At 34.7% G+C, this 71,064-nt stretch overlaps 8 protein-coding genes and 1 long non-coding RNA gene across 12 annotated transcripts in view; 5 read left to right on the top strand and 4 right to left on the bottom strand.

Moving 5' to 3' along the window:
• The window catches only part of LOC112506458 (nuclear cap-binding protein subunit 1), an 11,454-nt gene extending 10,022 nt beyond the window's left edge, over positions 1-1,432 (bottom strand). Inside the window, exons 1-7 of one of the 2 annotated variants that reach the window (XM_025110511.1) lie at positions 1,376-1,432; positions 1,183-1,276; positions 1,024-1,083; positions 886-942; positions 726-797; positions 362-424; positions 1-47 (exon numbers count right to left, since the gene is read on the bottom strand). The exon at positions 1-47 is cut by the window's left edge and continues 130 nt beyond it. In XM_025110511.1, coding sequence (XP_024966279.1) covers positions 1-47; positions 362-424; positions 726-797; positions 886-942; positions 1,024-1,083; positions 1,183-1,266 — 383 coding nt within the window. In that variant the 5' untranslated portion in view covers positions 1,267-1,276; positions 1,376-1,432. Of the gene's footprint in view, positions 48-361; positions 425-725; positions 798-885; positions 943-1,023; positions 1,084-1,182; positions 1,277-1,375 lie in introns of those variants that run through there. The other variant, XM_025110512.1, reaches the window with a different exon arrangement.
• A 4,728-nt stretch (positions 1,433-6,160) lies between these two features.
• On the top strand, positions 6,161-11,631 carry LOC112507637 (phosphoglycerate kinase, cytosolic-like). Its single transcript, XM_025112289.1, has 7 exons — positions 6,161-6,220; positions 6,354-6,590; positions 7,479-7,556; positions 7,654-7,914; positions 9,066-9,383; positions 10,213-10,371; positions 11,146-11,631. Exons 2-7 carry the CDS (start codon positions 6,396-6,398, stop codon positions 11,338-11,340), a joined length of 1,206 nt encoding a protein of 401 aa, XP_024968057.1. The 5' UTR covers positions 6,161-6,220; positions 6,354-6,395; the 3' UTR covers positions 11,341-11,631.
• An 895-nt stretch (positions 11,632-12,526) lies between these two features.
• LOC112507638 (thiosulfate/3-mercaptopyruvate sulfurtransferase 1, mitochondrial) lies at positions 12,527-21,616 on the bottom strand. The gene is made up of 12 exons (XM_025112290.1): positions 21,353-21,616; positions 20,544-20,732; positions 18,954-19,013; positions 18,400-18,462; positions 18,162-18,286; positions 17,463-17,625; positions 17,267-17,326; positions 16,108-16,166; positions 15,711-15,792; positions 14,032-14,095; positions 13,013-13,080; positions 12,527-12,907 (listed from the first exon to the last, which is right to left on the bottom strand). Exons 1-12 carry the CDS (start codon positions 21,449-21,451, stop codon positions 12,800-12,802), a joined length of 1,140 nt encoding a protein of 379 aa, XP_024968058.1. The 5' UTR covers positions 21,452-21,616; the 3' UTR covers positions 12,527-12,799.
• A 2,382-nt stretch (positions 21,617-23,998) lies between these two features.
• LOC112505648 lies at positions 23,999-24,993 on the top strand. The gene is made up of 3 exons (XR_003068427.1): positions 23,999-24,193; positions 24,275-24,331; positions 24,924-24,993. It is a non-coding gene; the product is annotated as an uncharacterized LOC112505648 (long non-coding RNA).
• Positions 24,994-31,024: 6,031 nt separating this feature from the next.
• Positions 31,025-34,046, bottom strand: LOC112507579 (pentatricopeptide repeat-containing protein At3g20730). Of its 2 annotated transcripts, XM_025112224.1 has the most exons (3): positions 33,707-34,046; positions 33,103-33,571; positions 31,025-32,225 (listed from the first exon to the last, which is right to left on the bottom strand). In XM_025112224.1, the coding sequence occupies exons 1-3, from the start codon at positions 33,839-33,841 to the stop codon at positions 31,129-31,131; spliced, it is 1,701 nt and encodes a 566-aa protein (XP_024967992.1). In that variant the 5' UTR covers positions 33,842-34,046; the 3' UTR covers positions 31,025-31,128. The 2 variants fall into 2 exon arrangements, with proteins under 2 accessions (XP_024967992.1, XP_024967991.1); XM_025112223.1 differs by having other exon boundaries at positions 33,103-34,046.
• A 1,095-nt stretch (positions 34,047-35,141) lies between these two features.
• Positions 35,142-39,251, bottom strand: LOC112507338 (pentatricopeptide repeat-containing protein At3g24000, mitochondrial). The gene is made up of 2 exons (XM_025111887.1): positions 39,073-39,251; positions 35,142-38,375 (listed from the first exon to the last, which is right to left on the bottom strand). The coding sequence occupies exon 2, from the start codon at positions 38,338-38,340 to the stop codon at positions 35,233-35,235; it is 3,108 nt and encodes a 1,035-aa protein (XP_024967655.1). The 5' UTR covers positions 38,341-38,375; positions 39,073-39,251; the 3' UTR covers positions 35,142-35,232.
• A 1,736-nt stretch (positions 39,252-40,987) lies between these two features.
• On the top strand, positions 40,988-51,396 carry LOC112506577 (proteasome subunit alpha type-2-A). The gene is made up of 12 exons (XM_025110722.1): positions 40,988-41,152; positions 41,463-41,529; positions 41,915-41,991; positions 42,161-42,225; positions 43,731-43,777; positions 44,559-44,634; positions 45,773-45,840; positions 46,187-46,256; positions 46,880-46,965; positions 48,325-48,387; positions 49,495-49,560; positions 51,140-51,396. Exons 2-12 carry the CDS (start codon positions 41,489-41,491, stop codon positions 51,186-51,188), a joined length of 708 nt encoding a protein of 235 aa, XP_024966490.1. The 5' UTR covers positions 40,988-41,152; positions 41,463-41,488; the 3' UTR covers positions 51,189-51,396.
• Positions 51,397-52,615: 1,219 nt separating this feature from the next.
• Positions 52,616-55,345, top strand: LOC112506914 (DNA topoisomerase 1). Of its 2 annotated transcripts, none has more exons than XM_025111246.1 (4): positions 52,616-52,698; positions 52,814-52,918; positions 54,414-54,475; positions 54,890-55,345. In XM_025111246.1, the coding sequence occupies exons 1-4, from the start codon at positions 52,641-52,643 to the stop codon at positions 55,154-55,156; spliced, it is 492 nt and encodes a 163-aa protein (XP_024967014.1). In that variant the 5' UTR covers positions 52,616-52,640; the 3' UTR covers positions 55,157-55,345. The 2 variants fall into 2 exon arrangements, with proteins under 2 accessions (XP_024967014.1, XP_024967013.1); XM_025111245.1 differs by having other exon boundaries at positions 52,626-52,737.
• An 8,824-nt stretch (positions 55,346-64,169) lies between these two features.
• Positions 64,170-65,698, top strand: LOC112507051. The gene is made up of 2 exons (XM_025111453.1): positions 64,170-64,449; positions 65,028-65,698. Exons 1-2 carry the CDS (start codon positions 64,237-64,239, stop codon positions 65,550-65,552), a joined length of 738 nt encoding a protein of 245 aa, XP_024967221.1. The 5' UTR covers positions 64,170-64,236; the 3' UTR covers positions 65,553-65,698.
• Positions 65,699-71,064: the final 5,366 nt, after the last annotated feature.

The following is a 71,064-nucleotide window of genomic DNA, read 5'->3' as shown; positions in this document are numbered from 1 at the left end:
TCAAAAACCACCACTAGTGAACTTGGTTGGACGACTTTGCTACACATCTACGAGATATAAGTGCAAGATACAACTCAAAACACATTTCGGCAAATGAAAGAAACAATACTATGGTAAAATTGTAAGTAGCATCACTAATGTAGAGAGAGAAAAAAAAATGCACAGAAATCAGAGGAGCAAAAGCAAATGCACATGTGTGATTAAGCCAAAATTGTATTTCAATTGTTCTATAAAACATTGGAATTTGGATATGGCTAGTAAACCCCATTCAGAAACCACAATAAGGACACATCTATTCAGTCCATATTGTTTTCATTTGCATCTTATCCTGGTTAAAACAACATAAAGTATAGAAACATACCAAAACAGTTAGAAACCGCATTAATACACGGATCTTATTACAATCTCCAGTGTCAAGTGCATCCTGCAAATAAACAAGAAGACCCGTCACAGAAGGTTGGAAAAAATCAACACAAAACCTACAACAAGAGATACCAAATGACAAGCTAATAGCTACTGCTYAAGAACTTGTAYGTCCATATTTTAATYGATAGAAAAATCAATGTTGTATTTCTTTCCATCAAATAACATATAGTAAACATGGTGAAAAGACTCGAACAAAAACGCCTAAGGAACCGTGAATTGTACCAATTATCTTCATTTTAATATGAGTGTGCATTCAGGAAGAAAGCAAACATCTTGATCAAGAACCACTGCTTACTCACCTGCAAACTCTTTTGAGTACTCTCCAATATTTTCTTGACGAGCTCTTCATTTTCCAAGTTCAATAACCCAATCTACAAAAGAAAAAAACAAGAGAAGACAAGAAATACATCAAGAATCAGTGTTTAAAAGGTAGAGTATAAAAAAAGAAACTGAACCTACCACCGTCCCATATAGAGGAATCTTGTGAGGCAATTGCTCTGAACATTGGAGAAGAAACTGTCAAAAATTTGAAGTGACTAAATTAGCTTCAATGCAATTCTAAAATTAAGAATTAAGAATTAAGGAATAGTAAATCACAGTTAAGATTTCGTCTTCAGAATGCTCTAGTTCCCGCCGAACCACACCAAAGCAAGCATCCTGCAAAAAAGGAGAAATTAGGGTTAACAACATTAGGGTTTACCGAAAATTAAAAAAAAAAATAGGGTTGTATTGAAGAGAAAGTAAATAGAAACTAACAATGTGGTCTTTGTAATCGATTATACCGCCATATTCAGAGGACTTCTCTCCGATTCGCAAAATCAAACTCCTCCAGCTACTCATATCTTCTTGTCTATTGAAACACCGACGAAAATCCGAAGATTAGATTCACAGGAACCAATACCAAGAGCGCAAGAACACTTCTCTAGGTGGAGGGTGTAGATATATATACGTCTATATGTATAGTTCGAACGGGAGAGTGCCGGTGTCAGCCAAGTCCCCAAGGGTTTTTGGGTTCGCAAATCGATTTTACTGCATGCCCTAACTTTGAGCTGTACACTGAACCGGGTTTGTTGATTAAACCGGAGGGGTGGTTCGCATCTGTCCGGACAAAGTTTAAATAATATAAAATTTAATAATAAAGTTTAAAAAATAAAATATACAGGGAAAGTGAATTTGATGTTCTAGGTGATAATTTATATCTATATTATCTTATAAATCAGATTTATTAAAAATCTTTAAAATGTTTTTTAATGTACAAGGTATTATGTTTATGTACAAAGTCTTAAAAATAATTCATAATGCATTAACTACTACTACTTTATGCATTTAGTCTTGAAATCTTTTAAATCTATAATTAAAATAACATATAATACAAATTACCAATGTATATTGTTATATTTTTCTTTTCATGTTCCCAATATACTTTTGACACTTTTTACTCATGTTTTCACCCTATCATACCTCTATGTCTTCTACTCATCCCCCAATGTGATATTCAAACTAATATTCACCATGAATTATTAAAAGTTTTCTCCTTCAATTACTCTAGAACTCTCGGTCTCGCTCTCGATTCTTGATTCTTTGCTCTTGGTGTAAATCGAATACATTTGTGAAGTCGTTTAAATATGTTCAATTTTAAATATATTGGATTTTAAACTGTCATACAATTTTTTTCATGGATAGACAGTAATTGGAATCATAACTCTTATTTATTCAAATTGTATTTATATGTAAAGACCAAGTGTAACTTATATTTTCGTTAAATCTTTTCTAATAAAAGCAGTGAAACTTCAAAATCGTTAAAATTCACGGTTCTTGTTGTATTGCGCAGGTACACAACTAGTTATGTTCTAATTTGAAATATATTGGTAAAATATAAGTTTGTTCCACCTTGTTTCATTGGGTGGGGTGGAACACCGAATACGTCTGTTCCACTTTGTTTCAGATTGTTCCTCATAAAAATTCTATCAGATGTGAAATAATGATTTTTGTTCTGTTTTGTCTTGTCCAGAGCACCAAACACACCTATAACACTAAGGAGGTGTTCGGTTAGGACAGTTGAAGAAAAATGAAACTGAGAATGAAAATTGGAATTAATTTTCGTTCCCGTAGTTTTTACCTGGAATAGAAATTTGGGCTAATGGGAAATTGACTCATTATATTATATAAAACCAAACAGTTTCTTTTATTTTTGTTTGCATTTTTATTAATTAATGTTTAATACATCTAACCAAACACCCATATAATACATACAAGTTATACAACACTATAACTAGAATTGACAATAAGGGTGCGTTTGGTGCGCAGACAGGACTGGACAGGACAGAACGGGACAGGATGGGACAGGACAGGACAGGACAGGACAGGACAGCTGTTCAGCGTTTGGTAAGACAGGACAGGACAAGACAGAACTGGTTAAAATGACCAATTTACCCCGTGAGCTGTTTAGTGTTTTTTCACTACGAAATCAAGTAAACTCTCATAATCAATTCAACAATTATAATCAATGTAAACCAATTCATCAACAACAACATTCAGCAATCATAATCAATTCAGCAATTATAATCAATGTAAACCAATTCATCAACAACAACATTCAGCAATCATAATCAATGTAAACCCTAAATCGATTGCTGTAATCCTCTTAGCATAAACAAGCTGGTAAAAATGTAGTTGATGTAATCCTCTTAGCATAAACAAGCTGGTAAAAATGTAGTTGCTGTAATCCTCTTAGCATAAACCCTAAATCGATTCAAACCTAGCAAACCCTAAATCGATTCAAACATAGCGATGGAGAAGGAGAAGGTTARGGCAATCATGTACCTGATGAAGGAGAAGGTAATGTGATGGAGGCGGACTGTGTGTATGGACTAGAACTCCCGTCGCCGTCGAGATGGAGGGTGTCGTCGCCGTCGAGATGGAGGGTGTGCGATGGAGGGTGTCGTCGCCGTCGAGATGGAGGGTGTACGATGGAGGGTCGCCGATTGAGGGTGTGCGATGGAGGGTCGCCGATTGAGGGTGTGCGATGGAGGGTCGCCGATTGAGGGTGTGCGATGGAGGGTCGCCGATTGAGACGCTGTGAAGGGGATGAAGAAGACGGTGGAAGGGATTGAGGGTAAAGGGGTAAAAAATTCCTTGTTCTAGTTAGTTCCAGGGGTAAAGGGTGGACTCCCGTGTCCCACCCTTGTTCTAGTTAGTCCCACATAAAGCCATAACAAACATRGKACAAGTGTGTTCTGTTCTGTCCTGTCCCACCCTGTTCTGCCTACCAAACGCACCCTAAGTGACCCAACCCGCCAACCCAACCCAAAGTTAGCAGGTTGGTTGAGATTTTCAACCCATTTAAGTAAATAGGTCAACCCAATTATAATATATATTTTCAACCTGTATCTTCCTCTCGTTTGTGAAAGTGAAACCCAAATAATTAGTCTACCGTGTGCGCCTTCAACACAATACTCCAACTCTCCAAGCCTCTGTCAGTCTCCTCGTCTTTTCTCTTAGTCCCCGCCTCTCTGGTGAAGATCGGTGGTATCTATCCGGTCTCAATCGCAAATAGTAAGTTCATTCCATTTTAAGTTCCTTATGTGTCACTGTGACTATGTTTCTTCTTTAAAGTTCATATATTTTAAGTTCCTGTTGTATTTGACTTTTTGTTCAAAAGTTCACATTTTTTAAGTTATTGCTGTAATTTTTTTTGTTTTCCATTTCATTTCAGTGATTAATACGGTTGAAATTTCGAAATAATATGATCTACAACCTCCTCCATCACCATCAGAGCACAAGGAGAAAAAATTTGATTAACCAATTAAAGTCCAAACCAGTCTAGTGTGAATTTCAATCGTCACAAAAAAACTTACATTTGAGGTATAGAATAGCTTTGATTTTATGGACCCTGATGAAATCAAACTCTTGCTCAGATGGCTGGGGTAGCTAACCCAACCTCGAGAGTGGCATGTGAATCTACTTTTAGCATTGGTGGTAGAGTCATTTGATTCTTACAAAAGTTAATTGAAGTATTCTACAGTTGAGATTATTATCTGCCTAAGAGATAGGGTAAACAGTTCAACCGACTACCAGCTTATTTAGGTAACAAGTTGGGTTGGGTTGAAAAATCTGAACCTATTTGACAAAGACTAGCATTTATACTTTAAAGCACCATTTGATTTGATTATTCTCTCAGGTATCAATTAGTGACCATATGAAAGTGTTTCTAAAATCAAAAAGACTAAAATACCCTAAGAAACATGTGATGATAGTTGGTTTTTAAATAGTGAGCAAATTACAGTTTTGCCCCTCGTGATATGTTCCTATTACAACTTTCATCCTTAAACTTCAGTTATTATACCGGTGAACAGTGATAGATGTAATTGTAATTTCTTTCGACTCTGGTCTCCAAATGACAACAGTTAATCTTGTACCCATGTTTCTAATTTTCCATTATAAAGCTAAAATTTTATACATTACACTGTTATATGGAGATTTTTCTACTTATCTCTCACTATTATTTTCTATATTTTAGCATATATATTGGAGATGCTCTAACATTTTTTCTTCTTTGAGACACTCGGTGTTGCAAGTCATGAAATAGAAAACCATTTATAGCCAAGCCATTGCCTCCTACTATCATTTACATCCGACCACCAATATGTATCTATTTCTCCCTTCTGCGTCACGTGCTACCACCATCACACATCCACCATCTCAAGTCTTTTGAGAAAGAGAAAAACGCAATATGACCAACATTGATATATATATATATATATATATATGAGAGAGAGAGAGAGAGAGAGGGGGGGGGGAGAGTTTATACGAGAATGATACATATTTAAGAAAATAAAAAAAATGACCAAATTACGTACAAAATCACATGTGATGACTAGAAAAGTGTGTGGGCAACCCTATGGCCTCGTGACAAGGTCACGTAAATCACATATGACTTTGTACGTGATGTTAGTACAAAATCACATGTGATTCAACAATTTTCTTAAATACGTACTATTCTTGTATAAACTCGACTCTCTCTCTCTCTCTCTATATATATATATATACACATGTGTGTGTGTGTATATATATATATATATATATATATCACACGTACGCCACAAATCGACGACTCCATCTTCTTAATACACCGAAGCTTTGACCTACAACTCTATTTTCTCAAGACATATCAAAGCTCCCCTAGATCAATGTCTCCAACATGCAACTCCATCTCTGACAATGCTCTCATTCCTTCACGTGGATCGTACCATTTCATCGCTACAACTTCTGTCATCGACTATCTGTTTTGGTTTTTGATGCAGGGTATTGTTTTTAGGATATGAACTAGGGTGGGTTGGTGAAGGGGGAGTCGAACGAGGAGGTTAGGTCAAAATGAATATTGAATCTTAATTAATAAAAGAAAGGGGAATCACGACAGTGATGAAAAGTAAGGTCAATTCAACATTGGCATGCAACCACACCTTACGAGGTGATTAAAACGATTTAAAAAATATAAAGACCAAAATATCCTCAAGTAAAATAACCCTTACTTTCGGTCATCATCCAGAGGGACCGAATTCAAAATGAAATTCAAACCACAACGAATATCACTGGTCCACCAGTGTAATAAACAAAGTTGAGGGACCAAAGCTGATACTGAGAAAATACCACATGGACCAAAACTGTAATTTTTTCATTTATATTTGAATCTTTCAAACCGAACAATACACTTTATTTTTGGGAAAAAAAACAGCATTAAAAGCACCAATTCGTTTGATTCTCTTTTCTCTGGTCTCAAACCTCTGATATCACCGTAGGTTTGATCGATTAATTCATCAATACATTAATGCTATATATCACGAGAATTGATTGAATGATTTGAATCGTTTTTGTTTCTGATTGTGAAACGTGTTTTTGATTTGTTTTTTTTTGGGTTGTTTTGACAGGGAAGAAACTGAAATCGAATAATCCTTTTTTGTTTGTGAGAAATGGCGACGAAGAAGAGTGTAAGTAGTTTGAAGGAAGGAGATCTGAAGGGGAAGAGGGTGTTTATTAGGGTTGATCTCAATGTACCGTTGGATGACAGCTTCAAGATCACCGATGACACCCGTATCCGCGCTGCTGTCCCTACGATCAAATACTTGATGTCTAATGGCGCTAGAGTCGTCCTTTCTTCTCATCTGGTATATGTTTTGTGTTCTATTTTGTTCTTCACTCGATTTGGATCATATATACGTGTGTTGCCATCCATCTTCAACTGATCAATCACATGTCATAAGTAATAAGTTATAAGTAACATGCTGTGTTTGATGTATTTGTATCGTTTTCGCATATTCATTCATAGAACTTGAATATGTGATGTTTGATTACGTGATTATGATGTGGATTTTGAAACCGTATTGTTCATAATTTTATCTCAACAAGGATGGTAATCAATTGATCCCAATATATGTTAATATGTGGAAAATGCTCCTTGAAGGAGCTTCGGGGGCACAATATATAGAACCCATTAGCTTAATGCCTTTGGAGAGTGCGCCAGGGTTCCAACATATACCGACGGGAGCTAGTACAAGTCTAGCCGACGTTGGAATACAACGCCCCCTCCAATGGAGGCTGGACAACACAGATTGTCCCAAAGTGTGTTGACTCTAATGTGAAAGTATATATGAAACCCATTAGATTATTCTTTAAAAGATCCCTTGTGGAGATAACGGAGGTCCCACTGTATATTGAGGATAAATGGTTCAAGTAGTCTAGCTGATTTGGAACTCTAACGTGATCCAACGGATATCTAAGAAGGCAGATTCAGAATTGGGACTACATTCCAAAGGGGATAATAAGACATGTTTACTCCTAAAATAGGAATTACTAAGGGAAACGATATATATCACTTTCGTTTATAATGACATCTTTTTGTTGGGAATCAAATTACTGAATTTTGAAGTAATCTGTTTCAGTTACGTTGATAGACGATTATGACTCATAGTTAAATTTTCTACTGAAAATGCGGAGAAGTTTACTAGTAGTATAAGGTTTTTATATTCTCGTGTTTGTTGTGTATGTATTTACAGGGACGGCCAAAGGGTGTAACCCCAAAATACAGTCTGAAGCCGCTTGTGCCTAGACTCTCTGAGCTTCTTGGAGTTGAGGTTTATTTCTATCTTCATTTTCATCTGCATAACTACCCTCATCAGTTATTGTAACCGTTGGTTTGAAGTGTCCTCTTTGCACCTTAACATGTAACAGGTCAAGATGGCAGGTGATTGCATCGGTCCAGAAGTTGAGAAACTGGTGGCCGAGATCCCTAATGGGGGCGTTTTACTTCTTGAAAACGTCAGGTTTTATCCAGAGGAAGAGAAGAATGATCCTGAATTCGCAAAGAAGCTTGCATCTCTAGGTGACCTGTATGTCAATGATGCATTTGGCACTGCACATAGGGCACATGCATCTACCGAGGGTGTTGCAAAGCACTTGAAGCCTTCGGTTGCTGGGTTCCTCATGCAAAAGGTTTGTCCTAGCCTTCATCTCTTTTTGTTGATTGTCGTAAATGGTGAGCAAGGAGACATTGAATATTTGGTGGCAATGTAGGTCAAAGCTATAAATCAAGCGGTGTTTCTTTCTGTCCTTTGGGCCTGTTGTGTCGTTGGTGAAATGGACTAATGCTAACGATTAGAGCAACATATTTAGTAGTCAAGATACAACAACTTTTATATTAGTCGGTGTTCACAAAAGCGTCATGGTGTAAGACACGTACCCGCCGTGTTGTGTAAGGCGTGGGTCACACCATGCGCCTTGAGGTGCGCATGCATTTTTTACAAGACATGATTTTTTTTAAATTCTTTTAAATATAAAGTTTTTTCTAATTTTTGTGTTTTTACACTTTCAACATTATATTTTATTATTTTTACAAACTTAGTTAATCACATCACTCTCAGTTTCTTGGATTCACACATGTCACGGATTCACGGTTAAAACGAAGTTGTAGAATTTTTCCACTTCTATTTTGAATACCTGATCACAAACTTTTTATATAAAACTAGCTAATTTATATGAATGAATTTTTTTAATATCATTATATATATGACATACAAATTTGTCGCTTTATGTTACGCCTCAACAAATGCGACAGGCTTGAGGTCGTTGCATCCCATTTTGAACCTCGATATTAGTTAAACCACACCAATCTAACCTAGAATATTCTATTCGGAGCTTAGGTCTCATGGTGTGATGTATGCATACATGACTCCTACTCCAAAGAGTAGAACAGTTGTTTCTGCTATGTGAGAAAAAAGTTTGACCTACGATTTTCAGAAAGATTGTTGCAAAGTTTGAAGAAAAAGAAGGAAAAAATTCAAAAGAGAGGATCTTCGAAAAAGAAGGAAGGCCAGGCTAAAAGATATGAAGCAACAATATAAAACAAAAAAATTAATTGAAGATATTAAATCTTAATCATAATGAAGAAGTTCATCTTCATTAAGCACACTTCAGCTTTGGAATCTCTCGTTATTTCTTGACACTTCGATACAAAACTGCCTAAATTTGACTTCAAATGGAGTCAATTTTTAGTTTTTTTATCATTGTTCTGGTTAGCCATGAGGAAGTTACTAGACTGTAATGAACTATATTTGGTAATTTTTATCCATATGTTCTCTTTTCAGGAACTTGACTACCTTGTTGGAGCTGTATCTAATCCCAAGAAGCCATTTGCTGCAATTGTTGGTGGTTCAAAAGTTTCAAGTAAAATTGGTGTTATTGAGTCATTATTAGAGAAGGTTAACATCCTTGTGCTTGGTGGAGGAATGATATTCACTTTCTATAAAGCCCAAGGGCACAAAGTTGGGTCTTCCCTTGTGGAAGAAGATAAACTTTCCCTTGCAACATCACTTCTTGAAAAGGCCAAGTCTAAAGGGGTTTCTTTGCTGCTTCCTACTGATGTTGTAGTTGCTGACAAGTTTGCTGCAGATGCCAACAGCAAGGTTTTTTTTATTTTTTATTTTTTTTTCCTCCCATTTGCTCACCCGTGTTTATTCATGCTTTGTTTTAGTAGCTTTTGACACTCGGTATCCATGCTAAATGCACTTGAATGGCGTGGAATGGAAGAGTTCCACATTGAGTTTCTTAGACTGCATTTGGTACACAAGACTTTACACAACATGACAAAAACTCATTGTTTCTCATGTGACATGACATGGGATTGGGATTGAGTGGGACAAAAATGATTTTTTTGTTCCACCGAAATACTAAAAATTTACTACTCTACCCTTATTTGATATATAGCCATAGCATGGTATTTCATTTAATATGGTCACCACCACCCACCAAAACTGCCACAATCACCACCGCCCACCTCTCCTATTCAACCACCATCTCCACCTCTACCATCACCGGCTACCACCTGCCAGCCAGCATCACCCTTACCCCCACCTCCACCAAGACCACCACTTCTACCATCGTCGACTACCACCTGCCACCCACCAAAGCTTGATTTGTGTCATTTATAATTATTACACGATATATAAAATCTCTAAATAGGATGTTTAATTTTAACAGTTTTGTCCTATATCTTACCAAACATTATACAGACAACTTGTTCAGTCTTTTCCTAGTCGCACGAAACATTATACATACAACTTGTCCAGTTCCGTCCCATCTGCATACCAAATGCTACCTTTACTGAATAGGATCCTACCTGTATATTTGCTTTTATTTCATGTTGGTTGGCAGTTTGCCAACACATCATTGTATGCATACTTTAGTTGAAGTGTAGATTACATGCTAAATGGTCTGGTTATTGTTCGATTTTAGGTTGTTCCAGCAAATAGTATTCCTGATGGCTGGATGGGACTGGACATTGGACCAGATTCCATCAAGTCATTCAGTGAAACTTTGGATACTACCAAAACCGTCATATGGAACGGACCTATGGGTGTGTTTGAGTTCGAGAAGTTTGCTGCAGGAACAGAGGTACACATTCTGGTCTCTTAAGTTATTTGATCTTTAGGTTTTCATGCATAGAGGAAAGTTCAAACGAGAACCATAAATATTTTAAAAACCTGAAAACCAACTATTCATGCGATATTCATGATAATGATGCACTAGATGATGAATACTCAAAATGAGAACACATGATATTCGTTGTAAAAATACATTCATCTTCATGATGAAAATGCATAATATTCATGATTATTCATACAATGCAGGTTCACATGAGAACCAATTATTCATGTTATATTCATGATAAGGGTAGACCACGTTTTTCATCCCTGTGGTTTGTTAAAAATTATGATTTTCGTTCCAGTGGTTAGAAATTGCGGTATTCATCCCTATTTGTTTCGGCCCTTGTTTACAATTCTTTAATTTTGGTTCCTTGTACTCAAAGGTGGGAATTAGTCCAGGGACGAAAATAGCAATTGCAAACCATAGGGACGACTATCACAATTTCTAAACTACAGGGGTGAAAATTGAAATTATTAACAAACCACATGGACGAAGATTGTAATTTACTCTCATGATAATGATGCGATTCACGATGAAAATCACTCATGATGAAAATACATGATGTTCATTGTAAAATACGTTTATATTCATGACAAACATACCCGATATTCATCATTATTCATGAGGAATTAATATATTCAAAATATTTATGGTTCTCATTTGAACTTTTCCAATATGTAACATTTGTAACGGAAGTGACAACCATCATCGGAGACTGATGTCTAAAGGTCGTGTTAACAGGCTATCGCGAAGAAATTGGCCGATCTTAGTGGGAAGGGAGTGACAACCATCATTGGAGGTGGCGATTCAGTTGCAGCTGTGGAAAAGGTTGGGCTTGCCGACAAGATGAGCCACATCTCAACAGGTGGTGGTGCTAGTTTGGAGCTTTTGGAGGGTAAATCACTTCCTGGTGTGCTTGCTTTGAATGACGCTTGAGCCGAGCCGAGCCGACCCTCTTGTTGATCTTGTTTTTGCCATTGTTTTGCTTCAAACGGAGAGTGAGAAATGTGGACGATAATGAAACCCGACTTGCGGTTAAGGGTATTAGTTTAGAGTAGAAGTTAATAAAAAGGTCCAGTGAATCTGTGACCATGGCTGGTTCTTGAATTGGTATCAACAGTCCTTGTATAAATGATCTTCATTTTGTAGCTTCATGGTGACATTTGTTCTACTGCTTTTGTTTTGGTATGAATGAATATAAATGAAAGATTGAGATTGGATTGGACAGAACTAGATGGACAAGAATTAAGTAGGTGGATGAAAGAATTAAGACAAGTTTTGGAGGTTTTAATTTAATATAGATAGTTTAGTAATTTACCATGCTTTGCCAACTGAACCCCTTAGGATTTTTGGTTCAAACCAGTTATGCAATTAAGAATTGGTTCAACTAAGGACCTGTTCGTCAGAAATTAACGTTTTTAAGTTGCTACTCACAAGCTATAATTAATTTCATCTACTCTGATTAATATTTACAATTTATATGGATTTTAAAAAATTATGATTTCGTTTATAATCAAATAAATAAATAAAAAGTTGTATATTTGAAAAACCTTGATAAATTACACTCGGCTTGGCCAGATCAAAACCGGTAAAACCGGTTCAAGCTTGTGGAGGTTGGCACCGGTGATTAATCGGCTTGGCCACCTATACCTATCAAAACTCAAAGTCTATTCCCATTTATTGCATATCGAAGTTGAATTTTGAGCAAAAGGTTGATTACCGACAATCCTAACTATCCCCACATGAAACATGTTAGGAGGCATTTCATCAGAGCAGACACAAAAACTGAGGCAAGCAGAGGGGTTTAAGCACTTCTCCTGCAGGATCCGAACATGAACCTGTTGTGTATTTGAGCAAGGTTGCTCCACCCCGTTTACCAATTGAGCTACACAACCCGAGGGCCATATTGAAGTTGAATTGCATCATCACACAAAAAGATATGATATTGTGATCCATGAAAATGTTAAAGTCGTCCAATGCAATTCAAACCTTAATATGGTCCCATCCCACCAACATCCACAAATTGGAGCAAAGGGTCATTTGCCCAATGATACATACCTATAGAACCCGGTCTTCACTAGGTCAAGTGTCCATACGTCACCAAATATGAGGAGTGTCTATATTTACCGTATATAAATATTATATACTTAAAAAGACATCCACAAATTGGACAAGTTTAACCTTCAAAAGGTAATTGAAACCTGACTCGGTTCAAGAGGTCAATAAGGTTCATGTTTAACCAAAAAAAGAAGAAATCTTTGTAGTTGAATAAATCTGGAAAGAACCCACCAAGATTAAACACTAGAACGAGGAAATATCCATGTTTATGATGCACAATTTCCGCTACCGATAACGAAAAGGGCCAGAACGAGGTTTCTCAGGGTACCCGTTAATGTCAAGAAGTTGAGGTTGAAGTTGAGACAGGAGTATCCTCTTGTGCTCCCCATTCGGTCCATGATCCATCATAAACTGGAACATTGGTCTTCCCGAGTCGATGGAGTCCCTACAAAAAATAAGACATTTTACTTCAAAATCCGACAAACAAATGATTTTCATAGAAATATCAAACGCCAATGTTGTTTCAGTCGAAAGGAAAAGAGAATTTCACCAATGCAAGAATGCATGCGGTAACTCCGGTGCCACATGACGTAATAACAGGGTTGTCCAATGAGATTCCTATAGAATATCAATAATCATAAAACCACACTCAGTATATGACACATAATATATATATATATATATATATATATATATATAGGTATAGATATAGGGAGGTTCAGGGGAAAACACTCAAGAAAATGAAAAATTGAGGAATGCCTGGTAACCATCATCTGTACGATATGCACATATGCATACAAGTAATTGAAGTTGTCTCTTGGTCTCTATACACGTGTGCATGTTATGCACATGTATATACTTTACAGATGAATGGTTACCAGGGTGTTCCTCAGTTTTTCATTTTTTTATAGTTTTCCATGACCCTATATATAGGGTCTGTGGGGGTAGGATGTAAGTAGACGTTGCCTCTGCCTCTACCCTGAAGGGTAGAGAGACTTTGTATTAATTAGAACATAATGCGTATAAAATGTAGTAATCATGTCTATGCTTGAACCATAAGGTGGCGTTTGGTTTGCAAAATGTTTTCTAAAAGAATGTAATCTGTCAAAGAAATTGGAATTTGAAGGAATTGGAATGGAATTTAATCAGATTCGACCACACGTTTGGTTGGCAAGAACTAGAATGGAATACGTCAAGGAAATTAGAATCTGTTTGTTTGATTTGAAGAACGTAGCTTCAGAATAGAAATGAAATAATGTTAAATGACCAAAATACCCTTTTTAGTGAAATAATTTTTGGTATGATCTAAACCAAAACCTAAACCTGCATTAATGGCTTAGGTTTTATATCTTCCTTCTCATTCTATTTGAAGAAAATAATCTCTCTTTCCCCCTAACAGTCTCAAGTAAAAAAAAAAGAAAAAAACTGGCAAGTTCTTGACATTATCATTCATTTCATGTGGAATACAAACGTAAAAGGGGTAAAGTAGTCTGTTCATAATGCAAACCGTTGCAAGATTTAATGATCCGGAGTAAAATTCGGGAACAAAACAAAAAATGAAGAGTTTACCCTCTTGTTCGAACTTTTTCGTAAGCTGGTCTGCTGATAGTAGTGTCTGTGAGGCATCTAACATCTGTAAGAACCAAGAAGAACATCATCATCATGCACGAAAAGAACATGTTTTTAGACTACTTGATTTATCATTTTGACCAAAAAGTGAGACTTCAGGTATAACTAGGGGTGAACACGGGTTGGGTTGATCAAGTTGAAGGCATTTGAACAACACAACACAATGTTTGTGGTTTGAAAAATCTCAACCCAAACTCAAACCGTTCGGGTTGGGTTAGGTGGGTTGGTCGGGTTGAAACTCTCATACATCAAAATATACCCGTATGTTTGTTACCTTGAATATAATGTTTTCTCTACTCATAATTCCTTCATTCATCATCAATTAATTGGTACAGCTTATCCATACTCCTCTTTAATTAGATCACATTTCAACTAATTTTCTTAATTTGCACACACACACACACACACACACACATATAGACGAAGCATCGTGTGGGAATAGGAGTTAAATTGAGAAGTGTAAGGGATTTTGGACCCTTGATCACTTTTAATTAGTGTTGATCTAATGGTTCAAATTAAGTCCCAAAATAATCCATGAATTAGCTTAGACATGTATTTTTAATTGGTCATCAATTAGGATTGATTCAAGGGTGGAGATCCCTTCTTACCCTTCTCAAGATAACTACTATTCTTACCCGAAACCCTCTCTCTCTCTCTCTCTCTTTCAATTTATTGGGTTGTATTGGTTGTACAAATGCGATAGGTTGTATTTGAAATAAACCCTATATATATATATATATATATATGGAGAGGATCAAACGAGAATGCTAACTATTTAAGAGAATACGAAAACGGCCAAATCACATGTGAGTTTACATTAAAGGTCAAAAAAAGGTGTGCAGGCGACTTTGGCCGCATCTTCAGGTCACGGCGCAAAGTCGTATGAATCACATATGATTTTGTACATGATGTAAGTGTAAAATCACATGCGATTTGACCGTTTCTTATTCTCTTGAATAGATACCGTTCTCATTTGAACCCGACTCTCTCTCTCTCTCTCTCTATATATATATATATGTATATATATATATATATGAACATATATACGAAAACAAATGCAAGAGTTATATAGAGACGGATAAGAGATTTAAAGTATATGTATATGAAGAGGGTGATGGTCTAACAGTCTAATATACACATTAACAAGGGACCTAGCAATCATATAAAATCCAAGGAAAAGTGGGGTATCGAGTTCATCGGGTCGGGTTGGGTTGGGTTGGGTTGGGTTGGGTTGGGTTCAAATAAATCGTAACGCAATTCCAACCCTGTACCTACAGTTTGAAGATTATACAACTCGATTAGGCATCGAGTAGCTTCGGGTTGGCTTGGATTAGATTGGCCAGGTTGGTCGGGTTTTTGCGCACCCCTAGGTATAACTGAATAAACATAAAAGAACACAAGCATAAGAATCAACACCTTAAGGAACATTTTTCTTTATTTTTAGCGATCAAAACCATAATAACGAGGAGAAAAAAGATCTTGATGCTAAAGGAGATATCGGTGTTGCAATTTGTTGGTTTTGTTTACAAGTTAACAGATAAAGAAAGACCATTGGAAATCATGGTTCTTGTGTAATACTACATGGATCATATATAATTGATGAGGATAGACTTGATTACCTGCGGAAAAGGAACACATTTACTCCCGGGCACATGGCCACTCCTTATTCCTTTTCGAGGCTCGGCTGCAACACCATCAAACCTGAAAACGAATCAAAACCACCATAAAAAAATAATTCCACTAACAATTACTCTCTCCGTTCCAAAATAAATGTACCCAATGAAAAAAGCCACACGGTTCTAGAAATGTGTAATCAATACACTTTTAATGAATTAAATGGCAATTTTACCGCTAATAATAGGGAGTAATAAATTTCCCCATCTCAGAATTAAGGGTAGAATAGGAAGGTAGACACTTTGATTGTATTCTTCAAGGAAAAAGGGTTGTGGCAGTGCAACCAGTAATCTTTACGCACATATGATTGTAACAAAATTCATTAAATTTGATTTCTTGTACCTGGCCTTTGACCGGGCATCTATATGTTGATGTGTTTGTTCCTCTGTATTCTTTTTAACCTGTAACAAACACAGCAGACACCACATAAAATGTGCACAATAGTGCACAATACACACATATCAATATATATATATATATATATATATATTATATATATGAAGTTCCGTTAGAAACCCAAAACAGATTAGGAACCCGAGAACCACCCACAACATGCCACGTGTCCCTCTTCAGGATAAATACTCATCATGAATCACACATTCATGATGAATAATACGTCCACATTTATGATGAATATGCCACGTGTCGCTCTATGGATGATTCCTGGGTTCCTAACCAAACTTGCCACCATATATATATATAAATATATATATATATATAGAGAGAGAGAGAGAGAGAGAGTCAAAATAGTAACCTAATAAGAGAATAAGAAAACAGTCGAATCATATGTGAATTTACACTAAAATCACGTGTAAAATCACATGTGATTCTCGCAACTTTGACCTTGATCTGAGGTCACAGGCCACATCGTCTGCACACCCTTGCATTGACCGTTAGTGTAAAATCACATGTGATTTTGCACGTGATCTGGCCGTTTTCGTGTTCTCTTGTTTGGTTATTGTTCTTGTTTGAACCTCCCCCTCTATATATATAGGTGGAGGTTCAAACGAGAACACATTTATTTTACGGAAACGCGATAACACCCTTATCACATGTGATAATACACGTGAGGGGATTTGGTGAGTCCTGTGACCTACGCAATGCCAAATGTCGCCCGCGTCTCTGATTTATCATTACATGTGATTGACTATAGTAAAAGGGTGTTCTCATGTTCTCGTAAAATGTTCTCATTTGAACCCTTCTCTCTCTCTCTCTCTCTCTCTATATATATATATATATAGTGTGTATATATATATATATATATATATCTTTGTGTCAATGGTGGGCAGTCGAATATCAAATACCATTTCAATTTCGAATTTATTTGCTAAATAGTCATTGTCCAGGCTTAAATACCATAAAGAGCATAAACGATCTTACACCCACATATATATGCATAGACTTATTTATTTTCTCCCTTTTGGTGACATATCTCATCATACTAACCATGCTTGACGACTTTTACGAATTGAGAAAAGCACATAAACATAATTCAACAAACCTGTTCAAGTGTCCATACAAGATGTGGCTGATATTTTGTTAGAAATGTAACTGGACCAACCTGCCAAAGAACAAGATTCACCCAATTCCCACAACTTTTATTCAGAAATAATATCAAAAAATTGAAGAAATCAAGTGAAATAAATACTTTTATTCACTTGTATTAGAATATGTTAAAGGAATAGTTATGGACTTACAGCCTGCCCATGGTATACTTTTTCTATTGCCTCACTTGCAGCACTAGCCTTCAATATTGCATCACTAGAAGCACTGGATTCAACATCAAATCCCGAGGCACGCCATCTGGGGAGGCCTCCATCTAATACCCATACTCTATCATGTCCAAAAACTCGGAACATCCTACAAGAATTTCCCAATAAAACCAATCACTTTCTTCAGGGTTACATCAGCAAAGAGGCGGACCCAGATGTTTTTTTAAGTGGTTGCACAATTTGACTATAAAAATAAATATATAATTTTTTTACAATATTGGCATAGATCGGTCGGTTGGTTCTTTGTCCCTGCAAAGAAGGAACCTATGTTCGAGTCCTGGTTATAATTTTTTTTAAAACACAAAAGGTTATATAAAAAACACCAGAAGGTAAGCTGAAAACTAAGAAATTTGACAAAAATGGGACTCAAAGAGGGCCTTTTGTACAAAGTCAGCAACATTTACCAACTCCGTCATTAGAGAGTTGTGCCCAGATTTCAGTTCCAAATACTACATGGGCACCTAACAAAACAATACAGTGGCACCCTTCAGAAATATAATTTTTTCCCTTGCGACGGAACAATGAAGTTGTGACCCATGCCACCGTATGCTCCTATGTAGGTCCGGCTGTCCACCCCTGCATCAACATGGTATAAACCATAGCAGTTAAGTACTTGTAACTCACCACCAGACACGAGCGGCACTGAAGATCCCTTTACCATCATAAACAACAACTCCATCTTTGTTTTCAATACCAAGAGCAGAAACAGCAGCAGCAAATGCTTCATCGGATGGCAACATGTGTGGCAGCTGAATCATTCGAGAGACACATAGAGAACATTAATTGATTTCCTTTTTTCAGGTCCCAAACTAAGTTTTATTTCAAAATAGTACATAAAAAGAAATAGAAGAGAGCATCTCACATTAGTGGTTCGGTCTGATATCCCATCTACATCAAAGAAAAGAGCACCAGGAATGTGGGCAACCTGTTGAAATCCCCTCCAAAATGAAATAGGAAGAGAGAATACAGAACATAAAATAGTGGAAACAGAATTTGTCAAATAGGCTACTCAAGAAAGGAATGTACCCTTTTGAAACTTAGGGGCTGTTTGGTTGGTTTCCATTAAGTACTGTATGGATAAAGTTGTTTGTGTGGATTAATCTGTTTGTTTAGATTGGGAAGGCTTTTTTTTTTTGGGGGGGGGGGGGGTTCTCAACTTCTCATGGATGGAGTGAGCAAGGAAGGGCAGATTTAGAAAAACTTGGCTTTCTGCATAAAGCTCCCCCCTAGAAGCTTACTAAATAAGACACTTTCTATATCACTAAGCCACTATCAAACAGTCATGTATAGCTGATCGAATAAGCTATGAGTCCCATTAAGCTCATTAAGCTGCTAACAAACAGGCCCTTAAGTTCCTTGCAACATTCATAACCAAGTAATTGTCACATAGATGAGTTAACAAATTATAACATGCACCTGATACTCTTGAAGTGGATTTCTCTGTTCATCAGGCATGTACCAGGATGCATCCAACACCTGCAAGTATATCCATAAAACTAACATGAGAACAATCATCGTAGAATACTGCCCACACATATGCCAAGTATATCCATATTGTTGGTGATTTTAGTGTCATCAAACATGTTGGTGTAATTAGGATCGACTAGGTGATTGGGCAGACATAATGTGAGTTAGGAGGTGTGGAGCCCAAACTTGCAAATGTCATCCCTATCACCTTAGATCGCCATAAGGTGGGGGTGCCTCTAGTGGGATTATTTAGGAATTATAAGTTTCTGGACCTGCTGAATGAAATTTAGAAGGTTAGAAACTTAGTGTTTTGGAAACTAAGGGGCCGTTTACCAGACTCTTACCCCCGGGTAAGTGTTTACCGGTAAAATTCAACACTATCACTTACTTACCGGGTAAGATTTTAGTCCACCAAAACGGTATAATGCAACAATTTACCCGGTAAGCGCTAACCATGGTAAGAGTCGTCACCCTCACTTACCGGATAAGACTCTCGTCCTTGCCTTTGCTCTTATCGGGTAAGATTGTTGGTCCTTATCATATTCATCCGGTAAGGTAATGTGACTTGATACGCACTTACCTGGGTAAGCGTTTGGTAAACGGCCCCTAAGTATAGATTCAGAAGCCTCTGAGTTTGCATCAAAAGCTTCTGATTGAGAAGGGTTCCTAATCAGAAGCTTCTGAGTCAGTTTCTGATCTATTTTTCAATCCTATCCACAAGCCCCTATAACTGTTTATCTATTAAATGCCTAACTACCCCGTAACTGTCGATCTCTCTTATAAATGTATAAAGCGGTCAATCTAGTGTATATATACTCAAGTTTTCTGCTTTAAGACCAGTGTGACTTCTTGGACTATTCCAGTACTGATTATGTGAAACCTAAGGCATAGCCGCATAAAGAGTCGAAATATAGTAATTTGAAAAGTACTCTTAATACACAATCCAAAGAATTATCCAAATGATTGCAACCATGAAACCCATATTCTCAACACATACAACTCATATGGGAACAATTATAAATATTACAAATTAGAGGTTTTGACTTTCATAGAAATATTCCTAGTTGAAAAGTATCCAGCCTTTTCAGGAAAATATATTTTCTATTCATGCGATATCGACTATCGCATCACTCCACCACTTCACTCATTTGAGTACATTAAACTGACCTATCAACTCCAAACCTCTGCAATTGGCTAGAATAATAATAACTCAGAGAGAACTTGTAGCAGACAGTTTGCATAATTATTCTTCTAAATGGAGTAAATTGCTTAAGAAAGTGGTCGGACTTTGTCGACTGTAACACGAGCATAACCATACACATGCTTTCATAAAACCCCAAAGCTGAAGTTCACATAATGTCAAATTTCGCCCTATTAGAACATGCATAGTGTTTTCTCAGAAATGAATAGAATAGAATGAAAACGTAAAGGCCTCTATGCTCTTAACATATGCCAATTGAGCACCTAATGTCCTGTGTTTAAGAACATAGATCAGCCCAACACCAAAAGGGGAACAACATTAGTGAGTCAAGCCAGTACCTTGATATCAGGTTCACGCAGATTGGCATGGAGCCAGTCAACTGAAACAACAGGCTCGGTAGTCGACATGGACTGTGTTAAAAAAGTAGCTGTAGATCCAACCGCGGTTGAAGCCATGTCACTACGAATTGAGGAAGTACTCATATACGCCATACGAGATGAGGAAGCCCACAAATGAAGGGGTTTCTTCTGAAAAATGATAAAAGAATATAGATATATGAGGTACTGGAAGTATATCAGAACTCTAACAAAGAATAGTTTCATGTGGTTAAAATTGCAAAAAACTTTATTAACCTCAAGAAAATAAATGACACTTCAAATACCAATCTTTTTCTTTTACTTTCCCCCCTTTTGCATAGTTCTATTCTTCTAACCAATTTAGTACCATTTCTTTTGAAGTTTATGGGACTTATAAAGGAGATATCTTCCACTTTTGCCATTGGATGTTAAGCAGTATGCTCAATATTTTGCTTAAATAAAATAACAATGAACTGAAGCTTGCATAAAACATAATTTTTTTGCATTCAACAAGTGTTTGGTTTGAATTCCAGAATCAAACACATGGTGGGCATCTGATTTTTACCAAGCAAAATAGCATCAATCCAACCTAAGAGAGAAAGATTTGATTATGTTTATGAGACAATCAACAAGCTTCAACGATTCAATTCGGCACCTAAGTTGATCATGTCAGAATACAAGAATCAAATCAACTACTGCTATCTAACGATTACGAACCTACCAATGATAAAACTACGTATTGATATGATCAAAATCAACATGATAAAATTGGTAAAAATCAGAATACTTACAAAGAGAAGGGACGCCAATTTTTGGGGCTTTTGATTGAGGGCGAAAGACGAAACAACACGATTTGCAAAGAAAGTTCTTGAAAGAAAGGCGGATGCCATTTGATCAGAAACCCTGAAAAGATACTACAAACACCATATATATAAACAAGCGGAATGGCGAAATTAAGCAACCGTTTTATAAGCAATTGATGAAATTGTTGTTGATCATCTCAACAACACAACACAGCAGCAGTCGTTCACTCTTTATTCTGTCTACTCCAATCCAGGTAGTTTGTCTTTAGCATGATACCGACGAAGAAAAGGGTTTGTATTCTTAAAAGTAATCATCAGCCCTTGGAATTTCAAAAAAGTGCAAAATGACCCCTATGTTTTGAAATCTTTTTCTATCCATATTCTTACTTTTTAGTGCCCGTTTGGCAGGAAGAATTTGGATTTCGTGGAATGATTTGGAATCGGACTTTGAATTTTTGGTGTATTTGGGTTATTGGATTCGAAATGAGACTGGATTTCATTCTTTATGAAATAAAGAGTAAGATACTGTTTACCAAACACTTATCGGCAATTAGTTGCTACTTTCATGTAACTTATTGGGTCACATTCTCGGCCATCAAAATGAATTGTTGGTAAACATCTTTTACTTGGTAAGCATTTACTGGTTAAGGGTCTTTTCTCTCACTTACCGGCTAAGATTGTCAATCCTTGCTATTCCTCTTACCGGATAAGATTTTCAGTTTTTTTCATGTTCACTCAGTAAGGTAAGCGTTTACCCTGTAAGCGTTAAATAAACAGCCCCTAAGTTACATTTTTATGTGGTTTTGGTTTCTATGGTCTGTAATTCATTTGCTATTTTCGTTCTTATAATTTACTGTTTATTGTTGTTTTCAGTTTTTATGGTTTATAATTCTTTTTTTTTTTTTGGTTCCTTTTACTTGAAGGTGGAAATTAATCCAGGAATTAAAATAGTAATTGCAATTTCTAAACCAAAGAGATAAAAATTAACGGACCATGGGGACGAAAGTTGTAATTTACTTAAAAGTAAATTGTAAAAATAATTAATTTACCTTTTTATTAATTGATTTATAATAAAACAAATGTTTTTTAACATATTTTAAAACATTATTACAAAAAAATCTTATGAAAAACTGCAAGATACCAATTACTTCATGGGGTTTGTAAATGTCATGTTTGTAGAATTTCAATTCATGACTTTAAACCAAATGCAGGATTGAAATGGAATTCAATTCCAAATCCCGGAAAAATCCTACCAAATTACGGACTTTCCTTTTTATGATATTTTCTAACTAATTATTTGAACAGTTGATCGTGGATGCTTTAACGCATCCATTGCACTTTATGCCTCGTGCTTATTCCTACAATTTGAATCAATTCCCCACACGGAAATGCTTCACATAATTGTATCAGGTCCCTTATACTTCTTTAATAACGGCGGTCTGCATTATCCAACCTTGATTGATTAAGTCTACAAGATTTGACTTAAATACCAGATATAATTAAATCAGATAAAATTATTATGAATGAGAATTTGATATAACCCACATAAGGATTGATAACACCATCCAATACGATACAAACATTAAGGAGATAATTTTGTTTACCGAATTCCATTTTTGTGTTTGGTTCACATTCATAAGCCTCCCCCGCCACCATCATCGCAAATTTTATTAATTTTATTGTTGTCATTTATAACTCAAGCCAAAAAAAGTACCAAAAATGATATAAATAAATATTTTATTCATTTATAATTATTTCATTACAATTTTGAAGTTATATCCTGCGAACCATACAGACATATTCCAATTACTTTGACATATTCTGTTCCATTTCTTGCCAACCAAACATCTGTGTCATACATTATTATAATCAATTTTATTCTAATTCCTTCAAATTCCAATTCTTTTTTACACATTCCATTCCCTACAAAAATATTCTATCAACCAAATGGCCCCTAAACCTCTTGTCACGTTAGCGGCACCAAAGATCCTGTTACCATCATCAACACCAGTCGCATTTTTTACAAGTATTATCTTACAATGAGATAAAAGGAGTTCCACATATCATAACATGCTTGTGATATTGTTGGAGTGGATTTCAGTTCGTCAAGCGTATACCAAGATACCTACAAGCATACTCGTACAACTAAAATGGGATCAATCACCATAATAGAAATGTTCTAATTGGAGGCAACTTCAATTTCATGAAAACTAAATGTGTAACAGTATATCTATACTACATATATAGGCATTTAAGACAAAGTCTTAATTACAATTCTTGAAGCTTAAAGTACTATCATTTTATGCAACAATTTCAAAAATCTCTTAATTACAAATTCTTATGCATAATGTACAAGCTTTTTATGCAAGGATTTCCACAACATCAAATTTTAATTGGGTCAAACTTACCTTTTCTTATCAGACTTATAAAATTACCCATTTGGGCCGTTTCTTCTCTTCTGTATCTATGTCTGCGACTGAGACCAAAACACCAAAACCAAAATCTTCCTTCTTCTTCTTCTGTAATTTTTCTCAGATGCGGCCAAAACATTTTGGGTTAGATAGCAGGTAACTTTTTCTTCACAGACATMGTTTGACACAACAATGGTGGTTTTGATGTATCACCTCGATTAGATGTCCGATTTCATGTATCAAAGGATTTGATGTATCACAACCTCATTGATACATATAACTCCCTCTTCCCTGTTTTTAATCTCACATTTCTTCAAAACCCTAGAATTTTCATTTCAAGGTTCTGTCACCAAGGGAGAGAGGTGAGAAAATGGTCGTTCCAAAAGATGTGCGCCAAAATACGCCCGTCAAAATTGGGGTTAGTGATTTGTATGACTAATAACTTCTGTATTTTGTTAGATTTGTATGCGTATATCCTGAATCATACATCTATATGCAGGCAACTGCAGGCCTGAGACAGTTGGGAGTTGATGCATCTGAAAGAATTATGCAAGCTGTAAATATTACTCTTCCGCAAACTTCTTTTCTTACCTTCACGCTTTCCTCCTGTTTGAAGATTTCCATTTTTTATTAGTTGTTATTAGGGTCTTGTTTTTGAGCTCTTATGTGTCTCCGGGCTTAACCTGAAACTCCTTTTGATATTGGTTTGAAACACACCACATTCCTTGTCATATCGTATTCTTGCTTTGCATAATAAAACCTTTATCATACCTACAGGTGACCATAAATTATTTGTTAAAAGATTTGATAAGAAATATTCAGACACTGTTGGGGTAGTTGATATGGGTGGTGGATCATTACAAATGTTCATATCTTTCCTGAATAAAGAACTTACACAATAACATCACATTATAAAGACAATAATAACCTACAAATATGTGATATGATAAAATACATTGTTGTGCATCAACTTTGCATCACATCACATGCTTTTGCATTAGAAGGCAAATGGTATTTTTATCTRGATTAACCTTCCAAATTATGCGTTGTGGCATTTATTATGGAGAGACCTAATGATCATTGCTGAATTTATTTAGGATTGAGATATATTTTGCTACCTTTTGATCTGATCATATCAWTGTATTTAGGAGTCACTACCTATGGAGATGTTTTGTTGTTTATGGTACTTTTTGCTGTCATACTCACTGTCTCATTCAAGTAAGTAAATCTCTTCAGTTCATCAAAGAATTTTCACTATTTTCTTTACCTTATTGCATATTTATAATGTTTTTGGATCTATAAAGCCATCATAAAGTAACCAATGTCTATATCTAACACTGAAATGCTTAGCGGAAATGGAAAAATTAAGAACCTGAAGTTTCATGGCAGATTTTTAGCTGCTAAATAGAGTTTTGTATTATAACTTATAAGTTCAAGTGTCACCATGATTTTGCTTTGATAAGAGTTAAATTGCACTTTGTATCTTGTCCGCTGATATATCCATTTCTATCCAAACTTAAGAAGACTTCTTATCCATTCAAATATTGCAGTTAAAAGTTGATATATCACTTTCATTTAACTTGCTCTGTATCTTCCTTGCTTTGTAAGGTCATGAACCTTAGATAGAAACATGAAAGATGCAAGTCCCTGCTTACATTCTAAAGTTTTCTTTTTCTTAACAACCAAAGTCCAAACCATATGATTCTTGGGGTTTACATCATTGTTTCCCTTTGTTCTCATTTGTGATGGTGTCTTCACTGGTTTATGCTTTGGCATACATGTCACATGTCACAGTTGTGGATACCTGCCTAGATGAGCTTGAAATGTGTTCATRAACATAAGAAACACATGGCTATTGGGAAAAGTTGAATGTAAAGCATTCTCAGCTACTGCTATTAAGTTGTTTTACTTATTAATGCTGAAGCTTTTATGTTGAACTCAGATGAGAGAGCCCATTCATAGAAAGAAATTCGAGTTTKCACACTACTGGAACAAATCAGTGGATCAGATTTTTGGACCAGCTATCGAGGCTGTTAGCTCGTGGCGGTGAGTGCCCTTGATTTTCGACAAAAAAACAACAGCCCTTGAAATTATAGAAAAAGAAATCTATATACACAGATGCTATTGTTACTGTTTCCGTGCGTGTATGTGTGTTTATTTATGGATTATTATGAAAGAAAATAGTATTCATCATGAATGGAAGCAACAAGCAATATTCAAGATTTCTAGCGAACAAGGTGTGTTAAACCTGTAAGAAGGGATCATTCTTATATCTCTTATATATGTTATGTTTAGTCTATGTATAACACAGTTGAAAGTATGGGATTGAAGAGTTTGAACCACAACATCTTGAGCTATATCTGTAGTGGTAAAGCAAGAAAATGCAGTTTGGTCACCCATGCCTAATGATATTAACCTTTTCTTCTTATCCTCATCAATAATTGCCATTAAAATACCAAGAATACCCTTTATGGTCACATTTGTTGGTGTCTCCATCTTCAACTTCTCCATTTTTACACAGATAGTAGCTCTGCAACAACTCTGTGTGTGCATTAGAGGTGCTCAAATTACCAGCCAACCCAACCCGAATTCCCAAAAAAAACTCAATCTGAGATAACCCAACATATAGTTGATACAAAATTAGACCAAACCATATTTGTTGGGTTGGAATTGGGTTAGGGTTATTTGAACCCAACCCGATGCCTTTTTATACATTATGGATTTAATATGATTCTTAAGTCTTGATTACAACATATGTGCATTAGATACTAAACCAACCGTAATTAGCTATATTAAAAGTAATATTACAATTTCAACCTTGGTTTACAGACTGTGTAGGCTCAAAATTGGTAGCTAAAGGACTGTTTTATGTGAAAATCAGAAGCTAAAGGGGATGTTTTCTGGCTAAATTTCAGCAGCTACAGGGGTGTTCTGTGGCAAAAAATCGGCACCTAAAGAAGTTGTTCCATGGATAAAAAAACAGCAGCTAAAGGGGATGTTTTCTGGCTAAATTTCTGCAGCTACAGGGCTGTTTTGTGGCAAAAAGTCAGCACCTAAAGAAGTTGTTTCGTGGATAAAAAAACAGCAGCTAAAAGGGATGTTTTCTGGTTAAATTTCTGCAGCTACAGGGCTGTTTTGTGGCAAAAAATTGGCACCTAAAGAAGTTGTTCTGTGGATAAAAAACAGCAGCTAAAGGGCTGTTTTGTTGCTAAAAAAATCACAGGATTACATGCGAATTCTCCCGCAAGATCTGACAGCATGTTTTATCTAAGGTAATAATCTTGCTCTTTTACCTGTTTCTTCAACTTCTATAAACTTGAAAGTGGTTATCTTCATCTGAACCTTATTACATAATGCTAATGTCGTCTTTGGACTTCAAATTCTTTGATTAATGCTACTTTTGGTGATGGGTTGTTCTTACTTAGTCGTGAAAACCGTGATTCCTTTGTGATCATCATGCATTKTTTATGGCTTGAAGTTGAAATTTCTGTTGAAATACGGAATCAAGTAGAGAAAGAGAGCACGACGACATCGACAGAAGCTATGAAGCGGGAAGTAACAGATTTGGTTTTGCCATTGAAAGACTTGGAGAAGAGTGACGATRAAGATGACAACCACAACGACATCGTTTMCTTAATAATACTCTTCTAAATCTCTGTTTGTTTTCTATGAAGATCATCTTGAATGGCCGTTGTTTGGTTTTCAAAAAGCCCAAATCGCGACCTTCAAGAAATTGGGAACCATTATTATTACTTGGTCTCACAAAAACCGGCGATTATTATCCAAATCACCTCTCCCGTGAAGACCTTGTCGAGTTTGTTTCTTGTTTTATGGGTGTTCTTGTATAATCTTTATGAACGATATTAAGTAAAAATCTTATCTTTCTGTCTCCYCGCTTTGGGTTAAGATCTTTCCATCGGTTTAATCTAGACAAGAAAGTGCGATTTATGGGAAGTTTATATGTTCATTAGATCTCTACTTATGTTTCTTTCTTGTTTTATGAGCTAAAAAGACTTGAACTTGAATTATGAGGCATAATGATTCTGAATTATGAGGCATAATGATTCTGGTATGGTAATAAGAACCAAAAGAGGAGTTCAATAATTGAAAAGGTTGGRAATGAGATGACCCATTTAAAGYAGACAAAGGAATGAGAAGTGAAAGGCTTCTTTCTCTCTGATTCAAAAGGTTGGTGAAAATGAAAGAATTTGGAGGGTAAAACTTTGTTATTAATAAATGATCTTGATTTTATCTTGAATTGTTGTTTTATGGTAGCAAACAAGGGTTATCATCTCGAATGACCACCTAATAAAYCGCAAGTTGTGGTATCGTAGTCTCTTGTGTCTATTTACAAAATGCAAAAGCCAAAGTTGTAGGCTGCAAACAGCAAGGAAAAGTGTCTCTTTTGATGTTGTTTGTATTTGTAAGAAAATTTAACCCAATAAGAAAATTCAACTAAATTTAAATTCAAATTTTTGTAATGACTTCTGAGCATATGGGTTTAGAAACCCAATACGTGTGCAATTATTTTTCATTCGATCTTGTTTATACATCATATTAACCTTCAAGTTTATATATTAGTTGACTTGCAAAATAATCATATAAACTTATAATTCAAGGATAAACTAATGTTTTAAAATTGTAATTCACCCGCGCTGCATCGCGCGGGTATACCACTAGTCATCTTTAGATGGATATACAGAAACTCTAGAGTGTTTGAAACATAAACGTTATAGAAGAGAACCTAAATTACATTATTAGATACATTTTTAATAATTTAATTATCTAACAAATTTGTTTCTTTGGTGAATTATAAAACATAGCTAGGTTGAACATAAAAACAAGCCTGGGTAACAGCTTAGAGCCTATTTGTTAGCAGCTTAATAAGTTTAATGTGACTCATAGCTTATTCAGTCAATTATACATGACTATTTAATAGTGGTTTAATAATATAGAAAGTGGCTTATTCAGTAAGCATCTAGGGGAGCTTTATGCAAAAACCAAGTTTTTTCCAAATCTGTCTCTCTCAATTAAAAAATACGTTTCTCCCATCTATGAAAAACCCTCCCAAACAATAACCTTCACAATCTACACAGACATATTAATTCATGGAAACAACTTTATCCAAATGACTTGATAAAATACCAACCAAAACATCCCCTCAGATTCACATAGATGCATTCTCAAAATCTATAGATATATATAAAACAAAAATTCAAAAAAATAAACAAGAGCAACTAATCAAATTACCCATATCAGTTGTTGCTTTAAAGATCCAAAAAAACATCTACTTTGTTCTGAAATTGAAGTGGATTCTCAAACAGTTGCTGTAAACTGAGAAAATAAATTTTGAGGGAAAGAAAATAGAAATGAACACATATATAGTATATGAATCGATACCTTTGGATTGTGTTCTTCCAGAGGCCGATTCTTGTATAGATCCAATCATCGAAATGATGGGCGAACAGGTTTCATCAATTTCCTCAAAAACTATATTTCTGTAAGACATGACGGTAGCATTGTTCATTATAAAATCAAAATTAGCATGTGGGTTCCAAAGCCAACTGTCTTACAAAATCAAGAGATAACCTGGGCTGGAAACAGTTAACAAATTTGAAGAGGAAAAGTAGCCTATTTGATCTAATCATCAAACTGCATGTTTCCAGGAAAGATTTAATGTCTAAGAGCCTGTCTGTTAGCAACTTAATGAGACTCACAACTTATTCAGGCAGTTATACATGATTTTTTGGTAGTGGCTTAATTGTATCAAAAGTTGCTTATTCAGTAAGCTTCTAGGGGGGCATGCAGAAAGTCCAAAAAAATAAAACCTGCCCAACCCAATTAGAAAACACGCTCATTCCATCTATTAAAAATCCTCACAAACAAAAGCCTTCCCAATATAAACAAACAAATTAACCCACGCAAACAACTTTATTCATACAGGACTTAATGGAAAACCAACCAAACAAACTGTGTGGATTAATCTTTTTGTATAAATCGGGAAGGTCTTTGTATGTGAACGTTTTCTAATAGATGGAATGAACATAGTTTTTAATTTAGGAGCATGTTCGGAAAAAACTTGGCTTTGTACACAAAGCTCCCCGTAGAAGTTTTCAAAATAAGCCACTGTCTATATCATTAAGCCACTACCAAATAGTCATATATAGCTTACTGAATAAGTTGTAAGTCCTATTAAGCTCATTAAGTTATTAACAAACAGACCCTAAAATTCCAATGATTAAGAGGAGGGTACAACAAGATTCCCGTAGTAAGAGATGCCTATGAAAATAAAAAATAACACAATTGCAAACAAGTCATAAGAGCGTAGCAACAGGATTATTTGTACCAGGTTGTAGAGACATCACTGAAAAACTCACCAAATGTGCCAACACCGCCATGCTCTCTTAACGTTTGCATGACTGTTAACACCAAATTAGTGGTTGTAATAATGTTACACAACCTCCCAGACAACGAAAATCCAACAACACCAGGCAAAACCATGCTCATGGCCTGTCAATATCTGAAAGAAATTAACCAAGATAAAGACATCTAAAGGTCCACATCTTCCAGCCAATCTTAATGGTGCAAAGGCTGTTCACAAGACTCAACCTCAATGGAATATTCACTAACCACAAAGGTGGTACCTTATTGGTTTGGGTTTGGGCTCCAAAGGTCAAAAGTCCTGGAGGTCTCAGGTTCAAATCCAAGGAGGAATAAAAATCCCCCTGTGGCCAAGGAGGTTCAAATGCGGTGACTCCGGGCTACCCGCAAAGCAGGTGGTCGCCCTGGGATTAGTCGGCTCGCATAGCGAGTTGGATATCCAAGTTAATAAAAAAATGGAATATTCACTAAAACTTTGCACTAAGCCAAGGAACAATTATGTATGATATTGATCAAGTATCAAAAAGTATGAATGAATGACTCAAGACAACAAATGTATGCCAGGACAATATTTAAGGAAAGAAAATGAAGAACAATTGCACCAATTTCAATTGTATCGGCTCTAGCAGCACATCTTTCACAGAGCATTTAGATTTTAGACATTGAAAATCTGTGTCAAGAACTCTACAACTGACACCATATAATGGAGACATTACCATCATTCACGATCAAGATGCATCACAATCCACAACTCCCCCAATGCTACCTATCGAAGTCTCATACTCAGTTTGACTTAGCTTCACCAATGAACCCCTCACACATTGACTTCCTGGCATATATACACACATGCAGTTAATTATGGCCTTACTGATAAGCCACATTATCATTAAGCCACCACCAAACAGTCATGTACAGCTGACCAAATAAGCTTTGAGTCCCATTAAGCTCATTAAGTTGTTAACAAATAGGCCCTTAGTCTGGTTGTGGAAGTGAGAGCCTCTTGCTTGTTGATTGAGAAAAGAAACTGTATCCCGAATGCTTCTGTAACTTCTTAACTTTCATCAACTTCCGTGTGTCCGAAGCGGAATCCCATAAGCCAGCTGCTGCATAAATACTAGCCAAAACAACGTAATTGACCGAGTTTCCAGGGTCCATATCGAAGAGATGTCGGGCTGCTACTTTTCCTACTGCAACATTACCATATACGCTACATGCCCCAAGAATCGCACCCCAAACTGAGGCATTCGGCTTCATATGCATGTCGTGTATCAAATGATAGGCCTCTTCTATCTCACCTCCACGTGCTAATAGATCAACCATACACGAATAATGCTTGGATTTCGGCAATATATTATATTTGCTAACCATATTATAAAATAAGTCCCGTCCTTCTGCCGTCAAACCACAGTGGCTACACGAAAATAAGAGCGATAAGAAAGTTATACCATTTGGTTCCAACCCTTCATCCAACATATCTTTATATAGTGAAATTGCATTATGCCCATAACCATGTTTCCCATATCCAGCAATTAATGAAGTCCACGAGATAACATTTTTCTCCTTCATTTCATCAAACACCTGGCGTGCATTAACGATTTCACCAGATTTTGAGTACATGTCAATGAGAGCATTGCTCATGGGTACATCATGGCAGGCCAAACATTTTAAAGAAAGAGCATGAATTTGTCTTCCGAATCCAAGTAATGTTGTGTTGGCACAAATGTTGATCATTGAGCATAATATTACACTGTCGATATGCATGACTTCTTGTTGTAATTCAATGAAAAGATTCACGGCATTTGTGCTATTACTACCTTCATGGGCGTATCCCATGATCAATGCAGTGCAACATATTGTATCTTTTACCATCATGTTCTTGTTTATTTTATCGGCACTTATTATGCTTCCGCTCTTTGTATATGCATTAATCAGTGAACCATTTAAACTATAATATGATTCAAAACCCAATTTCAACACAAATCCATGTAATTGTCTGACGTTTGAGAGATCTTTACCGCAAGAACAAGCCATCAGAACAGAAGCCAAGGTGAAGTTATCAGGAGTCATACCTATGAGAAAGTGACTAAAAATTACAAAAAAGTTGAGAGATAGGTTTAATAGATGTATATTAAAGAAACACAGGCTATTCTTGGCAAACTATATTAGCTGATAAGTTGGTTGTTAGCTGAAAAAAAGCTAGTTGTTAGCTAATAAGCTAGCTTTTAGTTGATAAACTATATATGTTTGATAATAATAATAATAATAATAATAATAATAATAAAAACTAGCTCATAACATAGATGATAATGTAAAATGGTGTAAAAGAAAATGTTGAAAAATTATTTGGAAATATATAAGAGGCAGAATTGGAAAATGGTGGAAAACCCCACGAGCTTATTGAAACGCTACAGAAAGCTAGCCCAACGGGTCAATAAGCTAAAAAATAAGGGGTTTTCTCCAAACTAGCCATTTATGACAAGAAAATGAGAAAATAGCCACCTTTTTAAGGGTTTTATAGAGATAGCCATGAACTCTGCCAGAGTGAATCCACCAATTGGCGTAATTCATTTTTTTAACCAATTGGCGTAATTCATTTTTTTAAGTTGGTGAATCAATTCAGCAGAAAAATCAAAGAGTTGACGTACCTAAAAATTCAAATTTTCACCAATTTTGGGAATTTGGAGGAGACATTTGGCAAATCCACGTGTCAACACAAGGTTGGTTGGAGAGTTCAGAGATGGCCTCCTCATGTTAGGTTGGTAGGATTCGCCAATTGGCGAAATTCATGGCTATTTCTTTAAAACCCTTAATAAAGTTAGCTATTTTCTAAAATTTCTTGCCATAAACAGCTAGTTTGGTTAAAACCCAAAAAATAAGCTAGCATACGGTTACCAAACATGGCCACAATGTGTGAACCTGGCATCTAGTGTTTGGTTCATAATCTACCTTCACGAAGCATCAGCCGAAACATTAGGATGCCATCATTGCTAAACCCCCGAACAGCGAATCCACCAATCATTGAATTCCAAGAAACCCGATCTTTACCGGACATCAAATTAAAGATGCAATAGGCATCCTCCATCTTGCCACATTTGGAATGCAATTCAACCAAGGCACATTGCACAAACAAATCATCAAGAAATCTACCCTTGTGAACACACCCTTGGATTTGCACCCCATAACCAAGAGACATCAAGCTCTTACATGCACTCAAAGCGCTCGCATAGGTGAACTGATTAGCCTTGACACCAGCTTGGCGCATGCCACGGAACACCATCAGAGCTTCCTTACCAGAACCATTCTGAGCATACCCAGATAACAATGCAGTCCAAGAAACCACACTCCTCTCACGCATTTCATCAAACACGTCACGGGCACTTTTCATGTCACCAGCTTTAGAGTAAAGTATTACCAACTTGGTATTTATATGCAAATTCGAATGAAACCCATTAGCATAAAGATGTTCATGCACTAAATGGCCTTGATTATAGGCCTTTTTATCAATACAAAGTTGTAAAAGTTTTACATAAGGAGGATGATGGAACTGAACTGGGTGAGAAAGGGTGAGATTGACAGCATCGTGCAACCTTCCCAAGTCAAAATAAGACTGAATCTTGGATGTGAAGGTTGTTGGCCTGAGTATTTCATTGATATGGCTAACTGATTTATGGCAACTCTTCCTCATGGAGCCATTGTTGTGTTATCAAGGGGAGAAAACTTTAAACTTTGTGAGGAAGAATCGCATACCTAATCGCCAGGGAAGTCAGAAGAGACGTGATAACAGTATCAGGTATGGCTTTTTTCTTTCGTTCATTTCTCCGGTGTTCATCGGAATCATCTTCCGACGACCACCAAGGTAGTAATAGTCAATTCCGTTGACCAATATGCGTCGGAAAAGAAATCCAATTTCAAACCAAACGAGACCTGAAAACAAATCCACGCCATTATTTTCTTAAAAAAATAAATTTTGTAATACTTTTTAAAGTAAAATACAAATTTAGTCCCTGTGGTTTGTAAAACAACATTTTTCGTCCCTACAGTTTCAAAATTATAAATGACAATCATGATTAGTAAAATTATCCGGATTTTGTCCCTCCCTAAAAATGGACAATTAAAAAATTCCGTTAAATAAGTGGCATTTTTGTCATTTTATTGATTTTATTATCTTTTACCCAATAAAAAGTATACTAATGCAAGAAATAAGCTAGAAACCACAAAAACAGTTAATTTAAAAAAACGCTATAAATCACATAAGCCACACTAAGGGGCTGTTTGGTTGGTTTTCTATTAAGTTTTGTATGAGTAAAACTATTTGTATGGATTACTCTGTCGGTATAAATTGGAAAGTGTTTTATTTGGGAGAGTTTTTCATTGATGAAATGAGCGTGTTTTTTTATTTGAAGGGGCATATATGATTAAAATTTTGGTTTTCTGTATAAAGTTCCTCCTAGAAGCTTACCAAATAAGCCCCTTTCTATATTCTTAAACCAGTATCAAACAGTCATGTATACCGAATAAGTCATGTTCGTTGAGCTTCTAACAAACATACCATAATCTGATATTCTTTTGCAATCCAATACAGCAGCACAACCTTCAAGAGGACAGGTGAAGTAGGCAGTAAAGATGCGACGATCGATTGAAGGTAATTGAGGGGTTGGATGTTTTGCAGGAGACACAGGTGAAAAGATAAATGTTTTGTTTTCCATGTTACTTTTAATAAATTATAATCATATTATTAATTGTTTACCTGATGTGTAGGAAAATCAGGTACCTAAATATATCACATCCAAGTACTAAATGAGGTTTTAAAATTATATTACCTAAAATAAGAAAGCGGAACAAATTGCATCACTGTACAAAATGGGTGATCATTGGTCCGATGCTTCGGGCGAAACCTACTCCCTGTTTCTAGTTAGATTTTTGTTTTTGAGAGTTTTTTCATAAATGGAATAATTGTGCTTTTTTTAATTGAAAGCTCAGTGAATAAGTCACTTTTCTATATCATTAAGTCGCTATCAAACAGTCAAGTATAGCTGATAGAATAAGTTGATATAGCTTCTAACAAGTATACCCTTACTACCAATAGTCACCACAAGAGCACTTGCCATCACTAAAATGGTGAAACCTGAAAGGATCCCTGAGTATTATCTTTCTCCTTGCAATGCTGCTTATGAACTTGAAAACCGAATGACAATCACCGCAAACCCGAAGATTCTTGAATATCTGCAAAATCGAACCTTCGGGGGAATTGATCAATCCATATGCAAGTGCCAGCCTCTCACTGTGCTTCCATAGATGATCTTCCTTCTGTTCTTCATCAATATCTTGCAATGCAAAACTTGTATCAGGAACATAACCTGCTTCTTTGATCATTTTCTTGATCTCATCGAGTTTGGTGTAGATTTTACCGTTCTGCGGGTGGGATTTATCCCCTATCGCGAAAGAACTCACCTTTCTCTTCATCTTGATCCAACTGCACGCGGGCTTCTTCTTAACGTTAGTAAATTGCATTTCTTCCCTAAGATTACGAACCGCCTCCCATTTCCCACTACTTGCACAAACATTCGAGTATAGAACATAAGCGGAGTCATCTGAAGGGTTTGATTCTAGAAGATGTTCTGCAGCTTGTTTTCCTAGTTGTGAGTTTCCATGAATCCGACACGCTGCCAACAAGCTTCGCCAGACAAAGTCGTTTGGTGGAATCGGCATTTTCTTGATGAAAGATTCAGCCTCCGAAAGCCTCCCGGATCGCCCAAGAAGATCGATTATGCAAACACAGTGCTCAATACCAACCGGGACTCCGAATTTGGTGGTCATTGAAGAATAGTAAGCAAGACCCTCGTCTACTAACCCTCCATGACTGCATGCCGATAAAAGAGAAACAAAGGTCACGTGGTCGGGTTTTGATCCCATCTTCACCATTTCGTGAAAAGATTCCTTTGCTTCCTGAAAAGATCCCTGTCTAGCTAAAGCTGATATCAGAATGTTCCACAACACACGTGGTCGTGTTTTTGGTTCCGGAAGCATTTTCACCATATCATTTATCTCGCCACATTTTCCATACATATCCAACATAGCTGTCATAACATATTGATTCGAGTCAAACCCAAATTTAACGGTCAACCCATGAAGTTGTTGACCTTCTTCTAGACTAGACAAGTAAGCAGCAGCAGAAAGAGCTGCAGAGAAACTAAAATGATCCAAATGATTTCCAGTTTTATTCATCTCTGAGAATCTTTTCAAAGCCTCTTCTCCATGGCCATGGTGAGCATATGCAGCAATCATGGCATTCCATGATACATAAGCCTTGTTAACAAATCCATCAAAGATTTGCATGCTTGATTCAAGATCATTACATTTCCCATACATTGTAATAAGGGAATTCTTCACATAATCCTCTGAATCAAAACCAGTAATAATCACATGTGAATGTAACCCCATCCCATGGCTGAGCAGGTAATTTGGAGCAACACAAGAACTAAGCATATGAACCAAGGTTATATAGTTTCTTGGTTCATCTCGTTTCCTCATAAAGTTGAAAGCTTTGATTGCCAAGTTTGGTTCTTCACAACCGGCATATCCTCCAATGAGAGTGTTCCACGTCACCAAATCCTTCTGGGACATCCTTTTAAAGATTTCTTCAGCTTTCCGCATCATTTTGTGCTTTCCATACATCGTGACTAAAGCATTTCCAACGATCAAGTTGTCGTGGAGCCCAGATGTAAATACAAGTGCATGAAGAGTTTCGGCTTTTCCCAAAAGTTCAGGGTCTGAACAAGCAGTTAATGCACTAGCAAAAGTCACGTGATTTACACTTTTTTGTCTCTGAAGCATTCTAACAAACACCATCAAAGCATTCAGGTAGTCCCCTTCTTGAACATGCCCAGCTATTAGTGAATTCCATGAGATTAAGTCTTTATTTGGCATCTCTTCAAACAACTGTACCATCTCCTTGGATCTTCCGGCTTCTGAATACATCCCCAAAAGGGTATTGCATAGACATAAGTTCGAATCCAACCCTAGCTTGTGAACCAAACCATGGACGGCAGCACCCCAGAAGAGATTGTCCATGGAACCACATGCTGATAAAAGTGCAGAAAGTGTAATTGCATCAAGGTCCTCACGGGCATGACGCATTAAGTTAAAACAACGAAACGAGTACTCGTATGAATGATTATGTGCATATGCAGAAATCATGGCATTCCATGAAATGGTGTCACGCACACTCATTTGATTGAAAATATAGCAGGCTTCTTGCACTCTACCCGAATTACCAAACATAGATATTAGAGAATTGGCCACTGAAAGATTGTATTCAAATCCACATTTTATGACATGTCCAAGAACTTGAAGACCCAACAATTCATCTTCTAGTGACCCAGAAGAAGTAATCACAGTGGTGAACGTGTTCTCATTACAATCAACATCTTCGCACCTCATTTGCTGATATAACTTTATAACCTCCATGGGAGATCCATTGTTAGAGTAGCCAACCATCAATGAAGTCCAGGATACTACATTCTTTTCTGGCATTTTCTCGAAGAGCCTATGAGCACTAGAATGAAATCCATATCCAGAATAAAAATTTAAAAGGGTGGTTCCAGCATACACATTATACAATAAACCATTTTTCAAGATTAACCCATGAACTTGAAATCCTTGATGTACCATAACCCCCGACCCAATGCAACCGGTTAATAAACTAGCGATAACAAAGCCACTTGTTTCAAATCCTTGAGCACGCATTTGGGCAAATAACAGAAAAGCATCTGGGTACAAAGAGAATCGAACAAAAGCTGAGATCATTGTATTCCATGTAGCTTCGTTTCTCTGAGGCATTTCATCAAACACGTACCAAGCAGCTTCCAATTTGCCATATTTTGAGTACATATTTATCAAGGTGTTAGTATGGAACATGCTTAGACGACAGAAATTTTTTATACAAAAAGCATGTAATGATTTTCCAACAGTTTCATTGGTGATCTCCGAGAAACCCTTCTGTAAAAAACTTGATACAACCGGATTGATGTTTCCTCCCCATTCAAATAGGTTAGATTGTGATCTACACCCTTGTGTTTGAATCCCACGACCTAGAGACTTCAAGCTAGTACACACCCTTAAAGAGCTTCCATAAATAAACTGACTAGTCTTGACACCAACTCGGTGCATACCAACGAACAGCATTAGAGCTCACTGAGCAGAACCATCCTAAGCATACCCTGTTAGAAAACAGGGTGAAAGAAGAAGAAATAGTTGCAGCAAATCAATGATTAAAACATGAAATTCACTGTAGTTAGAATATTATTAGCGCCCACTATCATGGTCAGAAAATTTCCTGGTGAGTTAACTCGCCCAAAAATTCACGGTAGTCGCTATCCCGTCTTATCTTTTGCCTGTTTAATATATGTGTAAAATTCACACAAGGCCAAATCCTCCATAGCTTGCTTGATCTCTTTGACAATCTTACAATTTGTTTAGAGATTATAAATTATCGTTCTTTCAATGTTTATGTCTAAAGTTCATTTATTTAGCTCTCTAATTCAAGTAAGATTCCACTGTTTTTTTTATCCGGGACAAATCTCACCATGAAGGCTATATATAACATACCCGGATAACAATGCAGTCCAAACTCCAAAAAACCACGTTTCTCTTGCGCATTTCATCGAACACGTTATGGGGGCTTTACATGCCACCAATTTACGAGCAGGATATTACCAGCTTGGTGTTTATATATTAATTTGAATCAAACCCGTTTGTGTAAGGATGTTCTTGTTAGGATTCAAACGGCAGAGAATAGAGAATAGTTCTGAAACTGACTGCATTGAATGAAATAGGCTTACAACCCTAAAAGAAGAGATCAAACTAGCCAATAAAGAATTTCAGATATTGGAAATGATGGAACTCATCTGGCAGCACCTTGAAGCCTTCCTGTGTTGAGAAATGACTGATAAAAGGATGTAAATCGGTGTATTTCATTGATGTGGCCAACTGCTTTCCTGCAACTCTTGCTCATGTAGTCGTGGCTCTGTTTTCAAGGAGATGGAACTTTGTACGGAAGAATTCTGGTTATGGAAGAATCGGACGCCTGGTCCCGGTGTCTACCGCTACCCGCTTCCGACGACCACCGTCCTGATTAATGGCTGAATCATTTTAGCAACCCGATAATTTCATCAACTTACACTATTGGTCCCTATGCTTTAAACTCGAGCAACTCAATCCCTTGATTTTGGCTGTTTGGTTTTGAGAGAGTGAAAGTCTTTTGTTCGTCATCCAATACATGGAGTATTTTGTTACATGACAAATTGCATGAAAAAATATCGTACTTTAACTTTATTATTATTTTGATAACGTATTTTTAAAACTTTCATTTTGATACTTATGATGTAAAGTTTTAAACATTTAAGTACTCGGGTAACCGGTTGAATACTAATTTTAAATTAAAAATAAGACTAATTTTATATGTCACTAACCACGTCAGCAAATAATACTGAGATGGAAACCATAACACTCGTCACATCATCATGATAACCGGTTAATGCTTCAACCGGTTATTCAGGTACTTAAATGTTTAAAATTTTACATCTTATGTGCCAAAATGAAAGTTTGGAAAGTACGTTAATCAAAATATGAATCAAGTTAAAGTACGTTACTTTTTCATGCAATTTACCCTTTGTTATATTAGTATAACTAAAACTTTATTTTGTTTTTTGAACATGTTTATCAATTGGTTATGAACCAGTTTAAAGTTCAAGCGTATTAATAAATTGTATTTTGTGTAACAATGTGTTGTATAATCTAATAAAAGTATGTATGAATATACTTCTGATATAGATTATGAAGTCGGATTAAAAAAATTGGGAATAAAATGTATTTCAATATATATATATATATATATATATATATATATATATCATATAGGAGAATGTGTGTACGTTTAATATAGTTATGCCATAAGTCAATCGATCCAGTTAGAACGGACTGACAATAATCGGATATCCAATTATAATTGGATCAGATCGGAATGAATTTTCAACGTGCAAAGCAGGTGGTCACGGAGGTTCAAATGCGGTGACCTCGGGCTACGTGCAAAGCAGGTGGTCGCTCTGGGATTGGTCGGCTCGCATAGCGGGTTGAATATTCAGGTTAATAAAAAAAAACCAATGGGTGGGTCGAACCAATCACCTTTCCTTGCAAAATGTAACCAATCAACCGAACAATGAACTAATCCTTGCAAATATCTCAAAGACATTCCGTCAAACCCAATTCATGAACTAATATAGAAGTTTCAGGATTTTCGGCTTGACATTTGTGAACGACGTCTTAAATATATTGAATAGTCACAATTCCACATTTGTTATAGGGTTGGGTCTATGTGATTTTCTTTTTGTGAAAACAACGAGAACAAGAACTTCCATTCATATACATTACTTTTAACTATCCGCATTTCAGAAACATTCATCTACCTCCATTTACTGTTTTTATTATTATGACTGGAATTTTAACAAATAATTACATGTGATATTTTGTTTTGCAGTTGCTGAATGGTTTGGTACAGAATGATTAAGTGACTCTAATGATATAATGCAAAATAAAATATAATTGTTTACAATGAAATTAGGATGCTGAATGATTAAGTAAAACCCATGATACAAAATCATTTAGAGAGTTTTAGAATAATTAAAATACATTTTTTTGTCAAACAAAATCCAAGTCTTAACGATTTAGAGACCGTTCCGTAATGAAACTATCAAGAGGTAATCAAACGAAAATTATTTCTTTTAGAAAATAACGATTTACAAAAATATTTTGAAAGTTTTTGTAGCGAAAAAGTATTTTGGCCTTTTGCCTTTGTTAATTTACATCTTTCTTTCCCTCCAAGCCAACAAGCCCTCCTCCCTCTTCATAATCTATACCAGTCCAAGAAATCGTCATTCAGTATCACCCATTGAACGTCGATAGCCATTTTCTTCACATCTCGCCTCTTAATTTCCTCCAGGTGTGTAATGTTTGTATGTATATTGATTGATCTATGTACCCGCACGATTAAGCATCTTTCAATAATTTCAGATCCAAAGTTATATGCTACACTTGCCAGCCATCGTAACATCGTTTACCGTTTGCTTATACCAACCAAAAAACCCTAACGTTTCTCATCATTCATCATTGTTCTATTAATTTCATAGCTATCCTTTGCTAGACGAATGATTTTGAATTTAGGGTTTATCATCGATCAATAGTTTCAGGAAACTAAGGATAAATTATTTAGTTTTTTATAACCGATATTCATCATGATTTCCTCACTACAGGTTATTTCACTGATACTGTATACGATATGGGTGACAGTCAGTACTCGTTCTCTCTTACCACTTTCAGGTATGCCGAATTTATCATTGGAGTGGTTTAAATGCACCACTGTCTATGAATTTCCTCCTCTCACATATCAACATTGAAACTTAATTTTTACATTTCGATATATGATTTGACCTGATTATGTAAAGGGTTCATATTGCATCATCCTTTATCATCCTAATCCACTCCTTTCAGTTATGTACTATCTACTAAAGGATCAGTGCAGTTAGAATTAATTGTTAGGGTATGGGAGCATTAACTTCGAGATTTGTGAATGGATTAGGAGCTCATTCGGTTCATTGTTCAAATATTGAACTGATTTTCCTTGTAGTCCAATTCCAAACCATGGAATCGGAGTTCAGAAACCTGTTCTTTTGGGAAATTATGTGACATTACATGTTATTTGCAGTCCTTCTGGAAAGCTTGTTCAGATTGAACATGCCCTCACAGCTGTTGGTTCTGGTCAAACTTCATTGGGGATAAAAGGTAACTCCAATTTCTAGATGTTTATCTCTAATGAATGCCTTAAAAATGTTTTTTCTATTCAAGGAGCAAGTTATAGAACATCATGGATTGCATTGCTACTGGGATAGTTGTTAGTGTAGTCTATTTTGATTTGGTAGTCTATTCTTATATTTATGAATGTTTATCGCAGCTTCTAATGGTGTTGTAATTGCAACGGAAAAGAAACTCCCATCCATTTTAGTTGACGAGACATCAGTAAGTACAAATACTATGCTTAAAGCTTTAGGTGTTGGTTTTGTCAGTATGATGTGAAGTAAAATATAAATTTTACCACTGTTTTCACTTTTACAGTTTACTTTGTATAATAACTATACACTAGCTTCTTTTTTGTGGGCATACCGATTTTAGAGTTTCATCTTTGGTGCTCTTTGCATTGTCTCATTCTGAATATGATGTTGACTGCATTCTAGTTGATATGAAGAAAACTCATGTGGACGTGAGAACAGACATTATACTGAAGTAGCTATTAGTGTCTGTTTATTTGAGATAGAAAAATTCATGAACTTTCTAGGGATCAAACACCATGGCGAGGCTGAAAAATGCCTCATCTTCTCCAGAAAAGCTAAGTAGCTCATTGCAATCCTCTGTATCAACCCTAGCAAAGACAAGATCACCACCTGAATCAAGTGCATTTTCTCTGCAACCTTGTGTTTCAGTTGCAATTGACAAGCATTGATAAATAAGTACCCACCTTTTAATTTTTTTTCTTCCATAAAAGTTCTATCAGGTATATATACGTGTGACCAGTTGGCAGTCGCCAAGTAGGCAACTAGCTAGATAGCTAGCTAGGAAGACTAACTATCTCTCACATAGGTTCAAACATATATTAAAAGAAAATGAATTTTGAAAATGTCTCATCTTTAACTGGTTAGTTGAGATGGATTGGATTTTCAAAATTCGTTTTCTTTTAGTATATGTTTGAACCTATTGGAGAGTTAGTCTTCTTTCCTAGCTAGCTAGCTACCCCCTTGATGAGGGGACTGGTTGCACGTACATATGCCTGATAGAACTCTTTGGAAATTAAATTTATAAAAAAATGGGTACATATTGATCAATGCTTGTCACTTGCAAGTGAAGCACATGGTTGCAAAGGAAATGCACTTGATTCGGGTAGTAGTCTTGGTTCTGATTGGGTCTCAATAAACAGAGAGCTGTTCTATGATGTTTGCAATGAGCTACTTAGCTTCTCTGGATATATGTTTCAACTCTTAACTCTTTTGGATTGAAATGTATAAATTGATGGAGCCTAAGAATATATGGCGAGTGTTGAGGGCTAACAACATTCCACTTTCGATATCTTTTGTGCCAAAAAGCCAAGTAGGAGAAAGGAGAATCAATCTCAGAAACTCGCAGCATATAGTGTGTTTCCTTGTATAATTACATGATTAAGAAGGCATCTTAATCCATTCGTATGGGTTCCACATACCAGCCTGTGTATGCTAGCTAATGTAAACAGAGCTGCTTTGATCACATCCTGCAAAATGGACCAATCTGTATATATGTGGTTCAAGATCTAGACGAATATTGACATTTCGTTTGCTTATTGTGTGGCATTCTCTTGGATGAGAACTGTATGCCACTTCTGTTTTTATGCAGCTTGCTGGTGTTCTCTCTGTGGTGTCTTTTTCTTTTTTCACTTCTGGTCTTCTTTCTTGTTTTTAAAGTGGCTTGATTCTGAAGTTTGGTTTTCCTAATCTCAGGTGCAAAAGATTCAAATTCTGACTCCTAACATTGGAGTTGTATATAGGTATGATTTTCAAAATTCAAACCTCACATTTTCAATTGCATAGAAGTTCCCAGGTATTGGGCTGGTTTGATTTTGTTTCGTTTATTTGATGTTCAGTGTCCCTAGTAACTTATTACTGTTTCATTGTGTACTTCTACTCACTGCATGAAAATCCGTGAAGTTTGAGTGTACTCTATAATTCACTTGACTGTGTCTACAAGCTCTCATGGTAATAAAGTTCTGACGTGAGTTTGGTGGGTGTCTGCATGAACAAGTATACAAGATCCGCATGCAAATATTTATGAGAATTGGCATCCCTGATTGCTCAAAGTTTAATATGAGGGTGAATTGCTGCTTTGTTTGTGTAGTCATGGATGTATAGTTATTCTATCAGGGTTGGGTTCCGGTGAGAATGAAAGTTATGGTGAGAAGGTAAGCAGGGATCTCCACCCTTGGATCAATCCTAATTGAAGAGAACCACTAGATCAACACTAATGAGATACACTAGATCAATTCCCTTCTAAAGCCCAATTCATGGGTTGTTTTGGGATTAAAAGTGATCAAGGGTCCAAATCCCTTCTTACACTTCTCACCTTAACTCCTATTCTCACATTATCCTTCGCCTATTCTACTAATTCAAGATTAGTTTTCTTGTACATTTTTTGTTTTTGGAGTCCCTATCCTCATTCCAACTCTCTTCATTTCCACACACATGTACAGCAGATGTAGATACATGCAAATTCATTTATTTTTTTATCCCCTGGTTATGCTCAAAGAAATTCATATTTCTTCTCTTCTGCAGTGGCATGGGGCCCGATTCTCGAGTTTTGGTCCGAAAGAGTAGGAAGCAAGCAGAGCAGTACAATCGGCTATACAAAGTACGTAATACCCTTCTTGTTCTGTTGGCGTTTCGTACTTTTTTCTACAAGTCTGTTCAGTATTTTACATTTGAACCTGACAGTTGATTTTATTAGAATTCTGCATGCTAGTTAAGAGATTTAAGAACATAATTATCTCACAAGGAAGTAAGATGAATGTTAGGGTTGCATGGGTGCGTTTGGTACACTGGATAGGGCATAACATAATAGGGATCATTGTTCCACGTTTGGCAGGACTTTTATGTGGAACATATAGGAACAACGTGGAACAGGCGTGTTTCATCCCCACCCCATGGAACATGCTGGAATAGACTTATGTTTTACCAATATAATCTCAAAATAAAACCTAATTCTCTTCTAAAACAACAAATACGTCTAACTTTTTACATTTTATTCATTCTTTAAATTTTATTTATTGTTTTTTATGCTCTTTAAACCTCCACTTATTGTCCTCAAAATATTATTTTTATACGGTTTCTATATTTTGATTAATTTATGTAATTTATTAAAATATTAATAATAAAAAATAATATAGAGAAGATATAAAATAAAAATTGGAAAGTACATAATTTTTTATTCTGGTGCCATTCTAATTGTCCTGAGAACTTTCTGATGATATATTTGGTTATAATAAATATTTATTTTATTACAGTTTAATAAATTAATTAACAACTCATTTACGGTAAGTTGATCATTTTATCTGTTGTCTTACCGCTGAGCTTCTGTTCTATCCTGTTTGAATACCAAACGCACCCGTGTTGATGTTTTTCTGTCCAGTCAAATGATATTTGCTGCCTCATAGGTAAGCAAAAATCCTTGGAGCAACTGATTTTTACATACTGCTAATATTAGTTGATATTGAGATTGAGAATGAATATATCCTTGTAATAACAACGGTCTTGGGGGATTAGTCTCCATCTCATTTGAGGTTTATCAAACTAAGCTCACTTACAATTTAGGGTGAGCACGCCCAATCTTCATGTCAACCAATTATCCACCCTTTATTATGATCGGGCTCATAAGATTTGACTTTCTGGGAGCTTATGCTTCAACATTTGTTAATACTTTTTTTTAGATAACCTTCAGCAGCTTCCAAGCCTTTTAACTAGCTTAAGATTTGTTGATATTGTAACTGCAGGAACCGATCCCTGTTACACAACTTGTAAGGGAAACCGCCGCTGTTATGCAAGAATTTACTCAGTCAGGGTAAGTTGGTTTTGCTTACCCCTTTTTTATGGCAGAATCAGAAATCAAGAAGAGTGTTATATGTCTATGCTTTCTACTCCGAGTTGCTGTGACATTTTCTTTTGGATTAATTTTTTTTCTATTTGCTTTTATGCTGTGTTCTTTAATATGGAGAGGAAAGAAAAGAAATGGATGGAAAAGAAAGGGAGGGATTTTTTTTTTCATTTGTGTTCCAAGAAATGTCAGTTGAAAAGATGATACCTTTTGATAATAACTTACTGAAATATTCATTAGAATGTTCAATATCTTAAGTGGAACTCTTACAAATAGGCCATATATAGCTTTTAACTTATGTTTCTTCTTGTAGTGGTGTAAGGCCTTTTGGTGTCTCACTTCTTGTTGCCGGTTATGATGACAAAGGTCCCCAGCTATATCAGGTATGTACTTTGGACTTGATGCTTACACAATCTCTTTAATCCTGCATCTTCCTTACTAGAAGCTTATACTTGCATTCTTGATCGACTTAAATTGTGTTATACACCGGGTTTACAGTCAATAAGTCAATCGTAGTAGGTTGTGGTACAAGTGTCTACTGTTGGGTACAAGTAGGTGAAGCAGGGTAGTGGGTTGGTTATTTAGTATAAATAAGAGGGTTTTGGAGGGGAGGAGGGTATCAATTATTCTGTTGAGTTTGAGATTGGCGAAAGCCTTTGGGAGACCTTTTTTCAATCCTTTGATTTCAGTTCTAATTCCATATTGAAGTCATCCTTGTGTACCAATTTCATTGTTAATTGCTCGGTTTGTATTAAATTGTTTGGACAAATTTTATCTTCCATGTTTTCTTGAAGATCAACCAAACGAATAAAGTGATTGTTAACCTACACGATGCCTATATTAGCGTGCTTCAATATTTTGTTAACTTGGATTTTTGAAGTTGGTTATTGCATTCTTTTCTATAGAAAACTATGGTTTCTTTTGATGTTGTACTTTGTTTTCCGGGCAACTTAAAGTCTTTTTATGGGTTGTATCTCATTGGAAGCTTACATGCATTTTTGTGCAGGTGGATCCTTCCGGATCATATTTCTCCTGGAAAGCTTCGGCCATGGGAAAGAATGTGTCTAATGCAAAGACATTTCTTGAAAAGAGGTATGCCTTTATTATCTTTTCAAATGTATGCAACTTTGGAACGTTGATTTTCTGTTCTTACAATTGTGAATTTTAATTTGTAATAGCATTTGTTTTGTTATAAACACCATATTTCTTCAACAGGTATAACTAAACCAAACTATTATTATCAATGATAAAAAGATTTGTGAACTTTCATGTCCATCGTTTTGCAATATTTCTTCAGCATACTTTTGTGAGAAGTTGATGGTTTGAGTGGTTAAGCCTCTGTTTTTGTTGCATGTGGTTAAACCTCAAAACTTACCAATGAACCTTTTATATGATTTAAAAAGCGTAAGGGTCCGTTTGGTTGGTTTTGCATCAAGTCCTATATGGATAAAGATGTATGTGAAGATTAATTTGTCTGTGTAGATTGGGAAAGTTTTTGTTTGAGAGGGTTTTTTCATTGATGAAAGAGCATGTTTTTAACTGGGAGGGGGGCGGGGTTGGAAAAAAACTTTTGGCTTTCTACATAAAGCTCCCCTTAGAAGCTTACTGAATAAGTCACTACCAAACGTTTTCATGTATAGCTGACCGAATAAGCTGCAAGTCCTATTAAGCTGCTAACATACAAGCCCTATCTTTTTGATTCACATTTCCTTCTACCTGCTTGCTCACACTCTTGCACAATCCAGGGGGTTGTATTTCTCACCCTCCAGACCACATCCTACTTTCAAGTTGGATTTATTGGATCAGTTTGGTTTGGTTTTAACTCTTTGATCCACATTCGAGCCCCAATATATTTTCTTTGGGAACTATCGTGTTCTTATGCTAAGTTTAGATGGATTCTATGTAAAGAAAACAATGTGTGATGTCAAACTATATCATTATACTGACACTTTGCAATGAATTGCTCTAATGTCTCTAATTAGAACATCCATATGCAAATGTTCTGCATTGTTTACTATATTGCTCTTCATGTTGTTCTATTGTTTACCCATTTTATGTTACACATACTTTTTGTAAGTTGTGACAACTCGTCCCACATGGTTAGAAAATGGGTTTGTGAGCTTCTTATAAACCTCAAGTTGTAGACTACCAATAACTTCCACCATGATTTTAAGTTGGATTCGAAGTTATTGGGCCAGCCTGTTGCTTTGGGTTTGGGGTGTTACACTTCTAACGAGGTATGGGTGTTTTCACGGAAACAATTGCTCTACTTTTTGGGGGCAGAAATTAGGTTTGCGTAAGCCCCCGCCCCCGTGTGGGATATACTGACTGGGATAGTTTAGTTTGGTTTGGTTTGGTCATGTTGTGTGAAGTTAATTGTTTTATGCTACCATCTCTTCCGCATGCTATGGCTTTCTATCAGTTTGTTATAAAGAATGACGTTGCTTGTAGGTACACCGATGATATGGAGCTTGAGGATGCGATACACACAGCTATTTTAACATTGAAGGAGGGGTAAGTATCTTGATTTTAAGGTCATCGATAGTCACTTCTGATGTTTATTTATGTACTACATATAACATGTAACCTTATCTCCGAATTTGATTGATGTGGGTGGGTTAATGGTTTTAAAAAGAGTTCGAGGCGTACACGCCTCGAGGCAAGGCGCTAGAAAATCGAGTCTGAGGCGGCATTTCTCATGGGTTAGTTGAGCTGAGGCGCCTAAGGTGGTGAGGCGAGGGTTAGAAATTAGGGTTTAGAAAATTGACTCTGATTTAACTTTTTATAAAATAAACCCATTTCTTGCTCATCTTCTTCTAGTTTTCATAAGTCGTCTCCAACGTCTTCTGTAGTCTCCCAATTTGGAGAGCATCGCACACGCACACGTATATATTTATTTTATATCCCACTTCAGTTATCCATTTTGAAGAGTATATGCTAGATATATGTTTAGTGTGTGTGTGTATATATACCCTCCTTGGGGTTACACCTCGCCTCATTGAGGGAAAACGCCTCAAGGCCCGATTCTGCTTTTTAAAACCTTGGGTGGGACAATTTGTCATCGACATCTAGGTGCGGATTTAGTATTAGCCTAGGGCGTATTGTCTATGAATTTTTTAGGGGTCTTAAAGGCGCACTTGCTTTAATTTGATGCGTGCTCCTCTTGGTTAACAAAAAGTGGTTGGAACCTACTGGTAGTGTCACTGCATGTGGCATTACATGTTGCAAGTTCGAACCCCTTTGGCCTTTTTTTAAGTTTTTGGTAACAACAGCAGAAAAGAACAGAAAAGATCACTTGAGATTGTTGAGTAGAGAGATGATTTTTTAATATTCTCACCAATAAGAAACCTTAAAAATAAAATGTTACAAGAGAGAGAGAAATGATATTTTATTAAATGTATTTAATATTTTAATAAATACAATTAATGGTGTAATCTTCAAAATGGAGAACATGTTGGAGTTAAAATGTAATTTTTTATTTTTGGAGAATTTAAGTTTTGTTGATCAATTTTAAAGAAAATTTGAATAATCTTGTTCCTGAGTAATCTGACTGATGGTTTTATGCTGGTAATTGTCACAACTTGAGATAATCTTTATAATCCTTTATCATGTTCATCCCAGATTTGAAGGACAAATATCTGGCAAAAACATTGAGATTGGTGTTATCGAGGCCGACAAAACATTCAGGCAAGTTTATTTCTACTACATAACTGATAACTGCTGCATCTGCTGTTTACTGTACTTGTTCAAAAGCTCGAAGCCTGGCCCTAGCAAGCCTGAAGCCCAGGCTAGGCCAGGCTTAAAAGCCCGATTGGGCAATGTTTATTAAAAAGCCTGAACAAGCCAGACCAGGCCTGAAAGATCCTAGGCTCTTTTTTGTTTAATGAAAACGGGCTTGGAAGACCTAGACCTAAGCCTTGTGCATCTCTCTCGGAGCATGGGCGGACCTACTAAGAGAGTAGGGGGTGCACGGATTTCCGCTCAATCGTTCCGTCGGAATGGAAATTTGTCCACTAACTATGCACCCGCTTAATTTTGAAGGGTGATCTAATATGTTTTAAAACCACACCTAAAACAAAAACCTGATGTAGTAGGAATGGTTGGGGGTGCTACCTTGCATCCTTGAGGTCATCAGTATTATTCTTGTTGAAAGCAAAATTTTAGATTTTACCAATCAGCTACTACTACTTTTAATTTACTGTCCCATTAGTCATAAAATTGTTTGTCTTGTTTTAACGACAACACATGTTTATCTGGAATAAATTGAAAAAGATATAAAATTAATCACATTTAACAATTAATGCTTCGTATAAGTTTTAATTCTTAACAATAAGTTATTATTCTTCTGTATATGATGTCTCCTTACATGTTCATATAAAAATTTGATAAAATTATATTTTGTTGTGGAGTTCCTTGTAAAGGTGGAATTTGGCAAAGAAAAGAAGAAAAAAACACGTTGGGCATAAGACGTAGTCTTCTTATTATGTTCTTGTCTTAAAAATTTGATAGAATTATATTTTGTTGTTGAATTTCCCATTACGAACTCAACCAAAAAAACAAAAAAAGTTACCTGTAAAGATGAAATTTGGCAAAAAAGAAGACATCGGGAGTAAGATGTCGTCAGTCTTGCTCAAAAAGTCAAGGTGGATTCCATTTGTAAAAATGTATTGTATCAAATTGACACAATTGAGTTTTCCCCTAGTCAAAACGTGTCGACTTTTTCTTGGTCTTAAAGGTGCACTTGGGCACCCGCTTGGCCACCATCTCGGAGTCTCACCTGTAGTGCATTTTCTGTTTGCTGTACTTGTTGCCTTGTATGCATACACTCTCACCTGTAGCTTTCTCGTTTCTTTCTTATAATTATTGTTTTGCAAGTGAGGGTTTTTCATGTGATTTACTAGGGGACTATTTGGTTGGTTTTTTAATAAAGTTCTATATAGGTAAAACTATTTGTGGGGATAAATCTGTCTGTATAGGTTGAAAAGGTTTTTGTTTGAGAATTGAGAGGACTTTTTCATAGATGGAAGGTGTATGTTTTCCAGTTGGGGGGGCACAGTTTTGGAATTCTTTTGGCTTCCTGCATAAAGTTCTCCCTAGAAGATTACTAAATAAAACGCTTTCTATATCGTTAAGTTACTACCAAATAGTTATGTATAACTGACCTAGTAAGCCGTGATTTCCATTAAGCTCGTTAAGTTGCTAACAAATATGCTCCAAGTTCGTTTGATTTGGTTTTTAACCGAATATTGTTTCTTTATTGTTGCAGAGTCCTAACTGCAGCTCAAATTGAAGACTATCTTCAGGAGGTGGAATAAATGTTTGTTGTCTTGTGGGAGTTTTAAATTTCCTTAAAAAGGTTTCTGGGTGTTCAGAAATCTAATGAATTAAGTTGCCTTGTTCACAATCTTGCAAGAATCTATGTGTTGTCGAAATGTTTTTTTCTAGAATTTATTCGGTTTTATGATTAATTACTTAAACTAAGTTTTATACGTTTGGTAATATGAAAAAATCTAAATTATTGCTATGGTTTAGAAATTGCTATGGTTTAAAAATCTAAATTATTGCTATGGTTTAGAAATTAAGATTTTTGTTCCTATGGTTTAGAAATTGCGATTTTTATCCTTATGACTCACAACTTATTGCTATTTTTGTCCTTCTTATATATAATTTATCGTTGTTTCAGTTCCTATCATGTACAATTTTCCACCATTTTGGTCCTTTGTACTTTATGGATAGAAACTAAGCCATAACGAAAACAACAATGAATTACAAATCATATGAAGATTGCAAATTTTAAACTATAGGGACTAAAATTGTAACTTTAACAAACATAAGAACAAGGTGGACAAGCTTATATGAGACCTTGTGGTGGTTGCTTTTGTTCTGGATTGATTTATTTCCATATTAGGGTTTTCTTGGCATTCTTTCTCCCTCTTACTTATTGCATTATTATAAACAAAATAAAATTAAAGAAAATGGGGATTTTGGATAGTTTTATTACTTCAACAGATTCTTCGAAATGCATGAAGCAAATGTAGCAAGTATTAGAGAAAGTGTAAATGTTATTAAAATTGGACAACTCCCAAAAAATACCAAGAGTACGTGTACCAAACGTTTACTCGGGTAAATACTTACTAAGTCACGTTACCTTACCACATGAGTTTGACAAAGACAAAGAATTTTATCTGGTAAGAGCAAAACAATGATCGAGAGTCTTATCCGGTAAATGAGGTCGACGATTCTTACCATGGTTATCGCTTACTGGGTAAATTGTTGCATAAGAATATAAGATGTAATTTTTGTTGATTAAAATCTTAGCCGGTAAATAATGATAGTGCTAAATTTTACAGGTAAACGTTTACCGGGTAAGTGTTTAGTAAACGGCTCATAAAAGTATTTTTTATTATATTTTAGGAAAGAAAAATAATATTTTATCAAATATATGAAATATTCTAATAATATAATTGATGTCATAATCTTCAAAACAGAGAAGCAGTTAGAATTATATGTAACTTTCTGAAGATTTTTATGACTGTTTTTCAGGGCCTTTGAAGTCAGCTCGGACACCCATAGACCACAGTTATTAGAAAAAGCTTTATGAAGTTACTGAATTTTGATTATTTGTTTTGGATATGTCATGTTTTTAAATTAAGTGGGGTGAAATAGACAAGTTTTAAGAGATGAGGGGTCGTATTGGTCAACTTCATAAACAGTGTTTATATCGATACCCTTTTAGGCTTTTACACAGATTTGGACGGTGAGATCGAATGGGCGGTGATCGGAAGTCGAAGAAGAAGAGATCTCCGACGTCATACTCATCGGAAGGTTCTTGCTCTTTCCATCGATTACAAGTTTTTCATATATGTGTATATATATATATATATATCTGTATGTGTGTGTGATTTTCTATACAAGTGATGCGAATACTCATGTTTTGTAGATGAAGGGAAGAAGAAAAGGCATAGAAGTTCAGAAACAAAGAGTGATAAGAAAGAGAAAGACTCTCAGAGGAAGCACAAATCGCGTAAATCTTCTAGTATTAAAGGTACTCTTCATTACATCATGATTTCTAAATCCAATCGTAGTTCGATTATTTTCTGTACATGAGCAAAACTCGCTTTAGCTGTTCGTAAATCTGACTAGGGTTTGGTTTGCTATCAAGTATTGTTTTTCGTATAAACGCTCGCTGTGATTAGTTAAAGAAGCAAGCTACATGATGATTTTAGAGTTGTAACGTGGAAGTCTAACACCACTCTGTAAAAAGAAGAAGGATATTATCATCAATAGTCATCAACTACATATTCTAAAGGGTTAAATGCATAGAATAGCAACCTAATTTCATGAATGTCATCCCATTATTTTTTTGCTACAATTACTTTGAAAATACAGTGCCCTAATACAAAATAATTTGAAAGCACATCTCTGTGTCTGTAACAAGGAAAAAATGAATGTACAATGCTATAATAAGAATATTTAGAATATTTGGTGATGACAATTGATGATAATTTCCTTTTCTTTTTTATAGAAATGGTCTTAGATTTGTATATAACTTATGGTCTTATGCTGTACCCTAGAGATGATGGATGGATTGTAAGAAGCACTGAAAGCAAAATCTTCCAACTTTTCTTGTGTCGAAGGCCAAGGTGGTTTAGAGTTCATAATCCACAAGCATGTATGTAGAATACAATCACGAATGCCGCAAATTGATATATATTTAGGTTTGGGTATGTCTTTATGTCCATTGTGCCAGCTCTTCAGTCTTCGACGATGTAGATAAACTCTTTCCAGTGGAATAAGGTATATAAAAGGACTCGAGTTTCTTGGTTGAGCTTTGGTTGGTTGTACAAAATGGTCTTCTGTGATTTAGGGGAATATATGTTGTTTCTAGCTCATGATTATATATGTGTGCCTATAGAAATCTTAGGCAAATTAAACATTATTCTTGGTTTATGTGTCACTCTATGGAAGTGTTGGTGACCACTGTAAATGAACAGAAGAGCCCTGTGCTATTGTTATCAAGGGACTATTTGCAATCATTCTTGGAAAGTGTCAACTTGCTAGCACATGTTTATAGTTCTGTATTTATCATCTGAAACTTCTAGTTCTCACTTATGGGGTTAAGGTAGACCAAGAACCAAATGTTGGACACTAGTTTATTAACCTCAAAGTTATCTCCTGTAGTTTACCAAACGCTTACTGTGTAAGCGCTTAACGGGTGTCACTTACCTTACCGGGTCCCATGTCGATGACCGAGAATCTTACTTTGTACCCGGTAAGAGGCTTAGGAAGGACCAAAAATCTTACCCGATAAGTGAGGGAGAAGACACTTATCCGGTAAGCGCTTACCAATAATCCAATTTTATGCCCGAAAATATTACCTGACAAGGTAAGTGAGAGGGGTGACTCTTTCTGGTAAATGCTTACCTGGTGAACATTTGCTGAACGGCCCCCTTAGTGTCTTTTGCTCTTGCATTTTCTTAAACTCTAACCAATAGTGGTTAATGTTTTTTAATTATGCTAACCAAATTATATTAATCCAGAAAAGAAGCCGGAGGAGAAGCACAAACACAAACATAAACACCACAAGCATGACCGCCGTGTGGTAAGTCCTGTTCTGTGCTTGTCTTGACTTTAAAAGTCCGTCTGTTTCTGAGTCAATTTAGAGTTAAAGAACCCATGTGATAATACATCTACAAAGTACTCCCTCCATTCTAAAATAAATGTCCACAATTAAAAATGCACACTGTTTTAGAGATATATAATTATTACACTTTTTAATCAACTAAATGTATATTTTACCGTTACTAATAGAGGGAGTAATGAAGTGCTTTATCTCGTAACTAAGTGCATAATTGGAAAAGATGCACCAACTTTTGAAAGTGGACACTTATGTTGGGATAAACCGAAATGGAAATGTGGGACCTTATTTTGGGACGGAGGGAGTAACAGGTTTTACAACACAGAATGCATAATAAGATTTAGAAGTAGATTTTATATTCACGATCCATATTTTCAGATATCTAATTTCAAGGAGCTGTCGGATGCTGATTATTTCTTAAAGAACAACGAGTTTTCCACTTGGCTTAAAGACGAGAGAGACACATTCTTCTCGGATCTTTCTTCAGAGTCTGCACGGAAACTATTTGCAGAATTTGTCAACGATTGGAATAACAAAAAGCTTGATTCAAAATTCTACGATGGCATTGTGACAGCGCCACGATCATCCCATAATTGGAAAATCAAAGTCGACACAAAAGGAGATCCTCAAAGAGACCTTTTTTAATCAAAGAGCGATATGTAACCAGGTACAGTTTATCTGAAGCTACTTCTGTATTAAAGTTCGTATTGGTAGGTTCTGGTTGTGAATTCTGGGTTTAGATTCAGAAAATCTAAGTTTGTATTTATGGGATCAATTTGGTTTTGATAATATTGGGTGATGAAGGAAGAAGGTAGAAAACCCATTTTTGGTGAATTTTTTTTTTTTTTCTGTGGATGATCAATTTTGCTTTTCTGGTGGGTATAAATATAATCAGAAGACTTAAAAAGATCCATGTAGCAATTTTTTTTGATTAACCTGGATATCCAACCCGCTAAACGAGCCGACTAATACGACCACCTGCTTTGAACTTTCGTGGCCACATTGAGATTTTTATTTTTTTTGGATTTGAATCTGGGGCCCTCAGGCACTTTTGACCTTTGGAGTCCAAGCTTAAACCAATCGGGCACCACCCTTGGGGTTTGTATGTGTAGCATTGTGTTTAGGGTTTGAGGTTTTTAGAGGGTTTATGTTTTGTGATCTTGAGAAAGGAGGGTGTTGTTTGGTTTTTCAAGGGAATTTGAATGATTAATTCTTTGGATCAAGTTCAAACTTCTTGGTTTGATTTAGTTCTTGAAATTGATGGAATTCTTTAAATTCCTATCAATTCGTTAATTCTTTTGACCAAATCATTCCTTTATATATATATATAGAGAGAGAGAGTTTGTTTCAAATTCACCCCATTGCATTTGTACAACCAATGCAACCCAATATATTGAGATATTTATGGAAATAATGAGAGTTCATTTATTATGATTTGAATATTTATGGAAGATGAATATCGTTCATTAATTATGATCGATATTTTATATTAGGAAACAATAAAAACTTCTATGAAATCACATATTAATCAAATGAAATGGACGGTTGAGATTGTGTTGTATTGGTTGCACAAATGTCAAGGGTTGTATAATAATCAACCTCTCTATATATATAGGTGGGTTATGATACAACTCTTTACATTTGTACAACCAATACAACATAATCTCAACCATCCATTTAATTTGACGAATATGTATTTTATATAATTTCATAAAAGTTCTGATTGTTTCCTAATATAAATTATTGATCATAATTAAATGAACCTTATTTATCTTGCATAAATATTTAAATCATAATAAATGAACTCTAATCATTTCCATAAATATTTCAATTTATTGAGTTGCATTGGTTGTACAAATGTGATAGGTTGCACTTGAAACAAACTTTCTCTCTCTCTCTCTCTCTCTCTCTATATATATATATATATATATATATATATATATGGGGGGGTTTTACGTGAGACCTGTCGGTTTTCATGAGACCTGTGAGATCACTTTGTTACACTTAAAACTTCACAGCAAAATGTTGTGAACGTAAAAAAAAAAGTCGAATATTCACAGCAAAAACACTGTAAAAGTTACCTTTACAACAGTTTCAAGTGTAAAAAAGTGATCTCACGAGTCTTATGAAAACATATTGGTGTCACGTGATCTCAAGTCTTTCTATATATATGGTTTATAAAATATTGAATATTAAAATTTTGAAGCTTTCAATAAACCTACAGAAATCAAGCACGTAAATCAAGTAATCAACGGCATGCAATTCTTAAATTATTTTATTTTTTAAAGGATGGAATTTGAAAATGTTTATTTTCTTAAAATTAATTTAAACTTCTGTTATTAATATTTAATCAAAAAGTTGATTATCAGTAACTTTAATCAACTTCATATGGAGCCCGTCTTTCCAAGGTGGCATTTTTCAGTCCACTCGAAGGCTGAGGTTAACAGGAGGATTATGATCGAACCCAGGACATGTCGTGTATTCGGACAAAATCGCACATACTATTTGCCTGAGTTACACGTCAAATACGTATATTATTAAAATTGTTTATCAAATTAATATAATTTAAAATAATATTCTTAAAATAAATATTTATATATATTTTTCAGCTAAAAATGGAGTTTTTTTTTTCTCATTCAGAGTTTGATTTGATTCTTTTTAATTATTTTTAGAGTAAATAACGTTTTACATTCCTATGATTTATTAAAAATTGTTACTTTTGTCTTTGTGGTTTAGAGATTATGATTTTTGTTTCTATAATTTGTAATTCATTGCTTATTTCGGATTTCTGATTTACGATCTATGCGAAAGATCGTGTTAGAAGGGAAGTTATGGTGAGAAGCGTAAGAAGAGATCTGAACCCTTTTATCACTTGTAGTCTCATACCCACCCATGAATTGCGTATTGGAAGTGAATTGATCTGGTGCACCACATTAGTCTTGACATTCAATTAGGATTGATCCAATGAAGAATTCTCTTCTTACGCTTCTCATTATAACTTCCCTTCTAATCGAAACCTAACTCTTACAATATATCATCGTTTCAGTCTCTATGGTTTACAATTCTTGACTATTTCGGTTCCTTGTACATAAAGGTAGGAATTAGGCGACGTTTGAGATTTGTTTATTTAAAACAACTTGTGTTTTTTTGTAAAAATGTTTATCAACTTATGTGGCATCAAAACAGAATTTTATATAGTGTTTGGATCGACTTATGGCAGTACCAAAATATAATAAGATGATAATCAAATTTTTTTTTTCCATCCAAACACTAAAAACTTCTTATTACTGGTATCACATCAGAATAAGTTAATAAGTAAGAAGTGAGTAACTTATCAAAAACTTCTTATAATCGGTGTCAAACCAGTATAAGTATTTTTTTTAATACAAACATTAAAAACTTATTATTACCAGTATCATACCAGAATAAGTTAATAAACACTTTAAATAATCAATTTCAAACACCTCCTTAATCTAGGACTAAAATTGCAATAAACTATAAATTGTAGGGATGAAAATCATAATTTTTAAACTATAAAGACGAAAATTGAAATTATTAACAAACCACAGGGACTAAAAACATAATTTACTTTTTTTTCGTACTTATTAAAATATAATAATTTAGATATATGTGGAAAAATAGGCATGACGTGTGCGGATCATCATGCTTAAGAAGGAAGTTTACAACATTAAATGTTTGCATTCAAGTTGTTGTGGACAACCTTTTCATTTATGAACACAAATTATTACCTTTTAATTTTTTAATCAGTACATTATGCATAAAAAAAAAATGTATATATCATCTTAAACAATATTAGCATCCGTTTCTTTAAATTTCAACAAACATGTAAATATTTTAATTTTAATCAGATAAAGACGTTACATTGGTATTGGTACTGAATTGAATTACTGATAGTATTTAATATATATACATAGGGTTGGGTTTACGTGAGACAAGACAAGATTGTTTCCGTGACACGTGATTTTTACACTTGAAATTAGGTGAATCTTCATTGCAAAAACACCGTGAAGGTTACCTTTACAGTGCTTTATTGTGAAATTTCAATTGTAAAAATCGTGTCTCACAAAAGCAACTTTGTCTCACATGATCTCAAGTCTATAGGGGGAGGAGGGGGGATAGTGATAAAGTTCACAATGTTTCACGAATATCACAATGTATTTTCTTTATATTATGAAATGTATCATAGTGTGCATTTTCGTTATTTTCATTGCTTTACAAAGGATATCACATCTTGAATCGTGTATGTATATCTAGGTATCATAGTATATATATTGTGTTCATATAAGTTTCATTGGAATAAGGTTCACCGAATAAGATTCGCTAGAAAGAGAAAAGAGGAGAGATGAAAAAGAATATTTATAAAATCCCTTAATTAATATTTTAAGTTAAAATTACCGAAATTATTAATTTCCTAATTTAACATTTAATTTATGATTGAAATTGAATCTCATAGTTACTACAAACTAACTAGTTCTCCTTTAAATAATGATACTATATATAAAAATAATGACTCGTGTACAATTGTAATTGATGGTAATGAAAGGTGTTGTATGTTGATAATAAATGCAAAATAATAAATCATACGCATTGGGTGTTGTACATCTTTTATTGCCATTTAATTTGAAATATATTAAATTAGTTGTGGTATTAAATGCCAAATTAAAAGTCATTAAATGATATCAATGAATTTATATTTCATACGCATTCGCTCTTCTCCCATTTATTTCTTTTCTCCATTCTAATCTAACCTTCTCTTTATTTCGTGAAAATTGTGCTTTTAATTTCATGTTTACCCATGAATTATGTTTTAGAAGGGAATTGATTCGATGTACCTCATCAGTGCTGACATTCAATTAGGATTTATGCAACGATGAAAATCTATTTTTACATTTCTCATCATAATTTCTTTTTTCACTAGAACCCAACTCATATATATACACACACACATACAAACACAAACACACACACACACACACACACACACACACACATATATATATATATATATACATGTGTGTATGTATATATATATAAGAGAGAGAGGATGGGGAGGTTTAAAATATGAACCATGTAATTCTAACAAACCATACAAACGAATCTTAATCGTACATCTAGTCTAATAAATATTTGACTTTATAAATATTTTGATTGTTTCTTAATCTAAAGTCATAATTATAATGAATGAGTTGGGTCAAATTCCAAAAATATCTTGATCATACTGAACTAATAATTATTATTGTTCATAAATATATATATATATATATATATATATATATAGGGTATATTTCTTTTACAACCTTGTGTATCTGTACAATCCTTGCAACCCAATTAATTGAGATATTTATAGAAATGATAGAAGTTCATTTATTATGATTTGATTATTTATGGAATATGAATAGAGTTCATTAATTATGATTAATACTTTATATTAGGAAACAATCAAAACTTCTATGAAATCACATATTCATCAAATGAAATGGACGGTTGAGATTGGATTGTATTGGTTGCACAAATGTCAAATGTTGTATAATAACCAACCTCTCTCTCTCTCTCTCTATATATATATATATATATATATATATTAACCTGGATATCTAGCCCGCTATGCGAGCCGACTAATCACAAGGCAACCACCTGCTTTGCAGATAGCCTGTAGTCAACGCATTTGAACCTCTGTGGCCATAAAATGATTTTTATTCCTCATTGTATTTGAACCTGTGACCTCCAGGTACTTTTGATATTTGAAGCAAAGCTCAAACCAATCAGGCACCACCCTATGGTTAAATATCTGTATTATTTCTAATATAAACATTGGTTATGGCTTAAATGGTTTGTATATTTCTCTCTTCTCTATCTCTCCGTCTCTGTCTTTATATACATATATAGACGTGGATCACGTGAGACTAGCATGTTTTTGTGAGACCCGTAAGACCATTTTTTTATACTTGAAACTTCACAGCAAAATACTGTGAAGGTAAAAAATATCCACTTTGTATTACTTTGACTTAACATATTATTTATTAATAACTATATATTCTTTACTCACATTGCGTCCTTGATGACATGTTCCGTTTGATACCAGTTAAAATTATAGGTAATGAACTTTAAGTCCAAACATTTTTTTAAACATTTATATTACAATTAATTTCATTAATATTTTTGTGATAATAAATAAATTTTGAAAAATAAGATATTGTATTTTTTTTAAAGACGGAATGGAGCAATAAATATCATTAAATTCTTGGTCATGTCTCAATTTATTAAACTTAATATTTTTAAGATTTGGAGACATTAAGTTGATTATTTATTTCACTTTATATTAATGACATTAAAGTAGGGATAGAGATTAATTTACTTTAATGAAATATTTATGATAGAATATTTATATTTTAAATATGATTAAATAATTACATTTAAATATATTTATTAAAATTGTTTTTTAAAATAATAATAATTAATTTGAAAATATAAAGATATTTATATTAAATTAATATTTAATAAAAAAATATGACAAATTGTATGAAAAAGTAACGTACCTTAACTTGATTCATATTTTTTCATAACGTCTTTCAAAACTTTCATTTTGGTATTTAAGATGTGAAATTTTAAATATTTAAGTTCTCGGGTAACCGGTTGATGTCGCGAGTAATATGGTATCCAACTCAATGTTATTTGTTATTCAACCCAATTTCATCTCATCACTCACCACATCAGCATGGTAACCGGTTAATGCTTCAACTTGTTACCTGGGTACTTAAATGTTTAAAACTTTACATTTTAGGTATCAAAATGGAAATTTTGAAAGACGTCACCTAAAATAGGAATCAAAGTTAAAGTACTTTACTTTTCATGCAAATTTGCCATAAAAAATATAAACAACTTTCGACTAGATTGCTTCATTCGACTTCTCGTTTTCCTTTCCATCAACGATCGTTCATTTAAGGAATTTTATTGATACTGAAAGTTGAATAAAAAATGGTTATAGCTTGTATTTGGAAATTTTAACCTGTTTACTTTCGGTTTTTTGTTATTTTGATTAAGTGAGCGGTTTTTAAATGTATTTCTCATGTTAACATACGATAAAGTTGTAACGATGGGTTTCAAGCCATTTGTATATAAATGGCGTTAAATGCTTATTTCACGATTGAAACATGTTACGTAACCACTATCTAACAACATAAATACACCCACAATTTGTTGGATGGCTATCGTAAACAATTACGACAGCTACGAAAACAACTGAAAACCGATCTTCTAATGATAATCTTGATGTTGGAATAGTATATATAGGCTAATGAACAGTATATCCATGTGTTATACGCCGATAAAATTGACGAGTTGTTTGGTTCAGACTGAGAAATGAAAATGAAAATAAAAATTACAGTTAATGAAAATAAGAAAGAATTTTCATTCCCCCCATTCAACTCAGAGTGAATTTTTTTGACTTATGTGATAATTGATTCCATTATATTATATAAAACCAAACAATTTCTTTAATTGATTACTGTTTAATACCTCTAACCAAAAAACCCTTGAGTATAATCGTATGTGTTAAAGGTAGTTTACAGTGCTTTTATTAAGCACTGTATATATTAAGCTAAATTGTTGTTTGTTTGTTGTGGTGAATAAGTTATCTGAATGACTTAAAAGACCATGTTACTCTTATTGTAACATCCAATTAAACCTTCAACGGTATCCAAAATCATCCATTAAACCCTGAACCTAAAACCCTTTAACAGGACCGTTATCCAACAAATAAAGGTACTTAAGAGTTCATAAATAACCCAATATAGAACACTTAACTGAACCACAACCCACAAAAATTGAAATATAGTAGAAGAGAATAATCAACATCAAAAAAACGATCCCCTTCAAACGACTGTGCACCAGACCCATCCATTGAATTATTATGTCTAAGGCGAAACCCGCCACCACCAAACTTCTTCGGCTTACCAACAAAGCTCAACCCTAACCTATCGAAGAAATAAACCCCCACATACAGACTTTTGATATCCTTGGTGGGCCAAGCGGGCTAGTTCCCATTAATTTAACCACCATCAAATCTCACTGACAGTAGCAAAAAAAACGAAACCCTAGAAGCAGTTAACCTTGATCTCTCAACTTTTAACAAAATGTGTTTGTCTTTTTAGTGAAATGAAGAGGGATGAGATGGAGCAACGAGGGAGATAGAAGAATGATAAACCGTGAATTGATATTTTCCTTAAACCCACAGTTACACCTACGTGAGGGGGGATGACTGATGAGATGAAAAGCATCAAAGAAGAATGAGAGAAAGGAGTAGGATTTGGAAAAGTGTTGGCTTAATAGATTAAGCTCACCTCATGAGCTGATCGAATAAGCCACCAGTTTAACAATAATAGCAATTAAGCCATACACAAACATTCATGACTCATGTACGACTTACCAAATAAGCCATACATATCACACAACCCATTATATCATTACCAAACAACATCTTACTCTTGTCAAATCATTTTCAGTTATAAGAAATTCAGTTAGCTCATATCGTCTTAGTATGTTACAGTCTTTTAGTACATGTTATATAACATAATACAGTCTTTTAGCTTGAATGCAACTTCACAAACCTTTAACTGACCTTGACAACACACTTAAACCTATAACATTTCAGGATCACATCCAATGTTTTAACAAATTGAGTTACCCCTTAGAAGTAGCACAACATATCTTTAGAAATAATCCGTTTCAAGTTTATCTAATTTTCATTTTAATGTTATTTTAGACATTTATTTATACATACATACATACATATATATGTGGTTGGTTCATGTGAGACCGGTCTATTTCGTGAGACCATTTTTTTACACTTGAAATTTCACAGCAAAATGTTGTGAAGGTAAAAAAAAGCTCAACCTTCACAATAAAAACACTGTGAAGGTTACTTTAACACCGTTTTGCTGTGAAATTTCGAATGCAAAAAAAGGTGTCTCACGAGTCTCATGTTGGTCTTACGTGATCCCAAGTATGTATATATATGAACGATCAAATGCAAATCACCCATATTTGTATAAACTGTGCAAAACATCCACATACGTAGATTTCATTGTTTAATCTTATGAAATTATTCATGAAATCGTTTCATATAATATATATTTTTTTTTGATGAAGTTGTTTCATATATGATTATGAAATTGTTTCATATAATACTTATGAAAATTTAATGAAACTGTTTCATGTATTTTTCTAAAATTAATATAATGAAAATGATGATATTCATGATTAACACTCTTCACAATAAAAAAAAGATTAATCAATCTTTCATAATTACAAAAAAAAACGAACAAAATAAAAAATTATGATTAATTAAATGAAGGTTGTACGATTTATACAAATAATATGGTTTGTTTTTATATAAATAATAATAAAATAATGGATGTAATTAAATGGTGAATAAAAAACATAAATTAGATATTGAATGGATGGAGAGTAGATAAAATATTTGATTAATATTGATTATTAATACGAGGGAGAAGGTATTCATTAATTGCAAATTTACTCTCGCAATTATTATGGTCTTCTCTTCTCCACCCTCCTCCCCACTCCCCCTATTCCTATTCCTATTCCTATATACACACATGTAACGGACTCCATTATTCATTCCCCAATTTTCACACACTCCTCTCTCTCTCTCTCTCTCTTTGCTTACGAACAATCCTGGAAATACCATGGTCACCGACGTAACTTATCTCTGTTCCGTAATGAACCAACAGCAAGGGATGATGACTGATTCTAAATCAACGGCTCTTATTACTCGTGACTTGCTCGGAGGAGGAGGAGGCCGTGGTGGTGGTGGTGGTGGTTGTGACCTCGATTCCTCCAAAGAATTGGACCTCGATTTACATGTTCCTTCCGGCTATGAAAAGCGTCTCGACTTGAAGGTATATCTAATTTCCTGATTTCACATCTGTTTTTGCTTAATTTGCTTCAATTTTAAGTTATGATTCTTTTTAGTTTGATTGATCGTCGATGAATTATCCTTCGATTCATCTGTTGATTGTACGAGTTCTATGATAATTTCGTTGATTTGAATTCAGATCGGGTTTAATTCACTTACGGATGACCTAATTTTAGTAGACTTCGATTAGGTTTAGATATCTGTATTTGTGTCGTTTGAACGACGATGATCGTTTCGTTGATTTTCGAGTTTTTTTTTGTAGTAATTCAATTCTAGGTGCATGTATCAACGAATTCCGATGAGCAATTAATGATACAGTCTCAAATTTATTATCATAAAAGCGTTTGCAAAGTGTAGTTCGTAATTTATGGGGGCAGATTGTTAGGAAGGCAACATTAATGGCGGCCATTGATGCGTACTTGTTTCTGATGCAGTTATAACTTCGTAATTATCCATTAATGTCAAATATATTTTCATTTTTGTAATTGTATGTTCTCTGTTCTGATTGAACTGAATTGAATCAAAAGCCCTAATTGGAATTAATCTCTGTTATGAATTCAGTCTGGGAAGGTTTACCTCCAGAGATGCAAATCACCAAACACATCGTCTTCATCATCCGATCAGAAACAGGAGAGCAACGATCAAACGGTTTCCAAGCTTCAAGACCTCAACTTCCCACCATCATCAAAGAAGCAATTAAACCTCTTTGATGACAGCAGTTTAGATCTCAACCTTGTCAATTTATCATCTTCTCCACCAGCTTACAGAAGTGTTTGCACTTTGGACAAAGTTAAATTCGCACTCGAACGAGCTGAACGAGAAACGGTCAAGAAACGATCAATTTCAATGTCGAAATCATGCTCATCTCCGACCTCGAATTCATCATCTTCCATTAAAGAAACGATAGTCAACGATGATGATGATCACGATGAACGATCTTCTCAAGCTTACGCCGCTGGTTGTCCTAGTTGCTTGTTGTACGTTCTTATATCTCGAAGCAACCCTCGATGTCCTCGTTGCAACATGACGGTTCCATCCCCGACCGCAATGAAGAAACCCCGAATCGATCTTAACATCTCAATATGAATTAGTAATTTGGGGTTTCGTTAATTTTACTGAAAAATTCATAAAATTCTTGTAAATGATAATAGCTAAAAAACAGGGGAAAATAGTTTTGATTTAGTGAAAGAAAATCCTCTATGTACACATTATGAAGGATTTCTTTTTATTTCTATATGTTTTTTAGATTAAAATCCTCATCTTAAAATTATCATCGTCACTTAGGGTGTGTTTGGTGTCTAGACAGGACATGACAATATAAAACAATTGTTCAATGTTTGGTATGATAAAATTAGACATAACAAAACAAGTAAAATGATCAATTTAAGCTGTTTATTTTAATTAATATATATAATTTATTAAATTATAATAGAATAATTATTTTTTATAATAAAATATATCATTAAAAAATTTCATCAAAGCAATTAAAATGACATTAAATAAAAAATTTATGTAATGTCTTATATGTTCAGTATACCAAAGACACCCTAACTTTGAGTTATGAGTTACGAACATTTGAAAAAAAAGCGATATGTCAACCACCCTTATATTTAACTCTTTGGTTTTCACACCTGAAGAGTAATGAAAACATGGGAAGGATTCACAACCCATCCATACTTTTCTTTAAAACAATTGAATGCTTTGCATTTGATTTTGTGGGACAATGTTGAAATTTCGTATCTTTATCTTGTTATCTATTGTTTATGTCATTATACTCTTTTGAAATTAAGGTCCCGTGTATTAAATATTAATGTTAGTAAGCGTTTATCGGTTCATTTACTTTACTGGATGAATATAATAAGAATCGATAATTATATCGGGTAAGAAGGAAGACAGAGATCGATATCCTTATTTGATAAGTGAGAGTGATGACTATTATCCAGGTTATAAACGCTTATCATCAATTTATTCTAATGGTTGGTAATGTTATCACATAAGGTAAGTGAAAGTGGTGGTACTTGCCGGTAAGTGTTTACCTGATAAGTGTTTTGTTAAACAGTTTCTATCAAATGAACTTAGTATATTTCACTCGAAAGTAGAAGGTGGGAAAGATAGGATGTAAGCAGGTATTACATTATTTCTTAGGATTGAAAGGTGGTTTTGGTGAAGACTCTTGGCTTTTTTTTTCCTTGATGGAAGGTGTATGCAAGTAGAAAATAAGGTAGATGATATAGTATTTAGGAGCAACGGGGCCGGACTATTAAGCCTCGAGCAAAGTCCTGTACACCCGATCAACCTATTATCAAAAGCATATTTTGGAGTATGAAAGGTGGAATGTTAAATTTTGAATGGTGCTTCCGGAATATTAGAAAATACAAAAAAAAAATCAATTAAAAAGTTTATTGAAATCAACCCAGAAACTTAAAAAGTCCCTTGAAACGGTGGAGTTCAACAAAAACACAACAGGCGGCTTTACAGGGCGTTGATTCACCTTAAAGGTGCACCCGCTATGAGTAAAAATCTTGAGTCCGCCACTAAGGGAAAGTTCATTTAGGAACTTCAAATATTTTGAGAATTCAAGAACCACCTATTTTGCATACTATTCACGATGAATGTCAAATATTCATTATGAATAATCTTCATTATTAATGAAGATAATTCATCAGGAATACTATATAAAACAAGTGATTACTGATATATTACAACCGTTTAGAATTTTTTTTAATAATAAATAGATAGAAAAACTCTTTTTTTATAGGAGATGAATAGTAAATGTGAGTTTTATTATGTATAAAATATTAGATGCATTGTATGTATAGAATGCATTGCATAAAAATGTCAAAGTAGAGATGGAATGGAAGCTTAAGAAATGGTCAAACGGTGACGTTGGAGCTGGAAATTGTGTAACTGAATTTATTCCACTTTTTGCACTTCATCATTCCAGATATCATCTTCTCTTTTTCAAGTCAAATTTTACATTTTCTCGCTAAAATACGTTTTCCCTTTAAATACAATATATATATATATATATATATATATATATAAAGAGTGTGGTTGGTTATTATATAACCCTTGACATTTGTGCAACCAATACAATTCAATCTCAACCGTCCATTTCATTTGATTAATATATGATTTCATAGAAGTTTTGATTGTTTTCTAATATAAAATATTGATCATAATTAATGAACCATATTCATCTTCCATAAATATTCAAATCATAATAAATAAACTCTCATCATTTTCATAAATATCTCAATTTATTGTGTTGCATTAGTTGTACAAATGCGACGAGTTGTATTTAAAACAAACTCTCTCTCTCTCTCTCTCTATATATATATATATAGAGAGAGAGAGAGAGACGAAGTTTCAAATGCAACCCATCACATTTGTACAGCCAATGCAACCCAATTAATTGAGATATTTATGAAAATGATGAAAATTTATTTATTATAATTTGAACATATATGAAATATAACTAGGGTTCATTAGTTATGATCAATACTTTATATTAAAAAACAATCTGAACTTTAATGAAATCACATATTAATCAAATTAAATGGACGGTTGATATTGAGTTGTATTGGTTGTACAAATGTAAATGATTGCATAATAAGTATATCTCTTTATGATAATCTTCCATAAATACCCAAATCATAATAAATAAACTTTTAGTATTTATATAAATACTTCAATTAATTAATAATAATTGAGTTGGTAAAAGATCTCACTTATATATACATACTCTTTCTAGATTAGACTAAACAAAACGATATTTGATTGCAATTGGTAAGCTTAGCTTTATTCTATTTATGATTTAATTGCATATTTCAGACCGTTTATCAAACACTTACCTTGTAAGTACTTATCGGTAAAATTTAACACTATTATTTACTTACCGGGTAAGATTTTAGTCCACTAAAACAACATCGTATGCAACAATTTACCTGGTAAGTGCTTACAGTGGTAAGAGTCGTCGACTTCACTTACCGGGTAAGATTCATGGTCCTTGTCTCGCTCTTATCGGATAAGATTTTTGTTCCTTACCATATTCATCCGGTGAGGTAACATGACCTAGTAAGCACTTACCCAAGTAAGTGTTTGGTAAACGACCCCTAGTTAACAAAAAAAGATACATAAAGAGAGCCAATTACCCATATCATCTCCATTTAAAATCAAACTATTGGATCATTGACGACATCTTTCTAAATCGAAACGTGACATTGAATGCTATGCAATAAGAAAATAAGTTGCACATTCTCCACTAGCAATTGATTTTGGCGTAGTGACAAGCGCTTGGATCTTAACATGTGGTATCTGAGCATCACATGTTCGAATCCTATGAGATGCATAATAATACCAAAGACATGTTGTGCAACCATTGCCTTATAGCGAATATCTTGTTAGTTCTGGCAGATGTTGGAGGGGGGGGATTGTTGGGTCAATGACCAACATCTTTCTAAATCGAAACGTGGCACTAATTGCTATGATATAAGAAAATAAGTTATGCTTTCTCCATAAGTAATTGCTTTTGGCGTAATGGTAAGCGCTTGGATCACAACACAAACCAAATAAATTCAATATACTTCATCTGGGAAGGAGGCTTCACAAAACCATATTATATCAGCTATTTCTTTCTAAACAAAACAAGTATCAGAGTTTCACAACATACTTAGTAATCGTCTTGAAAGTTTCACATATACCATTTTCATTGAACGTTCGGTACATGGTGTTGTGTTTATTCAGTTTGGTCTCGATGTTTAATCCATACCTCAAAGCAACCAGTATATCTTATTTATTACTGTGGTCTCTTTTTTTTTTATAGAATAAATGCTCTTAATTGGCCCGCTCTCTGTACTTTCAGCATATTCATGTCTTGTGCAACCCCAACTTGTCATCTAATCGTGCCTTCTGGTTATTTTTACCAACGAGCAATTTTATTAAAGTTATAATTGAAAAGTATTCACTTACTTTTAAAATAAAAAAGAGCTGTTTTAAGACCAACGAATTATTGAATAAGCACAACTGGTATTCATCAAATCCAAAGTTTATCTCATATGAAACCAGATAAACAAATAAATAAATTCACATATTCAAATCCAAAAAGAAATAAAAAATCTCTTTGTTGCCACAAAGGTTCAAATACGATGACTCTGGATTACCTGCAAAGCGGGTGGCCTCTAAAATTAGTCGGCTCGCATAACGAGTTGGATATTCAGTATAATTAAAAAAAATCCATAAAAAACAAACTCTAAAATGTATTAATTATTGAAGGTACCAACTCCACTAGACATTACCTCTTAAAATCAAAGTCAAATCATTCATTAAATGCCATAATTTGCATTAACTCTTTAATAATGGATCAAATGTTGTAAAACATGCATAAACATGTTGTACATTTACACATTCACATTAAAGAAAATAATACCTATTTAATCAATAAAGATTCTTCATTAATAATTAATTACACAAAATGATATTTGTGCATAGAGGTTAATTACAATTCTAACCTTTTATAATAATTTAATTCAACAAAATAACCCAAAAATTACAAAAGTAAAAAAAAAAAATCCACATGATTCATAGTTTTGCCCACCACCCCGTACAATTTCAGGTATTGACGTGAAGCCAAATCTGTAAGAGACGTCAATACCTGAGATTGCATGGGGCGACGTGAATTCCATTTTTTTCTTCAGTTTTTATTTTTATGGGTTATTTTGTTAAATTAAATTATTATAAAAGGTAGAGATGGAATACAAATTGACTGGATCAACAATAGTGGAGGGTTCAAAAGAATTTTATATTTAAAACTTTAATGGACTGGAGATGTTTCACTCTATCGGGAATAAAAAAGCTCAGGGGACAAGGCCCCTATGATGACCCGCCCTTGATAAAATGTCAGATTTGTAATTAACCCGATCACATAGAGGTTAATTACAAATCTAATCTTTAACATAATTTAATTTAACAAAATATATATTTAAAAACACCGAACAGAATTCCCACCATCTCATATGATCTCGGATATGAGTGCAAGGCGGTTCAAACCCTGTCAGCTACAACTAGGGGTAGGTTTTGTCTGATAATATGGGTCATCTTGCACTGTTATCCGAGATCCCATGGAATGATTGGAATTCAATGGTTTTTTTTTAAATGTATATATATGGATTAATTTATTAAATTAAATCATTATGAAAGGTTAAATTTGTAATTAACCAGGTAGCATAGGCACAGCTAGCAGTCTCCCCAGACTTGGAGGTGGAAGGTTGAGGTTTTAATCCCCACCCCTAAAGTCTTAAATATTCCAAAACTGCCCCCATCTAATTCTATTTTTTCTCAATTTCCTTCGTCTCTTGTGAAACCATTTAATATTTAATTTATATAATAAAAATAAAAATAAAAATAAAAATTTTCTGGGAACTGTTTTTTTATATTTATTATATATACCAAACCTTCTTTAAATGATAATTAATGAACGTCTTCCCTTATTTCATAACTCTTCTTCTTTCCTTTCATTATCTCCACCTACCCATATTTTTTGTAATATTTATTATTGGATTTTTATTGGTTTTTAAATATACAAAAAACCTATACTATA

Source organism: Cynara cardunculus (assembly GCF_001531365.2).
Source record: "Cynara cardunculus var. scolymus isolate 2C chromosome LG 2, CcrdV1, whole genome shotgun sequence".
NCBI lineage: Eukaryota > Viridiplantae > Streptophyta > Magnoliopsida > Asterales > Asteraceae > Cynara > Cynara cardunculus.
The sequence above is the reverse complement of the archived record's forward strand: the minus strand, read 5'-3'. Positions and strand labels throughout refer to the sequence as shown.

Excerpts from the sequence above, each read along its gene's own strand:
- LOC112507637 (XM_025112289.1), top strand. The coding sequence starts at position 6,396 with ATGGCGACGAAGAAGAGTGTAAGTAGTTTGAAGGAAGGAGATCTGAAG. Across the intron at positions 9,384-10,212 it reads CTGCAGATGCCAACAGCAAG|GTTGTTCCAGCAAATAGTAT; the intron begins GTTTTTTTTATT and ends GTTCGATTTTAG. Across the intron at positions 10,372-11,145 it reads AGTTTGCTGCAGGAACAGAG|GCTATCGCGAAGAAATTGGC; the intron begins GTACACATTCTG and ends TCGTGTTAACAG.
- LOC112507638 (XM_025112290.1), bottom strand. The coding sequence starts at position 21,451 with ATGGCATCCGCCTTTCTTTCAAGAACTTTCTTTGCAAATCGTGTTGTT. Across the intron at positions 14,096-15,710 it reads AATGTGTTCCTTTTCCGCAG|ATGTTAGATGCCTCACAGAC; the intron begins GTAATCAAGTCT and ends TGGTTCTTACAG. Across the intron at positions 12,908-13,012 it reads CCGCATGCATTCTTGCATTG|GGACTCCATCGACTCGGGAA; the intron begins GTGAAATTCTCT and ends TATTTTTTGTAG.
- LOC112507579 (XM_025112223.1), bottom strand. The coding sequence starts at position 33,841 with ATGAGGAAGAGTTGCCATAAATCAGTTAGCCATATCAATGAAATACTC. Across the intron at positions 32,226-33,102 it reads TCGGCTGATGCTTCGTGAAG|GTATGACTCCTGATAACTTC; the intron begins GTAGATTATGAA and ends ACTTTCTCATAG.
- LOC112507338 (XM_025111887.1), bottom strand. The coding sequence starts at position 38,340 with ATGCTGTTCGTTGGTATGCACCGAGTTGGTGTCAAGACTAGTCAGTTT.
- LOC112506577 (XM_025110722.1), top strand. The coding sequence starts at position 41,489 with ATGGGTGACAGTCAGTACTCGTTCTCTCTTACCACTTTCAG. Across the intron at positions 41,992-42,160 it reads AACTTCATTGGGGATAAAAG|CTTCTAATGGTGTTGTAATT; the intron begins GTAACTCCAATT and ends TGTTTATCGCAG. Across the intron at positions 43,778-44,558 it reads AACATTGGAGTTGTATATAG|TGGCATGGGGCCCGATTCTC; the intron begins GTATGATTTTCA and ends TCTCTTCTGCAG.
- LOC112506914 (XM_025111245.1), top strand. The coding sequence starts at position 52,641 with ATGGGCGGTGATCGGAAGTCGAAGAAGAAGAGATCTCCGACGTCATAC. Across the intron at positions 52,738-52,813 it reads ATTACAAGTTTTTCATATAT|ATGAAGGGAAGAAGAAAAGG; the intron begins GTGTATATATAT and ends CATGTTTTGTAG. Across the intron at positions 54,476-54,889 it reads ACAAGCATGACCGCCGTGTG|ATATCTAATTTCAAGGAGCT; the intron begins GTAAGTCCTGTT and ends CCATATTTTCAG.
- LOC112507051 (XM_025111453.1), top strand. The coding sequence starts at position 64,237 with ATGGTCACCGACGTAACTTATCTCTGTTCCGTAATGAACCAACAGCAA. Across the intron at positions 64,450-65,027 it reads AAAAGCGTCTCGACTTGAAG|TCTGGGAAGGTTTACCTCCA; the intron begins GTATATCTAATT and ends TTATGAATTCAG.